Below are 70,543 nucleotides of genomic sequence, written 5' to 3'. Positions count from 1 at the left end.
TATATATATATATATATATATATATATATACATACATATATATATATATACATACATATATATATATATATATATTTGTTTTGTTTGTCTGTTTGTTTAATTTGTTCTAATTGGTTATACATGGCAGTAGAATGCATTTTGATATATTGTACACAAATGGAGCTTCTCATTCTCTGGTTGTACAGATGCAGAGTAACACAAGTAGTATTATCATACATGTATATAAGGTAATAATATTAGTCTGCCTCATTCTACCATCCATCCCCTCCCCTCACCTCTCCCCTCATTCTCCTTTACATAATCCAAAGTTCCTTCATTCTTCTCTGCCTCCACTAGTCCACTATGGATCTGTGTCTGCTTATCAGGAAAATATTAGGCCTCTGGATTTTTGGGATTGGCTTATTTTACTTAGCATAATATTCCCCAGCTCCATCCACTTACCTGCAAATGACACTATTTCATTCTTCTTTAAGGCTAAGTAATATTCTGTTGTGCATCCACATTTTCTTTATCCATTCATCTGTTGAAGGGCATCTAGGTTGGTTCCATACTTTAGGTATTGTGAGTTGAGATTTTATAAACATTGATGTGGCTGCATCACAGTAGTATGCTGATTTTAACTCCCTTGGGTGTAAACTGAGGAATGGGATGGCTGGGTGAAATTTTGGTTTCATTCCAAGTTTTCTGAAGTATATTAATACCACTTTCCAGATTGGTTGCGCCAGTTTTCAGTCTCGCAATCAATGTATGAATGTACCTTTTCCCCCACATACTTGCCAAAAAAAAAAAATCATACTGCTCATATCACTTTCAATTGCATGAATTTTGGTGAAGCTCCTCCTTTTTAGAATCAGCCACATAGGAAGGACCATTAACCCTTTTTCCTTGGTTTACTCCACAGATTTCAACCATCTCAGCTGCATGTCAATTATTTCTTCCCTTTCCATTCTCTTCTCTCATTTTAAGGCAAAAATAAAAACCACCAATAAATTAGGTTAGAAATTTGAAAATAGTAACCATATGCACCCTTGGAGAGCATTTGTGCTTTTCACCAACAGAAATCATACTATTTATGAGAGCCCAGAAAAACTACTAGGGTAAAGTATAATGAATGAAGGAAGTGAGGAAATTCTCTTCTATGGCATGGTATGAATAAAATGTTTATATTAAGACTTTTTATTGCCAGGTATAGGATGCTGCCCATGTATAATACCAGCTTCTCCAGACACTGAGGCAGCAGAAGCCCAACATTGAGGCAAACCTGAGCAACTAAGTGAGGCCTTATGTCAAAACAAACAAACAAACAAACAAAAATACCTGGGGATGTAGCTCAGTGGTAGAGTGCTTTCCTAGTATATGCGAGGCTCTGGGATCAATCTCCAGTACTACAGGGAAAATAATAATAATAATAATACACCCAAATCCATTTTATTGGCTTTTATTTTTGAATCCTCTAGTTGGCTAGAGTTTAAAATCTAATATTACATTGTATATAATGATATAAAGGCCTGGGAATGTTTTGTAATCAAATTGATTAAAAGAGGAAGAAGAGAATGGAAAGTAGATTTTCATTTCATTCCCTAATGTTCTGATTATTTTAATATCTTCATCTACTACTAACAGTAGATTTATATACTATCCTTGGTTTGTCTTGATAGCATATTAGTTAAAGTCAGGATTACCAAAGTTCTAACTTTCTTGATTATCTGTTAACATGTGTATGTATGTCGTTTCTGCTTGCTCTCCATTTGTCCTTTAACAACTCAATATCAGGCAAAGGGTCAATGGTCCCACAAAGAGGAAATCCTTTTGATGTGGATGCACCTTTTTGTAAAATTTGAGGAGTTATGATTACAAACAGAACTATATTATTTGGAGTGGGATGACGTTGGGAAAGGAGTTCACCACCTCCTGTATAAATATTTCAGAAATTTTGAATCAGTAACCACAGTGTGGCAAGCCTAGTCCAGGTTTGAATGGGTTTGGGTTTTCTTTTGCATTATTCCCAGTCCAGCTTTCTCTTGTGATCCCATGCATCTGATTCCCTACTTGGCTGACATCTTTAGATGCATCCTGAGTACATTTTCAGATTTCAAGGCAATCTTTTCCTTCTCTTCATCATCATCATTAACTTCACCATCCAAGAAATGTTCTGTCCTCTACCCAGATAGGCTGCAGGGAACCCATCTCGGTTTAAGGAAGATGCAGAGAGCCAGATTGGATCACCTGGAATGAGGAAGTGCTGAGGACCCTAAATGGTCATACTAATGTGCTGAACCCAATGGTCAATTTTCAGTAATCCCTGCAAGCCCCTTTGCATCCATGAGCCTGGAGAAATTGGCTGTGTACTCTCCTTCCTGGTTTGAGTCCATGGACAACACTGAATATCAAGCGTCAGGGAGGACAAGCACTGATTTTGGCATCATGGACCTCTAGTGTGTTCTCTAGTGCTGGCAAGCTGCAGGACTCAAGCATTTTCCTGTTGTTTTCATTCTCAATTCTCTGGTTAAATCCGAATGCACAGTAATGGGACAACAGGACACCCAAGGACAAGGCAGAAGTCCTGTGGCCTTGCAGAAAACCAGCTTCCTCTGTAAGTCTTAGTGGTGGTTCATCTTTTTGAATATTTCAGTGGTTTAAGATCACAAATTCTTAACCCAATCACCTCTTCAATGCCTCTTCAATGGCACAAAGTGCACAGAGAGAATGGATGATTCCGTTTAATCCTAAAGTTGTGGATAAACTTGAGCCAGTGCAAATCACCAGTGGCTCACTGTAGCCCTCTTATCCCCTAACCTAAGACATTTAGCATTCATGATTTCTCCAGTTCACATAATTAATGTTCCCAGTAAATAAAATTTCTCACCATTATTAACAGGAACACAGGAAAACTTCAATTCATGTCTTCCCCTCAGAGTAAGACAGCTACTTCAAACATTTTCTCATCTCCAGCATTCCCTTACTAGTTAAATTGAATAGTTAAAATCAACCCCTTGGGGACTTATACTGTCAAACTCCATCCCCCAAGGATAGCTGATTTACTTGAATCATTTCCTAAATCCAAAAACTTGTGCTAGAATTACAGGTTAGATGCTGGATCTGACTTCTGATCTCCAGTTACACATACCAGATTTCTTTGTATGAAGTAGAAAAGTAATGATCTGGGGGTGGCAGCATCATATAATTTAGGATCCTGTGCACTCCACATGTGAATCTGGATGGATAGAATGATGGATGGATAGATGGAGATAGTAGATAGATAGATATCTATATCAGGGATTCTTGAATGAAGTATTTTTTGAGCAAGGACAGGTAGAAAGAGTGTGGGTGGGGTGTGTTGCAGTAAGAACTAAAAGAGGAAGTTTGAGGAGGAGAAGATCAGGAAAGAGTACAGGAATTAACTGTCAGGAACTGCTTGAGGTGAATAATCACAGTTGACCTAGTGAAGTGGGGTCAGAGTTTCCAAGAAGAGGACTGACAGGATGGCTCAAATGTAATTCTTCTAGCATTGGGACTGCAGTCAACAACCTCATTATAATCATATGAACAAGGTTCTTTCTGGAATTTTAGAGGCCACTACTAAAAATAAGGTCTATTATTTTTGAAAGGTCCTTTCTTTAGAATCTTTGTAAGTATGAATGAAAATGTTCTCTATTCTAATTATTTTTATGAAATTAGTCTTTTTAACTTTTATGAGACAAGGATTGTCAAGATAGCTTTTCTAGGATCCTCAAACTAGAGCTAACCTGTTGTGAAGATGCCAATATTTGACATCTTACTTTTTACACTCTCTTTATTCTGTTTCTTTCTCCCACTTATTTTGTACTAATATCTTCTATCTCTGATTATTTTATACCACCTCCATTTAATATGCATTTTACTCTTAGTACCTTTTTTTTTGCATAGAGAGATTTGTTGTGGAAGGTTTTTAGGGTTAGTTATGTGTAAGAATTATACTAACCACATTGTCCCAATCCTTTCCCGTGTTATCCTGGACTTCTTGCACATTGGAATGAACCCTAACCCTACAAGCTGTTGTTAAATTTTCCCTCCACACTTTTTGATGAATCCTTGTTGCTGCCTTTTGACATTCTCACGTCTGCCAGATGTTCTGTTATGTTCCTGTGCTTCATCCTGAAAAGTTTCTGGCACTCCATGGATCTTGTAGTTATCTTTGGTTTGCCTGTACCTGTACCCATTTGGGCATTTTGGAGAGCATGCTTATGGTTCATAAGCTTTGATTTTGTTAACTTGATTTTTCTTTTTCTTTTTATTTACCTATTTGAAAATATTTTAAAAGTACTCTACATTTTTTTTTCAGAACTCCCACATATAACTACTATAAACATATGAATCAATAATTCTTACAACTTGGATCTTAATGTTTTTAGCACATTTAGTACCTACAAGTTGTGCACAAGAGATGACTAGGATAAATAAATTGTAGAAATTGTTATCCAAGTTTGGGGAAGTTAGTTGCCACTGTCTTCATATCACTTTCAATACTTCTCTCCTAATTAACATTTATTTGGTTAAGAAAAACTGTGTTAATTGCCTTTTTTGAAAAATTTTGAACCTTTTTGAAAATACAGGGCACTTTCTACCAAGTGCTATTGCTATTGTGGATAAGGCTCTCTTGTTATTGTCTGTGTGTTTATGTATGCTTCAATAGTACATTTTTTAAAAGTTTTCGAGTATTACTTTAGGTCAAAGTTGAGAGAAATTGTAGCAGGGCTATAGTTCTTTATGAGAAATCCATTAAAGAGATAAAATTGTTCATTTTAATGTAATTTATTTTTTATTTACTATGTGTTACTTTAAGATTTTTTGTTGGAATTAAAAAGAAATGTACGTGATGGGTAGAATAAAGGAAGAAATGGTGGTAGGAATCAACCTAATGTTTTCTGGGAGATAAGCACTTTATAAACATAAAGTATAATCTTGTATCAAATGTAATTGTAATTTTATGTCTAATTCATGAATGTATGAGTTAAGAAACAGATAAGCAAAGAGCTGATTCTTGTAAGCAATGTCATCTTTTTATAACAGCAAATTTAGAAGTTTAGAGTCTTGGGATTACAGTATTGTACTTAATTGAATGAATAAAGCTGCCTCTTAGTGTGTGGTAATGTCAGCAATGTTATTTTTATCTCTGCATCCCACATAGTGAGGTCAAGGTTTAAAAATCAATAGATGCTAAATGAATTCTAAAATGCATTATTTAAAAATGTATACAGAGCTCTATTTAAAGTCATACATCTCACTTTCTTTTTTTAAATTTTTTATTTGTTTTAATTAGTTACACATGAAAGTACAATGACCTCCACATATCATAGAGTTGAATCAGATGGGACATAATTTGTCATTTTTTGGAGAGTAGAGGTTACAGAATCACATTGGTCATGCAGTATGTATATACACACAGCAACAATAATGTCTATTTCATTCTACTATACTTCCAGAAACACATCACTTTCTAACCTCTGCTATCAGCCTTACTCCCACCTTGTGCCTTGCAATTTAAAGTGCTTGCCTTGCATACATAATACTGGTTTCAATCCCTAGTACCATACACTTACACACACACACACAAAAAGTTCGTGTAATGTATGTTCACAACCATGGTAAAATTCTATATTAAATAAAAATACAAACAGCACATCCCCTAGCCCCCACTTTACAACACAAGAATATCAAAATTTTCACTTATTGCATATAATTTCACTTTTTTTAAAGAAAGTCTGGTTAACATGGAGAAGACTCTAGTCTCATTGTATTTATTTTGCATATATGTAACAAAACAACTAAAGATCTCCTAAATACTCAAAAAAGAAAAAAGTAGAAAGATTCAGGTATTTCTCTGATGGTGCAGATCAGTGATAGAGTTCCTGTCTACCAAGCATGAGGCCCTGAGGTAAATCTTCAGCAGAGAGTAAGCTGAGAGGGCAGAGAAGAAATGAATATAAAAGAGAAACATATCTTTGATTATTGATTGATTGATTGATTGATTGATTGCAGTGCATGGAACAAATTGAAAACCTCACATATGCTAAGCAGGGGCTATACCACTGAGCTCTATCCCCACTAGGGTCCTTTAATTTTATTTTTTCAAATTTAGTGTCAAGATTGGAAATAAAGGACTCAATCTGAAACTGCTTTTTTCTAATAAATTCAATATGTTAGCCATCTAGAATTTATACACAATAGTCTAAATTTTCAAAGGGTGTTAAGAAAACAAAAATATATTTATACACAACATACTGCTGAAACTGTCTTTAATACTCTATAGACAATACAACTATTAGTCATTTTTTTTGTGTGCCAAAACCTTGTGCATTATTTTCATTTTTGTTGATTTGATTAAAATTAGAAACAGTATTCAATAAATTTTTGTTTAATAAAATATGATAGAAGAGTCTCCATTGTGCAAGATAATTAATATAAATATGCAATTATATACAAAATGAGTCATTCACAGACCTTTGTCTTTAAATAACCTCATCTTCTCTTGTCAAAATGGAGGTCATCAGTTGGCAAATTCTATTTCCTCCTCCACTAGTCTATCATCTCTACTTATTTTGTGTTTAACAAGCTGCCAAACTTAAAGAAAGTTTAATTATAAAGAAAATTTACTAAAATTACACTAGAGCCTGGCAGCCTATTGACATTCTTCCTGGGCATCATATTTATGATTGTGTGTTGATGGAGAAGAAGCAAGGGAAACATACTAAATACAAAGGGGAAGGATGTGGGCTGTTGGGTACTTAGTTAACAAGGAAAAACACAACATGCTGAAAAACTAAGCAGGATTTAGATGTAGGATGAATTCTGAGTTTCTGACATGTCTTGATAACAAATTTGAACTCAATATAATTATGATAGATGAAAGCACCAGGTATGGTGAGTTAAGGACTAAGAAAATACACACATCCCAATGAAAGAGAAAGCAGCAAAGGAGACTAAGAAGGTAACTTCAGGAAACTACAGTTTATGGTATTTAAAGCAGAGCAAAGCCTGATGAGTGAAAAACAATCAGTACACGAATGTTACCATAAACAAAAATTCTTTAAAGTTCCTCTCAATGTCAGTGCAGCCACCATCTACTCTGAGGACAGGGAAGTGGCACTCCCTGTACCTAGTGAAGGGGTGAGCCCAAGCAGTGCAAGGGCCACAAGGGTATGTAGAGCTCATCATCTGCTAAAGCATTTACTTCAATTGCAAGAGGAAGAGCACCTCCAACTTCAAGAACAAACTTCGGGAATGAAAAGAAAAGCAGAAGTTTGCCCAGGAGAGAGTGGGTTTTCCAAGTTACAGGATCTTAAAAATTCTGAAGCTGTTCATAAAGTCTTCCTTGAAGAAATACAGCTTGGTGAAGAGTTACTACCTCAAGGCAAACTTGAGAAAGCTACAGACCATCTGACAAATGCAATTGTTGTGTGTGGACAGCTGCCTCAGTTGCTGCCTGTGTTAACAGCAAATTCTTCCACCACAGGTGTTGCAGATGTTGCTAACCAAGCTCCCAAAGACTAGTCACAGAGTTTTAAGCACTCAGAACTTGGTTGAAGATCATGTGAAATGAAAAACAAATGCTGAAATGATAAAGTCTCACTGAAAAAGATTTTTAAAATTATTACTTGAATTTAATAATTTGAAAGTTAAACAGCTCTGGGGGGGGGATGGCAAATATGTTTGTAATAGAATGTCCTACACTGAAATCTACCAAAGTTAATGTTTACTTTGTATAGACCCATTTGTTTATCTTTCCCTTTGAAAAATGTATCTTGGTAGAGAATTTTTTTTCATTTAATATACACACTGTGAGTCATGAATATACCATTAAAATATACATACTACATAACATTTATTAGGTTAAAAACACCCAGATCTCAGTTTGAAGATAGGCAAGAAAAAAATATTGTAGAAGATAGCTGAAGTATAGACATCTTTTTCAGTCAGTACATTTTACAGTAAATCACAAAACTTGATCTTTGTGAAAACCAAGCAATACAATCTTTGTGAGACCATTTTTTTTTTAATTAAATCTCTTGTACACACGGGGTAGGCTGCTATGCTCTATTAACACCTTTACTTCTGATCTATGTATCAATCTTGAAATGTTTTATTTAAATTAGTTAGTTTAATGTGTTCAGGTTATTTTTCTTCTGTTTGCATTAGTATTTTCAAATTGATCTTTTTAAAAATTGCATAATATATTGTTGATTTTCACTGAAAGTAAATAGTTCTATTACTATTCTATAAACTAATCTGAAACCTAATATTTAGTTAACTGGGATGTTCATATCTCTAAACTCACATCTGGTATTCTTAGGAGACAAACATTTTAGGCCTCTTTCTCAGGTACCCTCTGGGGTTGTGGTCCTGAACCTTTAAACAGTGCTTCCTGCTGGTGACACAGCATGCTTTAGAGGGGTGATGACCTGTACAAACAGCTGGTTAGTGAGTTATTCTGGTAGATCCCAAAAGCAGTGTGGTGATGACTGGCCAGAGTTTGAACACAGGCAAGAAACAATCCGCTGGTGAAGCTGAGAGTAGATAGAGGGTCAGAGGGAGAATAGAGGCATGAAAGGGGAGGAGCCCATAGCCCAGCCAGAAAAGAATGCCCAGAGAAATTAGGGCTGGCTGGAGGATGGACATATTAGATTGACCATATTAGTAGTGCACCATGATCTGGGTATCACTGGATTCTGTGAAGAAAATTGACTTCATTCCAGCATTAGAAAAGGCAGTGAGTGATAAAGAGCATTTTCTTGTTTAGATGATAAGTTTGGAGCTTCAAAAGTAATTACCTTTCCTTTTTTTTTTCTTTTTTTGTTTTGCTTGCTTTCTTTCTTTCTTCCTTTCTTTTTTGCACCAGGGATTAAACCCAGGAAGCACTTAACCACTAAACCAAATTTTCAGCCCTTTTGATACAAGATCACTCTAAGTAGCTTAGGGCAACATTAAGTTGCTGAAGATGACTTAGAACTTGGGATCCTATTCCCTCAGATTCCTGAGCCGCTGGGATTTCAGGTGTGTGCCATTATGCTGGCTAACAACTACCATTTTTGAAAGATACCTCTGGTTAAAAACAGAAGTCAGCTGTCTTTTCCTCAGAAACATGATTGCTGAACCCTCCTCAATCCTATCTTGAGTTTTACTTAATGGTGAAACCAGGAAGTCCTGATGCTGGACAAATGATACTCATGAATTGAGAATAAAGGAATCCTACATTTAAGTATCAAAATAGCATCTTGAATGCCATGAGTTGACATTGCACACTTACATACAAGTGTGCAAAAATATGATAGTTAACTTTTAAAGCCACAAATTTATTATTTAAAGAAGAAAATGGCCTTGATCACTTACTGCCTCTTCTACTGCTGGAATGAAGTCAATTGTCTTCACAGAGCCCAGTGATACCCAGTTCACAGTGCACTACTTTGAAATGAAACCTGTATTTGGGCATATGATATACATCTTTGGAGAAAGATCAAATGTTTCATTTTAATTTGCACTTACAGTGAAAGACCAATTAAAATATAGACCATCCTGGGGGTAGGAGTGCTTCTGTGAACAAATAACTGGATCTATGTTTATATTTTAGTTGAAGTATATAAAATTTCTTGTAGTGTACATGATAGGCAATCAGTAAATATTTGATTCCTCTTAACTCTGAGTAAGTTTGATATTTTTACCATCTTCTACCTGTCTTTATGACCATTTCAAATTGATGTAGGGACCTTAGTGTTAATGAGATTCAGAAAAGATAATGAGAAGATTGGTGTATCATGTGGATAACATACCCAATCCTCTTTACTTGCAATGTAAAAAAAAAAAAAAAAAAGTTTTGATTTGCTTGTGCCCTCAGTTGTTTACAAAGAAATTCTCCTATATCTTGGCAATCTTATGATTCCCTTCAAAATATGGACCCATGCAGGTCACATTCACTGTGCTGATGGAGAAGAGGGGAAGAGATTACCCTGAAGATAGGATGTGGACATTGTGTGTGTGTGTGTGTGTGTGTGTGTGTGTGTGTGTGTTATCATTGTCAAAGAAGAACTTATATGAGCCAAAATTATTTTGTATTCTCTTTACCCTCTTGGATTTACTAATTCCTTAAGACTCAGCTCAGTCATCACTGGAAGAAGGGGAACCTGCCTTTCCTAAGTTGTGCTACTGGGTGTTCAACCCAGGGATAAATTTGGAATCCTTATGCCTCAACCTCCCAGAATAATTTGAATTACAAGCATGCACCCCTCTATTTTGATGTTAGTTACTACTTTGTGAAGGTAACCACTTATCGAAACATCTCATTAATTTAATCTTTTCCATATAACAATTAATTATTAGTTATATTCAGTTAATTAATAGTTGGTAACTTATTTAGATACAAAAATTTGTGTAGATGAAATATATATTTAAAATATGTTGAAGCTACCAAGTGTGGTGACACATGCCTGTATTCCCAGATAATCAAGAGACTGAGGCAGAAGAGTCCACGATTTGAGGTCAGTCTCAGCAACTTAGTGAGGCTCAGTATCAAAATAAAATATGAAAAGTGCTGATATGAAGCTCAGTGGTTAAGTGTGCCAAGTGCCCCTGAGTGTAATCTCTGGTATTTAAAAAAAAGAAAGAAGAAAAGAAAAGAAATCTGATATAAAAAATAGTGTTCATTCATATGTCATTTTTTTGAATCATGATATCTTTTGACAAATTTAAATTTACTCAAATTGCTTTATACAAGATCATTACTTTTTTCATTTTTGTGCCTTTGTCACATTCCTAAATTCAAAATCAAATCAGCATGCCAGATAATTGAATCTATACTTTTACTTTTCTCAAATTACCCCCAATAAATCATTGGTATTCCAATTTTCAATTCTAAAGGCTGGTAGAAATTTGGCAGGAGTGAAAGGATTTAAATGGCCAGGAGGAAAGTGAAGATGATAAAGGATTCTAGATAATAAAGAAGAAAGGGCAGACATTTGTGAGAAGAGAAAAGTTTATGTTCAAATAGGATGCTAAAATATTATCAGCTATGAAAACAGAATTGAGAGAAAGTTGTATAATAGAAATTTAAATATAACATTTCCTATGGAGTATATTTGAGAAATCACACAGAGAGTGGGAATGTTGTTAAGTGGTAGAAAGATTGGCCTGGGTTCTATCACCAGGGCCAGAGAGAGAAAAAAAAAAGAGAAAAACCAGTACTAAGTGTGTTTGTAATGTATTAAGGAGAATAGTAAAGGAGTTAAATGGATCAAGGAATGGACTTGACCTTTTGTTCTTATGATACTCTATCCTGCATAAACCTAATCAGGATGGGGCTTTAAAATTCCCATATAATATAAAGGTTACCTGAAGAAAAAAAAAGAATATATATATATATATTCTCTTCAGAGGCACTTGAAGTTGTCTTTACTGTGGAAATGATGTCCAGAGATTGCAGCTGTTGTCCAGAGAGCCCAGAAGACACAAAACCCCTGAGCCACTTAGATGAATTTTCTTGCAACCACTAACAAGACCAATTATAGAGTCTTCAGGTGAGTACAAAATTCTCAGTAAATGAACTCATACTTTTTCCCTTACTTTTTTTTCTAAATTCACTTGTCAGAGGGCTTTACAAATAGGTGCTGAAGCATATTTAATAAAAATCATGTAATTATTTTTAGTTCATGCTTGAACTACAGAATTTTAAACTATCATTATTTTGAAATGCAGAAGTTAATATATTTTATTTTATGTTCCATGTGTGTCCAAAAAAAAAAAAAAAAAAAAACTTTTGATGTCATGTAGTTCTATTTTGAGAATGGGATCTAAGCTTAATTGGAAAACACAGAAGAATTCAAGGAATGCTGTTTTCTGAAACTTCAGGTTACAGCTTTGGTCTATGAAGTATCCAATGGAAATCCAGAATCTGGCGATGGCTTTGGAAAGCTGATATTGGTGAAAAAAAGAATGAGGTGCCAGAAATGGGAGGGTTTTCAATATCCATTCTGGTTTAGAAAGGGGAATTTTGATGACCTCCACTCATTAATTCTAAAAGCACATTTATTATTGTAAAATGCCAGTTGCCTTTTAAACACAGTTTGTATACTTCCAAATGTAAATGACCTTTTGGATAATAAGTCTGATATGATTGTGGATGTGTTGTTCTCAAACACTTATTTTTCAACATTAATTTTATAAACCTCTTTTTGAATACAAAAACTCAGAATATATCCTATGCTTTTTTAAAACTATCACTTATAAAATAGTTGGAGGTTTAAAACAAATGTGGTGATTTTTTTCATTGCAACCATTTTTCAGATTAAGTTGTGACCATAAACAAAATGGAAGGGATTGTGTTTTTCATTTGTTTCTTTACTTTCTTGGGTGAATGTTATTTTATCTCAGTTACTCTCTCTGTCCTATGATTAAGTTTGTTTTTATTTTCATTTTTCAAAGGACATTGATGTAAGAGGTATTACCCCAGAAAAGACAAGATTGGTAAGAGGATAGTAGCTACCAGATCTGCCATGTATTTAAGTTTTCTTAGGTAATAGATGTACTGAAGAGACTATAGAAGGGGTAAACGTTTCATTGAGACTTCCATATAATAAACAGAAAGCCAACTAAAACTGTGAGTGCTATAAATCTCCTGAAACTTTGCTGTTTGAAAGGAGATATGGTCTGATTCTCTAGAAAATATTTGTTTCCAACTTCAGGGGCCTGAAGCATTTGTCAGTCAGTCACTGATTACAGGCTCACCTTCTACCCATAGAAAACAGTTGGAGGCATGTCTGGGGTGTTCATTGGATTATCTTGTATTATTTCCAGCTCCTTATCTGCAGCTTTAGTGATACCTCTTTGGGTTGCCCTTAGAAAGTGGCCTTACTTAGGGCACTACAGAAGGGAATTCCTTTCCCTTTTAGACAGTTATCTTCCTTTTGTCATATTATTCTGTCTCCAGGGCATTTTTTATTTTATCTGAAGCTTTTTGAATGAGTAGACTGGCATTTGTGTTATTGATGTATGTTATTTAAGGGAGGTTCTGCTAAGATTTGGCAGGAGCATCCAGGTTTAAAGAGGTTGAGATTTCAAATACTGGGAGTGCAGCATATAAAAGGAAGCATAAATTTTATTTTAGAAGTAGATAATCTTCCATGTATGTTGTTAAGTCTAAACTACTTAAGGAATATATTGCAGGTGAGGTTTATTTTTTTATTAACCCCTAATGAAATAAAGTAATGTTTTTGCTCTTTTTTTTAGAAATACAGTATCACACATACTACAGGACTTCTAAAAATAATGTATCTGCTGAGTTGTGAGACTGAAGAATTTTAAACTCTTGTTGAGGTGTTTACACAACTGACACTTTGTCGGTGACCCAGAGAGAAATCTCAAAATATCATGATGTCACAGTTAAGGCCTCTGCTCAGACAAAAACATCCTGAGACTACTGAAAAAATATAGAGAATAATGTCCAATATAATGATAGCAAAGCATTCAACACAATCCTATTACATCTGGACTGGAAAAAATATATAGCTTTTAAGCATTTCTCTTCAGAAATGTATAAATGTAAATGGGTTAGAGTTTTCTTGTAAATTGAGGAAGTTGCATATATAGAATGCATTAGTTCTGGAAGTCAAAGAATCTTTTACAAAATCTCATGAAAGGCAAAAAATAAAATTGAGAAATATCCAGACTTCACCCCCCAAAATCCTGACTGATTATATCCACTTTTACAAAAAGAAGCAGGCCCAATGTTTCCAAGTGCACAAGATGAACAACAAGGAGTTGACCAATGTTCTATCTGAGAAAGAAAAGCAGCTCCCAGAACAAATAAATCAGAAATATATTGAAGACTTCCAGAAGGAGAAAAAGGAGATTGAAGAAAAACTGGTTCAGTTCAGAGAAAATCACCCTGATCTAGCCCAGGACCCCAAGACATCTGATGTCTACAAGAGGTGCCAAACACAGACCCCAAAGAGACAAGCTATGATTAGCATAAGAACATGACCAGGACAGGAGGCCCAGATTCCAAGTTGATATCAATAGACCAGTGGTCTCCATCAGCTGAAAGAAGAGAAGCAGGGTCTGAAGTCTCCACGGAGGGATTCACTGGAGATTTCTCACATGCCATCATCTATCAACCATCATTTCCTCACCAGGATCAAAACAGAACAATAAGGAAGAGTTTGAAGAGGAAGAAGAAAGTAACTCCTCAGTTTCAAGCAGTGGAGATGAAGATGGACATGGTGGGTCTGAGGGCAGTGATTCTAGCTTGCTTATCTTTCTGAGGGGAATCCTCAGACAGACTTCATCTGAACTTTATATATATTCTAAATTGTTATGGTCCTGCCTGAGAAATATACACAATAAAAGAAGGTGTCCAGGTTGGAAAGAAGGGAATATGGTGCAGTAATTTCTACACCAAGTTTGTAAACCTGGGAAAGGAAGATCCTTCTGAAAGAATCAGTGGAAGTGTTACCAAGTGGAATTACACTGAATTAAGACTCTAAGAATACAGAATGAGATAAGTGTGCTTTGGAATGCACACAGCACTAGACTGAATATTCTTGAAGTAAGTTCTGCTTTCACTTTCAAGCTTCCAGAGATAGTATAGAGGGGACACCCATAAACTTGTCACTCACTCCTTCTATGAAATTGTCCCTCAGAATGCTTGCACTGAATCTGGAATTAGAGATCTTGGATGGTAGTGGGTAGAGTAGGTACGTTAAGAAAATTGACCATCTCCTAGTATCTCTCTCCCATATGAAATTGGGCAGAGATATGCAGGCAGAAATATCTCTATGTGTATATTTACCTCCTAGTTCTAAATGAGACTTTGGTCACTAATTTTTTAAAATGGAATTAAAAAAAAAAAAAAACACCTCACCTATTTTGCCTAAATAAACTCATCCATGGAGTCAAAATTTTATAACTTTGAGAGCAGTTCTTATAAGTGATGCCTGAATTTATTCTGAGCAGAAGCTCCAATTTCTTCCTATTGCCCCAGGTGAGTGAATCTCACCTTTAATACTCAGGATAGATAATTACACAGATATATACAGGATAAATACACTACTCTGACTTTATCTTTTCTGACTTCGGCTTATGCACCAATATACAAATATATTGATTATTTTCATTGTCTTGTGTTTTTGAATGTATATGCAAGCCTAGGACCTTTTTTCTAATTTCTCCCTTGAATATTCCTTGCTATTTTCATATTTTGTCCTCATGAATGTTAGTATCATAATAGTTTAATCATATTTATATGAAAAACATTGAGTTTTCAGTGTTTAAATTGATCTGAACTTTAACAATTATTTTCAGATAATAATGGTATTATTTACAATTGCTGTACATCTGCTGCCTTTTCACTACTAAATATGTTGCATGAATATCTAGAACAATGTTAAGCAAAAGCACTAATATGATCCTGATTTTCAAGCTAAGTCTTAGTGAATTTTTATCCATGAAAATCATGCTGATATACACATTTGAAATAAATGAGGACATAGTAAGACATTGTATTTTTTCTTATTATTAATCAGTTTGAATATATATTGTTTACTAATTTGCTGATATACACATTTGAAATAAATTAGAACATAGTAAAACAATGTATTTTTTCTTAATATTAATCAGTTTGAATACATTGTGTTTACCACTCTGTCAAATACCTTTTCTCATAGAATGACTTTTTCTTATTGTATTAGGCAAGATTTTCCACAAAAATAGAACTCACAGACAGAGATGACTTCATTATGAGGAACTGGCTCAAATAGTTATGGAAGTTGAGAAGTCACATGATCTCCTATATGCAAGCTGGACACTATATAAAACTGGTGCTATAATCCAGTCTGAGTCTGAAGACCTGAAAACCAGTAAAGCCATTAGTATAAATCATAGTCCAACGTTAAGAGAAATACAATGAGATTTCTTAGCTCAGACAGTTTGGCAAGAAATGGTAAAACCTTCCATCATTTGCTTTTTGTTATATGTAGTACCTCAGTGGTGAGGAAGAGGTTCATCCATTTGGGGTAGGTAAACTACTCTACTGATTCCACTGATTCAAGTTGACACATAAAACTGTCACACTTAGTATTATTAGTAAAGAAACTGAGTTTTGAGTAACATGCCTAGTGTTATTCCTTTGTCACATTCCATAAATGAACCCCTTTGACTTTAAAATTATGCGTACAGCTTAATGGAATTCTTTCAGGTACTCTTAAGTTGGTAATATGATATTTAGACACTGCTTCTGAATATTAAACTTACTACCTCTTATTTTTCACATTTCATAATCTAGATTTGTATTGATACACCCCATACCACTGAGTAATAAGATTTAAGGGAAATCTGACATGTACTAAATATTTACCTAAATCCCAAAGATGTCTCTCACTGTCTTCTCTAGAAAATTTTTTTAAAATGCAAATAAATAAAGGGAGAAAAATTCCTCACCAACTCTTCCATACACAGAGTCTGGACTGGATTAGCTTGTACCCTCTTTTACTTTTCAGGAAATGGGATAAAGTATGGAATAACAAATGTACAAGTGTTCCCCTAAGTGCTATATGTTCACAGCACTCAAACTACGAGAGGAGGGGCAGGTTCCCCTTCTTCCAGTGATGACTGAGCTGAGTCTTAAGGAACTAGTAAATCCAAGAGGTAAAGAAAATGCAAAATTGTTTTGTCTCAAATAAGTTCTTCCTTGGCAACAATACCACATACACACACACACACAAAAAAAAAAAATTGTCCACATCCTATTGATTCTACATTCAGTATTATCTTCTCCCCTCTTCTCCATCATCACAGTTAATGTGACCTGCTCTCTCAATCCCTGATACAAAAAAATAATTATAATATTTGAAGGAAATAATTAACCTTGTTCTCTATTCCACATTATATTCCCCTATAGTTCCAGTTCTGTCTAAATATTCTTCTTCTCTTTCAAAATTGTACTCCTTATGTTTTCTCTATTAAGGATATCCTTAATTTAAACTTCCAGCTTAAACCAAAGACATCCTTGTAAATTTTTGAGTTCTCAATTTTAGGCTTTTGAGGTCTTAAAAAAACATATGCAGTAGGTAATTTGCCTCAGTCTTTTATTTTCCACTCAACTTTTCAAAGGAAAGATCAGAGGAATCAAAAACAGGAAATAAAATCTCATAAAATCTTAGAAAATAAACACTAGAATATTTTCTCATATTTTTAATTGTTATAGTTGTACATCAGTAATTTTTTAAAATTTATATTTTATCTGTTAAATAAAATGGATAAGAGTCCACTGATTTGAACTAGTCCTCAACAATTCAAACCAAAATAGATCCACTGGTGCTAATATTCCACAACACTAAATGAAGATCAAACTGTTCATTGGTCCTTGTGAGAAACCAGGAGGGAATGACCAATTACCTAAAGAGGCCAGTTTTTGCCAACATAGTAAGAGAATGTTTTGTGTTTTAACCCTTAGAAGGAAAGCAAGGTGACGCTAACCAGTTCACTTTGTCTTATACCCTTCCTTAGCTTCTGCTAAAACAACAGTATAAAAACAAGGGAGAGAACTGAATTACAGCAGATGGGGTAGAGTGAGAAGATGGGAGGGGAGGGGAGGGGGATAGTAGGGGATGGGAAAGGTAGCAGAATACAACAGTCACTAATATGGCGTTATGTAAAAACGTGGATGTGTAACCGATGTGATTCTGCAATCTGTAAATTTGGGGTAAAACTGGGAATTCATAACCCACTTGAATCAAATGTATGAAATATGATATGTCAAGAGCTTTGTAATGTTTTGAAAAACCAATAAAAAAATAAAAACTATTGTTCTGTGAGACCTGGCATAGTGCCTCTCTATTTCTGTGTTTTATTTTATTTGTGCACCCCTTTATTTATAAACAAGATGAAATTCATGAGTTGAAAATAAAGCCAATTATATTATTTAACCAAATTTGTTGAAAATTTGTTTTTCATGAATCCAAAGAAAAGTCTTATTTAAAATTAAAAGTATTTATTTGAACAATTATAAGTAAAACAGAGCAATGCAACATAAAACAAAAGCAGTTCTCAAATCAGACAATCCCCAGAATTAAAACAAATTCAGGGAACTCCAGCCCAGGACTTGATCTTATAGCATTTATAGAACCTGGAAGTGAGATATAAAGACAATTTCATTGGTTCGTGTGTTACAGAGGCTTCTCTGATTAGTTGATATTAGATACTGTGGTTAAACCCTATAATAACTTGGTCTGTTAGTCTTTCTTATTATTTATTTATTTATTATTCTGAGAATTGAACCCCTCTCAAGCCACTGGGATTATCAACATGCATCACGGCACCCAGGTTGGTTTGTTAGGTTTAGGGTGGGAGCTCTGTCCAAATCAGTAGTTTTCAATGAATTTTATTTAACAGACATATTTAGAGATATAAGGCAGGACAAAGGGTAATATGAAATTTGGACCCCAATCACACTCATGCAACATAGTTTAACTGGAAACCAAAATAACGTTTTCTGATTTGAAAGTACTACAGTTTCCATCATCTAGTAACATTAACACATAATCTTGAATGATTGGTCATTAGCAATGAATCAAGGTGAATATGAGGGCAGAGCACTAGGAAGATGTTTCTCCAAGTCCACAGTTCCCAACCACAGTTGGATCCATAAACTGGATACTGCTGGTAACATTAAGGGCTCAAGGGCAGCACTTCATTTATGCTGTTGTAATTCCTTTGCTTAATTTTGCTACACACAATTTTATTTTAGCTACAGTATTTGCCAACTCAATTAGTTTCTTGACTGACTATTTTCCACAGCATGTCCTTCATATTTTTACTTTCTTAGCATTGTATCATCAGTGATGTTCTTTTTCAATTTGTAACTCTCCCTCTTACAATTTCATCTACTTTTTTTATAACTAAAACATGCTATGATTTCCACATTGGTTTCTATTCTTATTTCTATGAAGAATTATACTTTTGCCAAAGGAAAAAGAAGAAGTATGAATAAACAACAAGAAAAGCCTTGTATTTTTTATGTAAATGACGAGGATTCCAGTGTTCTCGCCTTGATTTCACTTCTCTGTTTTATAACCAAGTTATAATAATTGTTACATAGGTCTATAAAAATGAAAGACAGTAAGAATATGTAATAGGCTAGGAGCAATGGTACACCCCTATGATGCCAATGATTTGGAAATATGAAGCAGAAGGATCATAAAATTAAGGCCAACTTCAAAAGTTTAGGGACATACTATCTCAAAATAAAACAAACAAACAAATAAAGCACCAGGGATATGGCTCAGTGGCAGGGTGCCCTGACTTTAATCTCCAGTACCACAAAATGCTTTACAAAAAAGTAATTAAGCATTTTCAGGAGCATCATTGGGGTAAGATATTCTTTTAACAAGGGCTGGAAAAAATTACCAGGCAGATATATAATTTTTCCTGGGGTACATCTTCCCTGGTGCCATCCCCCACATCATTTCCTGCAGCCACCACAAGGGAAGTAGCTTCCCTCTGCTGGGCCCTTCCCCCCAGAAATGCTCTTAATCAAGAGCATTGGGGTCAGCCACCTATGGATTGAAACCTCTGAAACCAAACTCTGAGACTCAAAAAAGCTTTTCATCCTCTAAGTCATTTTTGTCAGAAATTTTGGTTACAGTGAGGGAAAAGTTCAATAAGATACTTAGCTATTAAAGGACGATGTAACATAAACAGGAGGGGGAGAGAGTCAACTATAAAATCCAGTTGGTATAGAGAGTAAGAATAAGGGAACATTTCTGAAAAGAATTTTCATAATTTGGAGAATTGTTCCTGTTTTAGTTGTCCAATTAAGAGAATAAAAACAAGTAAACTGTTTCTTAACATATGACCCTCACTTACTCAGACAATAAATAAGGGAACGTTCAACACATCACCAAGGTTGAAAAACAGAATTTAATCTTGAATTGTACTCACTCCTAATTGAAACCCAAAGTATCCTCACATCCTTGATTAAAGATTACATTACTTTCAGCTTGGTGCAATGGCCCACACCTGTAATTCCAGTCACTCTGGAGACTAAGTCAAGAGGATCATAGTTCAGAGCCAGCCTCAGCAAACTACTGATTCCCTCAGAAATTTGGTGAGATTCTATCCCCACCCCCCCAAAAAAATCAAAAGAACAGAGGCTGTGGTCCAGTGGTTAAAAGCTCCTGGGTTTAATCCCTAGAATTAAAATAAAAAAGCATACCTTATTGCATTAAACATGAACTCTTTTGAGTGTTTATTCTGTTGTGACTATATTTTTTTCTTCTCAATAAATAAAATCCCTGTCATTGTGTATGCAGCATACTCAGAAATATCTTGTAGCTTTGTGTGTCATAGGATGAACTTGAACTTATAGGATGAAAACAGATATGCTGTGGAAATCACCAAGACTTTCCCCAATTCAGGCCCCCTTCATCACGATATTTTTCAGCTTCCCTAGTGGATGGCACATGGCAACAATTTTCCCATTTTTGCATCCACAGATAAAAATCCAGTTGTTGAAAATCTTCCTTTTGACTATCTCCTATATTTAGAGAAACAAGTGAGAACAACACAATTTCCAATTCTTTAAAATTGCCATCTATGTTAAGGCAAATTGGCCTGTGCCCTAACAGATCCCATAAGAGGCTTCAACTTATGGGTGTCTGTGAGAAACAAACCCTGAGGCCACATGTTCACATCTGTAATCCCAGTAACTTGGGAGACTTAGGCAGAAGAAGCACAAATTTGAGGCCACACTCAACAGGGTATGAGGCTTTAAGTAACCTGAGATCACGTCTCAAAATAAAACATAAAAATAGCTGGAGATGTGACTCGGGGTTAAGCACCCCCTGAGTACAATTCTCAATACCAACACACACACACACACACACACACACACACACACACAGAGAGAGAGAGAGAGAGAGAGAGAGAGAGAGAAATGAACCCTCAGTTTGGTGGAATTCAACATATTATAAATGACACAATTCCTTCACAAATCATTATTTTTTCTCATGAGTATACCCTCAAAATGTTTTTTTTTCTTTTTTAAATAGAGATAGGTATCCCATTAGTTATAAAAATATTTTGTGTTTATAGCAACTTTAGCACAGTGATTTAATAATATTTTAATTTTATTGTTGATTTTCTTCATCACTCTAAGTTACATTTTAGCTTCCTCATCACTATAGATCTTCATATTCCACTGGTACATATTTAGCCCTGGAGAAATGTCAAAATCAACTTTACATCATAAAATAAGATAATAATTTCAAATTTCAAAATAGCAGACCCTCCTTAACTGCAAATCTGGAAATCTCTTTCTTGCCTTTCATTGACATTATTTTCTAATATTTTTTTCTGTCCTATTATCTTAGCAGCACTTTGGAAACTTTTCTCAAGCTAGCATAATATGTGTTTACACTATGCTTTAATTCTAATGTGGAAAGGGGAATAATAAAAATTGTGTAAATCTAGGACATAACAATTCATGTTAAACTTAAGAAAGGCATTTTAATAAATATGTACTCTACAGGAAAAATACAAATTAACTTTAAGTTCCTTTTTTGTGAACACAATTTAAATGTAATAATGAAGCTATGTGAAGCTTAAGAAGGCATGAGTATGAACATGAATTAAAGAAATTGCATAAATTTCATCTTATTAGCAGGGTAGGCTGCAACTTTATTTACTGAGAATAAAGAAGGTGGAATGGACTTGCTGATAGCACTTGACACTGTAGATTAGCCAGTGATAGGAAGGAGTGAAGAAAATTCATATTAAGAGTTGGGAATTATTTTAATAATATATTAATATTTGATGCCAATATTTATTTTGGATACTCTTTTAAATTCTAAGGTGAACTCTAATTGCATTATTTTATCTGATGTCACAATCATTGGGATGAATGTTTGTCTATCACTTAAGATGATTCACCTGAGAGGGATAACGTAGAACCCAAAGTTAAAGCTTATTTGGAGACAAACTCCTTATTTTCAAACTCGTCAATTCCTCCTGGCTCAGCTTCTTTTTTTATAATGAGTGCAGTATTGGTGGTTTCCATTTTCTATTTTTTTGAGGGGCACTGGGTATTGACCCAGGGCACCTAATCATTGAGATACACCCATAACTATTATTACTTTTGAAACAGTGTCTTGATAAGTTACTTAGGATCTCACTAAGTGTCTAAAGCTATCCTTGAACTAGCAACTCTGCTGCCTCAGCCTTCTAAATTGGTGGGATTACAGGCAGGCTCTACCAATCCCAGTAGTATTATTTTTTAATTTTTTTTAATATTTATTTTTTAGTTATAGGTCGGCACAACATATTTATTTTACTATTTTATTTTATTTTTATGTGGTGCTGAGGACCGAACTCAGTGCCCACGCATGCCAGGTGAGTGTTCTATCTCTTATCCATGGCCCCAGACCAGTGTTATTGTTTTTTTAAACAAATACATTATACATTTGTATGTAAGCCACACAATATATGATCAGTAAATTGAAGTCTATAAGTCTTTTCACCAGGACTGATTAGTAATGAAACTGGCAAAGTGAATGTAGGTAACTTCAAGGCTACATAGTGAACACTCATTCCTGGGTATGGCAGACAGAAATGTCTACCAAGATACACATTTTCATTTTTTATGAACAAACATTTCTTGATTTCTACAATACATTCAGGCAGAACATTTGATTGCATAAACACATTGACAATAAATAAAAATCAATAGAGTATTATATCATGGCAAGATGGCAAAGTCAGTAGGGAGTACAAGTCTGTATTCTGTTTCTTATCTTCCCACCTCATGTCTCATGCCCTGTGGTATCATCATAAATATTAAATACCCACACATTCACCCCTGCTAGGAATTAAACACTGCATGCAGTACAAATGCTCTACTACTGAGCTATAGCCTTAGTTCCTTAAATTAACATAAAAAAATTATGTGTGCCCACCATGATTGTAACACACACAAACACACATGCACACACATATACACACATGCACACACACACACACACACACACACACACACCTATACTACCTTTTCTCCACTTCAGGTGAATTGATTACTAGGATTTATTAGATCTAGAGGGGCATTTCACACTCACAGGTGCATTGTGAATAGGCAGATCTGGGTAGATGTGCAAACTCTGCGTTCGTGTATTAGAATTTGATTTGGAATAAAAAAATCCATGTTTTTGTAATCATACAAAGGTAAAAGAACATTGAGTCAACCACAACCTATATTATGGATAACGGGCAACTAAAGATGATTTTTATTAAAAGGAAATTGAGCCAACAAAATTTACATTGTATCCTATCTTCATATTTAATAAAATAAGATTAGATAAAGATAAGGGAAAGATAGAAGTATAATATTATTGCTTTGCTTCAACTGATAAGGGGCCCTCAAATATGGATTTCTAAGGCAGAGAAGTCAGGTTCCTGAACTATTCCTGATTATATGTGAAGTGCAAAACAAAACAAAACAAAACAAACAACAACAACAAAAAGACGAGCAAGCAAACAAACAAACAAACAAACAAACAAAAAAAAAAACCCAGCCTAACAGGAAAATTCAGGGACCCTGTAGGATATTTCCGTATAAAGGAATGTTGGCAGTATTCAAAAAACTCAGTCTTTCACTATGAAAATGAAGGAACACACCAACATGATCCAGAGGTCTCTCTGTATTAGAGAAAAAATATTTATTTTCATATCTTTATATTATTCACAAATAATTAATAAATAATTGTATGCAACAAATTTATTTCTGTTAGTAAATATGTCATTAATATCAAAATTTCCAGATCCATTACCCAACCATTCTCCCTGAACAACAGTGTTGCTTTGTACTCCCACAAGTAGTAGCCATCAAGAAAGATCTTCCTAAAATCCTGTGATGATTCCAATCATGAGATGAATTAATAAATGTCTACCTTTCCTGTCTTCAGTTGTTTCTGAAGGAAGTAGACTCTCAGACTTACACCCCATTGGTTGACTTTTGTGCTCTTCTCTTTTAGATTTCTCTGGTTTCCTTGGATCATTTCCCAAAAAGATCTCATTTGTTTTAGAAAATTCTCTTGAAAGACAACAAAGTTTAAGACTAGACAAGCACACAGACATTGATTTCAGAGCCACAATGATAGATTTAAAAAAAGTTTTAAGGGGAACAAAAGAATGGTGTTTCCAGGATTGATATGGGTAATTATCAATTTTAGGAGATTCAGACTATGGAATCACAGAACTTAATAAATCATTTTCCTAGAGAAACTGACACATACAAAAGTTTAGTAAATTCTTAGGTAGTTTTGAATTTGCTTCAGAATTTGGATCTAATGACACCAATGTTCTGTGAGTTTCAATGTACTATATCCTCTTTAGAAGGCTTTTGAATCTGTCCCCAGCCCATGGTGCTACCAATTGAACCCAGGGGCTCCTGCATGCTAAGAAGGTGCTTTACAGCTGAGCTACATCACCAGTAATTTTTAAAAGTTATTACTGTTTTGTTTAGCATTAAGGTCTAAGCTCCCTATGTCATCCTCAAACTGAGTATCCTCTTGCCTCAGTCTCATGAGTAGCTGGGATTACAGGGGTGCACTACCACCTCTAGCTGTACTAAATAGTTTTGTTAGTTTAGAAACTCTCTAATTCTCATGAGAGCTTTGAAGTTTCTGAAGCAGTATGCCATATAATCAATTTATTATAATAAAGAATAATAAATTAGGTTCACCATTCTCCCAGTCTCCATAAAGGCAGATACAAACACATATATTATTCAGAATATTATTACTGGTATGTACAGCTCTATGGAACACTAAGTTAAGCTGGTGATTCTTAGCTTTATATTCTTAGTCATCCTGCACTCCAACTTTCTCAGTGACATCAAAGCATCACTTACCAGGTACTACTCAGTAGCCTCTTCAATGGGACAGCGTCTGTGAGCCCTGTGCTCCTGAGACTTGGAGCAGAGTGAAGAGAGCAGGTTTTTGTCCTCCTCTCAGAAGAACTTTTTTCTCATGGGTCACACATATGTGATCCTTAGAGCTCAGGAAATGCTTGAGACTGGCTTATCTGGCAGTGGATACGATATTCTTCAAAGGAACATTGCTCTTGAAGTGTCTCTGCTGTGATGGCTCCCTGACATAGGGCAATGGTCAGGAGTTCGGGCTTCTTTTCAGTAAAGGCAGAGACATGCACTAAAGAAGCTATGCCCACATCCTATGGTGACTGGGTCTATAAGGTAATTCATGCAGATAGAGCAGATGAGTTCTTTCTGAAAGACTTGCAGGATGTCTGAGACCATTTAATTCTTTTGTCTCTCTTTATTTTTAAGGGCTAAAAATCTGAACAATTTTAATTTTATACCCAGAAAAGACAAAGAATTAAGAAAAGTTTTACTCAAGTCATGATGTAATAATAATCTTATGTCTAAAGAAGTATAGAATTTACTTTTTATATGATACTAACAAAAACTGAGACATAAAAATATCTCTCAAAATCTGTAGAAACCACCATGACTTCCCTAGTAATCAGCATTCTCATCCTATATTTTTCTCATGCATAATCCAGTTTCATATAATCCCTAGTGGTCTTCCTTTCCAAATTGAGTTGAGACAGAATGGCTCCCACAGGGAAGAGTGGTGAGGAGAAGGGCTGCTTTGCCATTAAGAAAGTGGTAACCAAAGAATACCCTATCAGCAATCACAATCCCATCCAGGGAGTGGGCTTCAAGACATGTGATCAAGAAATTTGCTATGAAGGAAATGGGGACTCTAGATATGCACATGTATTCCAAACTCCGCAAAAATTTCTAGAAAAGAAGAACACACAGTGTCTGAATTCTGTATCTATGTTCAATTGTCCAGAAAACATAACAAGGATGAAGGTTCACCAAACAAGTATTACACTTTGGTAGTCTACATTCCAGTTGTCCCATTCAAAAACCTAGACAATATGGATGAAAACTAATGGCTGATTGTCAAATGAAGTTATAAAACTGCCTTTTAAAAAATAAAGGAATCTCAGTTTCATGGAGATGTGACATTCCTCTAAACAGTTTTAAGCATGGGTGTTTAGCCCAATTTACATTTTTATAGTGTGGATTCAGAATACCCTTAACAATAGCCATAATGCTTACTGCCAGTAATTCACATGGAAAAGGGCATGTGAAGGCTAGGGACTTAGCTCAGTGGAAGAGTCAGGCCCATCATTATGGAGGCCCTGGGTTTGGTTTCCAGCACCATAAAAAAAAATGAAAAATGTGAAAAAAGAAAAAAGTGAAAAGGAATGGCCCTGCCATTGAACTTTTACCTTAGTCATTTTATTTAAATATTAAATTTGATAGTATTATGATTTCAACCAGAACCCACTACTCCCAAACAATTTCTAAATGTTTAAGGGCTAATGATTAAAGTTAATATTGCAAAACTGTATCAGATTTCAACCAAAGTCTACTGAAAAATATATTAATCTGTTGATAAAAATCCTACCTTTATTATATATTCTCCTGTAAAAAATACACACAAATTACAACAGGTACATCTTGCAAATCATTAAAACTATTATCAAGTAATGTTCACATTAGAAAAATAATACACAACAGACACTAGTATGGCAGTATGTAAAAAAGTGGATGTGTAACCCATGTGAATCTGCAATATGTATATGGGGTAAAAATGGGAGTTCATAATCTGCTTGAATCAAATGTATGAAATATGATATGTCAAGAGCTTTGTAATGTTTTGAACAACAAATAAAAAATAATAAAAAAAGAAAAAAATATTTATATTAATTGATGCCAGAAAACCAGCAGTGCTTTCTGTTGGAATGTATTTTGCCACACTTTCTGAACAGGACCCCATAGCTCAAAAAATAAGAACCAGTAATTGAGATGACAGATAATTAAAAACTTTCTGCACAACAAGAAACCAACAGAGTGAAGAGAAACTACTGAACAGAAGAAAAATTTTGTCATTATCTCTTATGATAGAGTATTAATATTCAGAACAGAAAGAACACAAAACATTGAGCACTATAAAATCAACTAACCCAATTAACAAAGTAGGCATATGAACTGAACAGACAGTTCTCAAAAGAAATACAAATGTCTGACAACTGTATGAAAATATGCTCAGTGTATAGAGGATGCACACCTGTAATCTCAGAGATCCAGTTTCAGCAACTCAGTAGACTCTAAGTAACTTGTTGAGATTCTGTATCAAAATGAAAATTAAAAAGGTCTGGAGAGGTGGCGCAGTGTTAAAACATCTCTAGGTTAAGTCTCTTGTACCCAAACTTCATAAAAAAAATATCAAGGAAGGATAAAAGAAATATTTAATATTTGTATCCCTCAGGGAAATTCAAATAAAAAAATACACTGTGATTCTCCCTCCAATGAGAATAGAAATCATCAAGAATACAAAACAAATAACAGCAAATTCTGGTAGGGATGTGAAAACAGAAAATATTATAAACTTCGGTGAGGATGTAAATTGTTTTTTTTTATACAAAGGAACAACAATGCAACACATAAATTATTGAAGTAAATTAATCATCAAATTAATTCCAAGGGATGTACAAAGTTAAGAAAATAGCAGTCTAATCATTTCTAAGAAAGCAAATTATATCACTTCACAGAAAATAAGTTTATTTTGCTTATAATTGAAGTTCATATATTTGCTTGCTTTGATATGGGAAAGTAAGAGGAATCGCTCTTCTGTAAACTGACCTAAGAAATATGTCTGTGGGCTCATCGATACCTGCTCCAGAAGTAATAATATGAATGGTACTGGCAGGCTTCAGAAATCTTCCAGCCAGTCCAAAAGGCACTCTGTGGTTTCTGGAGAAGAATGAGTTGGGCTCTTCAAGTTTTTTTTTTTTTTTTTTTTTTTTTTCAATTGGCCCTAAAACCATACCCACATTCTCTAAGAGATTGCTTTCCTTGGAGCTTGGGGAAGATGCTTGAATGTATGATCCATTAGGTTTGTCCAAAATAGAAACTGATTTAGCCCCTTGGCTAATCTCCATAAACAATCTTGTAAAAACTTCCTCTCATCAATAGCCACTGATTTTACAACGCTTGAAACTTCATAGGTCAACGTTCAATGTAATTTTTTGGAATTTTTTTTATTTTTTGTCTATGAAATGATTGAAATGAAGTGTCATAAATTTATGTTTTTAGCGAGCATTTTGGGAAACTTGGAAATGTTTTGCTTCAGATTGGCTTTAATTCTATCCTGTCTTATAGAGAGTTATGCAGTTATCCGTTTATGTTTTTTTTTTTTTAATTTTAATCCAAGAATATCTTTGATCCCTCTCTACATTGGAGATTTCTCCAGCCCTCACATTCCAGATTATGCTTCCCAAGGCCTCCATCAAGAGAAAAAATTTGATTTGGCAGTGCCTGACCCATTTCAAGAGTACATGAAAGAAAGGCCAAGATTATTCCTTGCTCAGTGAACTTTGTGGGGCAATTTAATGTGTAATTTACATTATACTTATTTGTTTAATTTTTATTTGGTCTGAGTTGCTCAGGCTGGCCTTGAACTTGATATCTTCCTGTCTTAGTTTTCCAAATGGTGAAATTACAGGTGTGCACCACTGGGACAGTTGTACTTTGCTTATTATTACAAAAAGGAAAGAACAATGCAAAAATATGAAATAGTTTATATACTGACTTTGAGAAATAGTGTTTTAAAAAGAATTAAATCATATTGCCAATGTACCAAACATGATTTTTAAATACAGATGCCTCCCTTTTCCTGGCATACTTCACACCAAGATTCAATTGTGGGAATACAAGGGTTTTAGAAGGAATGAGAATTCATACCTGACCTTTTAGTCTTCCAACATACCTATATGTATATATACAATTTATGGTATGGTTCGTTTTCACAACTGTGCTTTCTAGAAATGATCTTGGATTCTAAAAGCACAAGCTGCACTCTGGAGTCCCATAATTGTTAAACACAAAGGCTTTATTTCCAGTTCTAAATCAAATTTTCTAGCAGAATCCACTACTCTGCAAAGTATAAAAATCTATTAAGAAAATCTGAGCAGAACTTGTGGAACAAGCCTGTAATCCCAGCCACTCCCTGACTAAGTCAAGAGAACCACAAGTTTCAGACCAGCCTCTGCAATTTAGTGAGTGCCAAAGAGATTGAACTAGATCCTCTCTTAGAATTTAAAAATAACACACACACACACACACACACACACACACACACAGCTGGGGATGTAACTCAGTTCTAAATCACCCCTGGGTTCATTTCCCAGTAGCTAAATAAATTGATTAATTAATAAAAAATTTAAAATGATTAAATTGAATTTTAAAGTAATAAAAAGCTGGGATACATATAGTTCAGTGGTAAAACACCCCTTTGTTAGGAAGAAAGAAAAAAAAAAGTAAGAAGAGAAATTAAAGAAAAAAAGAACCTCCTATTATTTTTTCCAAAGTATTTATAAAATTGTTGTAGGGGTCTTGAGAATAAAATGATTTAATTTATTATTATTATTATTTTTGGTATTTGAAAAAATTCTGATAATTAATTTCTGGTTTTTGTGTAATTGCAAAATAAACTCTAAATGTCTGCTTTGTTTTGGAGAAAGCAATTGATGGTTTTCAAAGCTTGTAAAGCTGACTATTATTTCTGTCTAGAGAAATAGGGCCACCTTTCCCTGAGAAAATCTACACAAGTTCCTTCCAAGACGGATATTAAAGCTGATATCAGAGAGAAAGGAAAGGTTCATGTTTGTTTCACTTTCCTTTGGATTCTTCACTGGTATCTACTGCCACCAAATGAGAATAAGATTGGATTATTTTATGGCAATGATTTCCACAAATCTTGATGTTACTTTTTTTTTTTTTTTTCTGGTAAATCTTAGAACCAGAGACCCTGAAATCAAGATTGTTTAGAAGTTGCAGGTGAGTGGATGGCAGAAGACGACAATGGACAATAGTATGCATATTTTCACAAAGAACTGGGTACTAACTTGGGGCTGCTTCTAATGAATTTCCTTTCGTGGCTCTAACCATGAAGAGCAGTCCAGCAGCGCTGCTCTCCTGCAGCGAGCTCTCCCGGGTTCCACCACTTGAAGTTTATAGCGCTCGGGCTAGGCTGGGCTTGAAGAGCCAGAATTGTGGAGCCATCTCAGTTGTTTGCATGCAGTGCACTAAATTTCCACTAGAGGGGGCGAGGTCTGCCCCCGCTCTGGGCGCACCTAGATCCGGAACCCATTCTTCGCACTGTCCTCCTTGTTCTGCTGTTTTTTGTTTGAAAAAATTGATTCCTTTCATGCATCAAATGGAATATCTTTTCACGTATTTGGAAAATTTTATATCCATTGCCCATTTTAATTAAGTTGTTGTTTTGTACGAACTCCGAATATTAAAGAATCTCAAGAGGCTGTATTGTCTTCTAGATTTTGTATACATCAGCAATCCTGAGAACAGTGTCCCACTCAGAGTCAGAGCACCATACCGTCTTTGTTAGAGCAGGTCATAATTCTTTGCTCTTAGGTCATTTGATTCTCATTTTCCCCTCTGGAGAGGGTGTAAGTGAGCAGACCAGCCACACTGACAACAGTGGCTAAGGGCACCAGAGATTCTCATTATGGGGATATTCAGATTCATAATCATTAAAGGATGATTCCATTTTATGAATATCTCACAACACCGTCTCCAGGGTCCCAATTGCTAGAATCAAATAAGAACTGTTACTCCAGTTCTCTGCAATAAACTGATTATAAAATGTATAACAAATTTTGTATCTGTAAATAAATAGTTTTAAGATCTTTTAGGATTTTGCTGTCTTAATGACACCTAAAAATTTGTAGGGTGCTTACTATTTTCCAGGTAATGCATTATTTCTGGCTCATTTAATATTCATAACACCTTCTGAAGTGCTAAAGTTAGGAATGAATTAAGTTTAAAAAAGAAATTGAGCTTGAAAAAGAAAATAATTAAAAAATAAGTTTGGAGAAAATAAAGAGCTTAAGACTACCTGATAATGCACCTTGAGATTAACTCAGAAAATCAAGTATAGAAGCATTTCATTAAGTTTGTCATTAATACTTCCCATTTCTGAAAACCTGCAATCAGGGTGTTACTTAAGACTGAGGGATAGAGATGGGTTTGGTGCTACATGCCTTTAATTCCACTGACTCAATAGGTTGAAACAGAGGATTGCAACTTTGAAGCCAGACTGAGTAATTTTGTGAGACTCTAAGCAACCTAGTGAGACCTGGTCTCAAAATAAATAATTTTAACAGGATGCAGATATAGCCCAATGGCAAAGCACTATTGGGACCAGTTCCCAATACCCCTAACAAACAACAAAAAAGAGTAATGAATTGAGAACAAACAAACAAACAAACAAAAAAAAAAAACCAAAAAAACACTGAAGAATAGTTCTGATGCTGTATTGGAAGTAGAATTATTCACTGTGCTTCTAACATTCTGATTTCTATTACTTCATCATTCTTAGTAGTATATGACTATGAGTGTGTGTGTATGTGTGTGTATGTATATATATATATATAATTTTTCTCTATCTGCAATTTAAAAAAAAATCAATTCATCAGATTTATGACAGATTTTTATCTTTATGAAATTACCTATGTCACTTTTGTTTTATACAAACAGATTTTTGGAAGAAAGCCAAAGAAACACAAGTTAGATGAGCTTGAAAGTTTACATGTATTCTACTGCTAAGCTCCATTCCAGTTCTGAAGAAAGTAAGTCCTAAATTAAATTCTACCTTTTGTTAAATAAACATTTGTTAAAAGTTGAGTATTAAAATTTTACCCAAAATTTAATGTAGGTTTGAGGAGTCTCTATTCCTTAATACTTATGCTGGTGTTGGAATGAAACCCAGGGCCTTCAGCATGTTAGGCAGGTGCTCTATCACTGAGCTACACTTCCATAGCTGAGATCAAATGCATGAATCACCACTCCAAACTATTTTTTTTCAGTGCTGGAGATGAAACTCAGGGCCTCACACATGCAACACAAGTGTTCTACCTCTATGTTATGCTGCAGGCCTCCTCTTTTTTATTATTTTATAATACAAGTTCTTATTAGGTTTACCAGGATGGTCTCAAATTTGGTATCATCAGGTCTCAGCATCTCTAGTAGCTGAACATTGTGTGTGTGTGTGTGTGTGTTTGTGTGTGTGTCCACACCCAACTCCTTTGTTTTCTTTTAAAAATCCAATTCATGTTGAAAGTATTCAAATTCCCCCTGGTAGGTTTTCTAAAATTTCTTTATATGACATAGATAGCTCTTTTCAAGCTTGGGAGATAGAGAGTAATGAACAAAAGGCTATTTTAGTGGTCCACCTATGACCTCTAGTTGCAAAAGATATTCTAAAATGCTCTTGTGTGGGGTACTTCATTTAGGTTTTGTTTTCTCTTTTTTTAAATTTTAGTACTGATGACTGAATGCAGGGCCTTAAATTCATGCTATGAAAGATTCTTTACCATTGATCTACATCTCCAGGCTTTTTCATTTTGAGTTGGGATATTCCCAAATTGCCCAGGCTGACCTCAAACTTGCAACCCTCCTTCCTCAGCCTCCCAAGAAGCATGAACCACTACTTCATTCAGTGGTCTTTTCAAACTAACAGGAGCATTGTGAATAGTGAGTACTGTCTAGATGTGAAAACTCATGTGTTCCTGCATTAGATATTGATTTAGCATCAAAAACCCAGGTTTTTTTTTTTTTAATCACACAAAAGTAAAAAAAACAAAACAAAACAAAACATTGAATTAACCACAGACTCTATTACAGTTAAGGGCTTCTAAAGATGGTTTTTATTATAGAAAAATTGAGCCAACAAACAAAATTTTGCACTATATCCTATCTTCATATTTAATAAGATGAGGTTACATTAAGATAAGTAAAAAAGACAGCTACAGTATTATTGCTGTGTTTCCACTGAGAAGCAGTCCCTCAAATATGGAGTATGCAGGCAAAGAAGTCAGGTGTCTGAATTATCCCTAATTATGTGTGGCCTGTGGGGGAAAATGGCCTGAGAGGAAAATTCAGGGACCCCGTATGATAAATCCACATATGGGAACTCTTGGCAACATTTCAAATATTCACACTTTCACTTTGAAAATCAAGGAACATATCAACATGTCCCGGAGATCTCTTTATATAAAGAGAAAATATCTGGGAGGTGGTCAACAGACTAATATGTTTATCCTTCTTCATACATAAAAGGAGAAACATATACTCAAATTCAGTGTGTGGTTCTTCTTTACCGTAGGATCCCTACAGACTCCTAGAGCCCAGTTCCAAGAATCACTCACATCTACCTTCCAGTAATGTTTCCCAGAAGCAACAACCTGCTCTCCCCATGCAGCAAAATAGTTTGATCTGTCAGAATTCAAAGATTCATTTTCATTGTCTTGTCCAAATGTTAGTCTTCTCACACCATCACACAGCACTACCTTGAGAGTGTTTCTTTCATTACAGAAAGAAATGTTCACTGTGAAAAGAAGAGAATATTTCAGTCAAACATTCTTTTTAAAATTTATATGAGATGAGAGTCTACTTAGAGACTTAAAAGAAAAAAAAACAAACAAGGATTAGTGGAACAGCTCTTACTAGAGAAACATCAGATTCAAGGGCTACCAGCAAATCTGAACATTTACTAACAGGAGGAAATATTCCTAAAAAGTCAGCTCTTATAGGGGCTGGGGCTGGTGCTCACTTGCCTGGCATGGGGGAGGCAATGGGTTCGATTCTCAACACTGCATATAAATAAATAAAATAAAAGTCTATCAACAACTTATTTTTTTTCTTTTTTCTTTTTATTTTTTTACGAATCAGATCTTATAAAGCTTACTTCTGCTGGTTACTCTTCATGACACCCAAAAATCTAGAGACCTGAGCATTCTCAACTCCATAGGAATGAAATGAACCCCTGTTAGTCTTTCTTAAGAAAAAGAGAAAACAAATAACACCAAAATAAAGGCAATCATTTTATGAGGGATATTACAGTCTTCTAGTTAAGAAACAAATATGGATTCCCAGGCAAAAAGTCAGGTTCCTGAATAATCACAAAGCACTACATTGAGATTGTTTCTTTCATTATGAAAAATAATGTTCACTGTGAAAAGAAGAGAATATTTCAGTCAAATGTTCATGTTTAACATTAATATTAATAGAATATTTCAGTCAAAAGTTCATGTTTAAGAAAATCTAAATATTTCAGAATTCGTTTCCCACAAAGAATTCTCTGCTTCTATGTGTAATTCCACTTGACCCTTAGTCTTTTTCTTCTAAACTAACCTGTCAGGGTTAAGTCTACCATGGAGTTTCATATACTTCTTCACCAAGTGATGACTTACTTTATTATTGTTCGTAAATTGTTCTATGCATTTTTTTATTCTACGTTTTGTACTGTTTATCATATCAAGTGTAATGTATTACAAATTCAGTTACTGAGAAATATTAAATGAAAGCAGTTTTAAAATATAAAATCAATATAGCCATCACCATTTTTAATTGCACTTGAAATAGAAATGTCTTGACTTGACTCTATTAGTGTGACTCAGTGAACAACTGATATTGTATTGATGATGTTTTTAGGGCTTAGTGAGATATTTTATTTCCTTTTCCTAATTGTAACTTTTATGACAGGTCTTGGTGACATTACACCAGCTTCATTTATTTTTTCTTTACATTGTCCCATATGATCACATGGTATATATCTCACTAAATAGGATTTAAATTCTTAGTTGCCTGCTGTTCTCTTTTATTAGGTGAAAGATTAAGAAAGATGGCATGATCACCCACAGAAAAATATCATTGAAGTGCACTTTGCAGTTGTACCTTAAACAGGCTGACACTCAACTTGGAAGTGGTTAAGTCTGTCTATCACTCCAGTGAGGGGTTGAGCACTGATGTGGCCTCGCAGACTGGGGTATGTACAGCAGCACTAACTCACACCTGCAAGGGAAGAAATTAAATTGATCTTTTTGTCACCAACAAATTCATCAATGGATTCAAACAGTGTTTAAGGAAGGACATAATGGCTCAACTGGAGATTGTTCATTAAAATTATATTCTAGTGAAACCTAATTAAAAGCATTTGCATTTGTGTTGATGCAAAGCCAAGGAGCACACCATAATGGAGAAATATTTATTACCCACAGGGAGTAACTACAGGATCGTAGTTGTCTGAAAAACAAGACTCTCCTCAAAGAAATAAAGCTTTGGCACTTTATTCTGCAAGTCTGTACATAATCACTTTGGGGGGCAGTGTACGTATTCACTCTAGGATGTACATTTCTGAACTGGGGATGTTGTTCAGTGAACTTGCCTGGCATGTATGAGGCCCTGGTTTCAATCTCCAGGAATAAAATGTAAGAAAGGAAAAAGGAAAGAAGGAAAACATGTACATTTTTCTGTCATTTTGTTTTTTCTTCCTTTTTAGGACCATGGATTGAACCCAGGGGCTCTTTACCAGTGAGTGACACATACAACCCTTTTTATTTTGAAACAGGGTCTCATTAAGTTGCTGAGGATCTCACTAAGTTGCTGAAGCAGGGCTCAAAGATGCCATCCTTCTGAATCGCAACCTTAGCCTCCCAAATTGCTGGGATTACTGGCTTGCACCACTGTGTCCAGCCAAAATATATACCTTTCTGGCCATGCTTAATTAAGAAACATAGTTTAAGATGAAAAGATGGCATATATTCCTTGATACGCTCAAGTGGAGGTCATAGAGCACACAATAAATTCTTGAAATTGCAGATGAGAACACTTAAAGATGGCCGACATTTCTGGGCTTGCTCAGCTAAATGTTATAATAAGTCTAAAAGAAAACTCAGCCATCTTTGAGATGACTGAGTCATTGTGAATTTCTACAAAAATTTTTAGCTGAAACAAAAGAAAGGTGTTTTTCTCTAAAGGTGCCTATATAGCTTAACAGCTGACCTAACACTGATATTTACTATAACTACACAATCATGGGGTAGGCTTATTGTAGTTTTTTTTTTTTTTTTTTTTTTTTTATACCAAGGATTGAACCCTGAGGTGCTGAACACATCTCCAGTCATTTTTTATTTTTTTTTTTATTGAGAAGGGGTCTTTCTAAGTTGCCAATGATGTCTTTGAACTCATGATCCTCCTGTCTCAGCCTCCTGAGCCATTGGGGTGACAGGCATGCCCAGATCAGGATTGTTCTAGTTTTAAGGAATCTTTCTTAATTTTTTTTTCCTTTGCTGCATTCTCTCACATATCACCTGGGAATAACTATCCTGTGCACCTCAATATGTTTATGAATTGAAATCTTAAATCATACATAGCTGACTTTAGAAAGCTAAAAAACATGTTTTAAAAGGGAAGAAGAAATTACATTGAGAAGATATATAAAGGAATTATCAATGAAAATTTTTGTTTCCAATTGTTTCAGCAATTCATGAACTAGATGAGCTTGAAGGAGGCCATCTCTGAATTTTAATATACTTAATAAGTAGTAAAAAAATGAAAGAAATAGAAGAAGAAATTAATAATTTAATTAATTCATTAATTAAATGCATTAATTAATTTTAAAAAGAGAAAAAGAGAAATTATATTCACTAAATCAGAAACACTGAGAAAAGTACACTATCTCAATAAATACTCTCTGCATTGACAGAAACAGCTTGGTATTCACAGCCTTCATGGTGCACCAGTTTGTATTGAAAGCTAAACTTCCATGTCAATGAGTCTTCTAAATAGTGTAAAGAAAAAACAAAAATAAATAAGAAAAGAAAAGTGTAAACTTCATCAGAATTAGCTATTTGACCCATCCAGCCTTTGTGTTTGAGAAAGTTAAAAAAGAGTAGAAGCACCACCCCAACTCTCCTTGTAAATTAATTTTCTACCATAAACGCAAAACAGGCAAAATCTAAATTCTTGCTAAATTCAGAACCGTTAAGAGTGACTGTATATTGCATCCAACCAGCAGCTGTCTGAAAAAAGCTGTCTTTGGCAGAGCTTGTCCACAAAGAATGATGTAGTAAGGGCAATTTGAACTATGGATGTTCAAATCAAAAAACGACTGTAATAATTGTGACTAATTTCCATATATCCTTATGTTGGAGTCAAAAATGGAGTGTCCATGAATAAATAGTTCATTTCTGTTTCTTACTGAAGTAACCTACAAAAGGATAATTTTAGATGGAAATATATCCTGAGGAACCTACTGTCATAATTTAATTAAGCTTCCTTGCTGCCTGAGGATAGAAACTACAGTGTGTCTATTATTTCCAAATGGGGAAGATCCCACTCAAAATGCAGGATACATATAAGTATACCTTCGGTTCCAAATAATGTGTTCAACACAAAAAAACATGTTCAGGTATGTCTCCATCCTTATCCTGAGCAGCTTCACATCTGGTTTATGGAAGATTTTCATTAGCTTCTTATTGCCTTTCTTTAGCTGTTTTCTGTTTTGGATTTGCTTTTATTAGGTTGCTGTACAGTCATTTGTGTTTCTTTACAAATGTCTCTAAATATTCTTTTTCTTCCTCATGGACAGTGAGATGCAGCATCCCATGAGCTGCCTTGGTAATCTCTCCTGCCAACCATTGGAATTTATGCATGGCTCATAATAATTGTATGCAACATTTTCCTTTCTCTTAGTAAATAGGTCAGTAATATTAAACTTTCCTGCTACATAGCCCAACCATTCTCTCTGAGCAACAGTGTTGTGCTGTGCTCCAAGAAGTAGAAGCTATCAAGAAAGTTCTTCCTAAAATCTTGTGATGATTCCAACTCAAGTGATTAATTGATAAAAGTCTAACTTTCCCATCTTAAGATGTTTCTGAGAAAATAAACACTCATATTTACAACTCATTGTTTTGTTTTTTTTTTTTCCTGCTCTCCTCTTTTAGATTCCTCTGGTTTCTTTGGATCTTTTTTCCAAAGAGATCTTATTTGTTTGAGGAACTTCTGTAGGAGAACAAAGTCTGAGCACTAGACAAGAAAGTAGATTTTGGTTTCAGACCCACAATGATGGAGAATTTCAAGTGATGTTAGATTTTAAAAAAAGCTTTAGGGGGAACAGAAGGGAGGGGATGGCAATTAATATGTTTTTTAAGTTTGATAATGTTTGAGAAGAGTAAAAAGACTGGATTTTAGTACATCAAATTTAGAAAAAGTATAACACAATTCCAAGAGTGTTGAATAAAATGTATATCTAATTCACCAACATAGGCAATTTCTACAATATATTGGATTAAAAGTGGTATCATTGTAATGATTTTGTAGAGAACCTTGGTTCAAAAGTGTAACTGATGTCATTCTTTACAGAATCAAGTTGCTGGAGATGCAGAAACCCCAGCCAGTGAACCCAGACCTCTTTTCATTACACATCACTGGAATCCTGGACACGCTGAACAAGTTCCCAGATAAGAAAGGGATCTCTGGCAGTCAGGTTCAATTATTTTAGTAGGCTCGTCAAAGGAGATGCTTCTTATTTTAAATTTTCTGACATGAAACATTTATATTTTCTTTCCCTGTCTAGTCATAATACAATGATCGAGACCACATTTGTTAACTAGTAGCTATGATACATATTTGAGTTCTGATACAGATAGTACAAGAGAAGGAATATTCATGGTGTTTTGCGGCTATTAAGCAATACAGTGCTTACTTTTCAGAGCAGCTGTCATATTTTCTATTATTTCAGTTTATTCTAACTTTGAATATTTAAATATGATATTGGTAGGTTTTAACCTATTCTATATTCCAAGTGCATTCATGATATGCAATGGGAAAATGATATATACTATTTATAAAATATAATTTTTTTAAAGAGAGAGAGAGAGAGAATGAATCATTTTTGTAGATGGACACAACACAATGCCTTTATTTATTTATTTATTTATTTTTATGTGGTGCTGAGAATCGAACTCGGGTCGCGCCCATGCTAGTCGAGTGCTCTGCCGCTGAGCCACAATCCCAGCTCCAAAATATAAGTTTATTTGAACAAAAAATGACTAAATTTGTCATAAATTGAACAATTTTAATACCATCAGATGGATTTCAAAACAACTGAAAGGTAAGTAATCACTACTTGACCCAGCCATGTTTGTGTCAAACTAGAGAAGAGGTCTAGATATCAGAAGGCTGAAATCCAACTTAGATTCAATGTATGGTCTCAGCAGTTAATGTAAGTCAGAGATTCTTTTCAGTAAAGGGTGCATATGTTGCTTTCCCTCAAATTTGATGTGTGATAATGAAGTGAGCACAATCATAACAAAGTGATGTCTATTTATTAATGGTATTAAAAACAACTCAAGAAGAGATTTCTACTAAAGAAAAAAAGATTTTTGTTTTTTTTTCTGGAACAAACCATTCAAAAGTAGATTTTAAATCACCCATTAACAAAGCACAGAATACCTTCAGTTTTCTTCTGATTGCCAGGATAATTTAAAGATTTCTTCATGCTAATGAGGGCACAGGAACCATTCTTCATATATGAGTGAGGCTGAAATCTCTCTACTCTCTATAGTTTCTTAGAGGAGGAGTAAATAGAGAGATTGATTAGGTAGATAATCTTTGCCCAAGGCATGCAGATACCATTTACTAAACTGAATTTTTTTTTCAATGAACAGTGGAATGATTAAAGGATGGGTCAATCACTATGTGAGCCTTTCTAATGAAGTTAGAAATAGGATATTTGTAGGTGATGGTGCAACTGAAAATCACCAGACACTGGAGAGTTATGTTATATGGGGTGTTGAGGCCTTTAACTCTGGTAGACACTACTGGGAGGTGGATGTGGGGAACACCTCCAACTGGATTATAGGTGTCTGTAAAGATTTTACAAGTGACAGTTTTGAAGGTAAGAAAGGTTTTTGTCTCATTTTCCTTGAAGAAGAACAACCACTGTAGTCTCCCCACCAACTCCCCATCCTTAATTCATTATTTGTAAAGGCCTGAGGGTCAGAGTGGGGTATTTCTGGATTATGAAAATGAAACTATGAGCTTCTGTGATGCTTATTGAGGTTACCTCATATACAGTTTCTTCTGTTCCGCATTCACATCCCCTCAGACTTGTATTCTTTTCTTTGGTTCTCCATAAAATTGAGGTTTTCCTGGGTATGGTGTCACATGCCGTTAATCCTTGTTACACAGGAAGCTGTGACAGGAGGACCACGTGTTTTGAGGAAAGAATGGGAATTTATAAGAGAGATAAAAATGAGGGTCAAAAGTCAGGTATAGACCTTAGTAGAGCACTTTCCTAACCTGTGTGAGTCTCTGTGTTCATCAACAGTAATGAGAAAAGAAAAAAATAATAAAATATTTTTAAAAATAAAGAAAAACTTAGAAAACTCATAAAAATATGATAATTCACTGGTGAATGCCCATGTCTGAAGAAACTGTGTTCTTGGGAGCTTCTCATGTTGTTTTATATGTCTACATATGATGTCTGGGGGCTTGTTTTAACTTAAGGAAGTATAATCATTTTATGGTCATAAATTGTGACAACCACATTGAATTTACAATTTTGTTTATTAAATTTTACTTTAATAAAATATTGTGAAACCACCCTGATGTGATTTGAGTTTATTTTTCAGTCCCTACAAAGAAACTCAATACCTATTAACATTAACTCCCCATTCATTCCCACTTCCCACTACCTGGAATTCTCTTAACTCTTTAGGTTATTATGGATTTGTGTATTCCAGAAAGTTCATGAAAATGGAATTATATGTGTTGCTCTTTGTATCTTCTGTCAATTAGTATAAAACCTCCAAGGCTCATTAACATTGCCAACTATGTGTTTAATGTACTTTTTTTTTATCAAACCTGTGGCAGCAGGATGAAATAATTTATGTCTTAGCTTACTAAAGAACAGAAAGCAGCTAAAGTGATTAGATTTCTGTCAAGTCTGACCTAGCTATGTAGATCAAGGTATCGGACAGATTATCATTTCTGCAAGTCCTAATAATTCATCACATCTCAGTTCAAAGTTTTTTCAGGAAAGCCATCCCTGCCTCCATATACCAAGGTGGTTTCTCTTACTCCACACTCCAAGTATACTATACTATCTCCTAATATTCAACAAACTCTCATCAAACTGATATTTACTTATTGCCACTAGACTCTAAATTCCAAAATCAGAAGGGTGGTATTTGTCATATTTACTACCATATTCTCATTATCCAAAATGCAGTTCTTAGAAGGTAATAGATGATACAAATGGAGTGACAGAGTGCATTAATAAACTAATAAAAGTTAGTATCAACAAATACCAGTATAGAATTAAGAACACTTCCCAAAATGGAGCTAACAAGGGAAGAAAACACTAATAAGTAATTTTAATAAAAGACAAGTAATAGATTGATTTCCAGATTTGTAATCTTCTATGGGCTGGATCTGAAAGTCCCTGAAAGGGCCATGTCTTTAAAGACTCATTCTTGAGATATGCTGTTGGTTCACCAGTTATACAACCTTGGGGGTATACAAAAAGAAAAATGATTTCCCAGGTTGGTGGCCCAGGACCGCATGGTGAATAGACCCTCTGGGACTGAATTGCAGATGACTTAGAAGTGTTGAAGATGAGATGCAGATTTTTGTCTTAGTAGTGAGTCATATTCCTGAGCCCTCCTCACCTAAGTGTGTCTGTTTACTTTCTTACAAATCCACATCCAATGAAGAAAAACATACCAGTTCAAAGTGGTTGTGTTTTCTTAGAAAGGAGAAGACAACCACACCTCAACTTTGCTTTCTCCTGATCCCTATGGCACACACCTCCTCCATCAGGTGACTGCCATGCACCATACTCAGAGACGAGAGGTAAAAATAGAAGCACGGGTAAGACTGTGATAGAATCTGAGCTGCTGCTCCAAGAGTAGCACCTAGGGGAGGCTCAGGTCATCCAAATGTGGGGCATGAGGGTGACGACCAGAAATGTGTTTGGAAGGTTGAACTGAAGACGTTATGTGTTGCGTTAAGAAAAAAATGGTTTTTCTCACACACCTCACAGTGGATGGAATCTGGCACTACTGGGATAACAAAGCTATTCCAACTTCAGAAGATTTCCCAGAGGAAGCTGAAATCTTATGGCATACATAGGGCCAGCCTTCAGAGTGTCCTGAAATTGGCCACCTTATATGTCTTGCTCGGCATACGGAGATTTTTATGCAAACTTTTAAACCATGGACATCCCTTTCATGATCGCATTTGATCACTAGAAACATAAAGATAAGAATATGGATGTGAATGTCACCATATGCCCAAGCGGAACTGATTGTGGTACCCAAGATGTAAGAGCAATTTTGAAATAGGCCTTGCCAATTGAGTAAACTGAATGCTAGGGGGCACACAGTTACCCTGACTTTGGAAATGCTGATCTCATATTTGGCCTTTTTGTATCACATGTGTTCAGCATTCTCTTTTTAACCGATCAGAAAGGTTATGTGAACTGTATGATTTTTAGAAATCACACACATGGAAACTACACTTTGAGTGATTTATAACCACATGAAAAAAAAAAAACAGTGTCAACAGTGTAATTTTGTAATGACTTAGAAAATGGTGAGGGATGGCAATGAAAACATAATCTCCAATTTAAGATTGGAAGACCTGCAGATGAGAAATATAATTTTAAAAAGTCATGTTTCCAAACACATCAAACTGTTACTTTTTTTTGAGAACACACTCTTATATAGAAAAATTACCACATGTATATATTGGAAATATAGGCTTACCATTTTTTACTTAATTTTTTGTCATCAACCCTTCCACTAAAATAAGCCTTGGGTGAGATAATTAGGCCCCATGACCATGTTTAAAATTTATGAGACTTTTTTTTATTATTATTATTCTTTCAGTGGTGGTGGGAATGAATTCAACTCAGTTCCACCAGAACCCACTGTTCCCTAGATTTAGCACTCTATCAATGAGCTCAGCCTTAGACTTTTCTGTGCCATGCTTGGTGAGTTGTGCACACCTGTATTCCCTAACAGCTTAGAGTTAGAGGTAGGAGGGTTGTAATTTCAAAGCTAGCCTCCACAAATTAGCAAGGCACTGAGCACCTTTGTGAGACCTACTCTAATATATATATATGAGAGAGAGAGAGCGCACAACTGAGAGAGACTGGGGATGTGGCTCAGTAATGAAGTACCCCTGGGTTCAATCCCTGCTACAAAAAACAATCATTTATCCAACATGCACCATATGAAAAATATTTTTTCTGTTGTTCTCCCAAGAACTGTTCAGAGAGGAATACTATATGAGAAATAAACCTTCATATAATTAAAATCATGCAATGTTTGATTTTGGTACCTTTACAGAAAATCAGTTGATTTTAGATGTGTGGGCTTATATCTGGGTCCTCTCTTGTAATCCATAAGTTATTTCCATGATGATTCTAAGGAAAAAAAAATTGAACTATTAAAGTTTCTTTGGGAATAAGGGCATGTAATTCTTTTAAATGAATATTTCTTCAATACTGTGTGTCTTTATTGAAGAACATGATCCAAGTTCAATATCAAATGATGTATCACTTTCTCTTTGAAGAAGAGAAATTTCAACTGGCGACACTGGACAGAGAAGCAAAGAAAATTTTTCAACTCAGGGACAGTGAAATCAGATTGGCCCCAAAGAAGGAAAGGCTGAAGAAAATGTAGAGACAGTTGAATGAGATGTGACACAAACCTTAAATGACATTGTTTCAGGTGAGGAGAGAGGATCCATCCTCAGAGATAGGAATAATGGTTTGGGCAACATTGCTTGCCTAGACCACTATGCTCAGTGGAGGGACATGTGATCCTTCATACCCAGTCTTACATTGGGTCAATCACTTGTTTCTGTGTATTCTGGTAATCTTGGAAAATATTCGGCCTTTTAGTAGCTAATACTGGACAAAATTATTTTCTCTGTGTCCAGAAGACTATTCATACAGAAAACTCTGGCTAAGGGGAGATTAACTTCATTCTTTTTTCTCAAATTATGTGACCTCATTCACCACATTCTGTTGTATTACCAGAAAGCAATTTCTGAAGACACTGCCTAAGCAAAGTTGCAGAATTTGTAACCAATTCCCATGCTTTCTGTTTTATGTGCTTCCCTGTTTGGTTTTAATTGTTGTCAGTTTGGCCAGACCTCTCCTTGAGAATAAGACTGTTAGATGAATGACACTGGGTTTCTGGGTCCCATCACCTCAGTGCACAACTTCTTACTGAGCTCCCTCATTCTCAGCGCACACCAAAGATGTCTCTCATGGGCTAGTTCTCTATCAATAAAAGCTCTGACTACTACTTAAAAGGAAATAAGAAAAAAAATACTTTATTAAAATAAATAAATAATACTAATGAAGCAGAAGGACAGAACTCTCTTGATTAACATTATTTTTTTTTTCTTGCAGGAATTGAAAAGCACATAGAAAAGGTATTTTTACACCATGATCTCTTATTTTTGAGAAATTTGTTTTCTTGTTTATAGTGAAGATATGTTTTGAATTATTAATCATTCTCTGTGGCTATTTAACAAATTCTCTGAAAATAAGCTGTGAGGGAATAGGTAATTTGATTCAGAAATTTCCTCCTTTTGTGGGTGAATTTAAATATACTTATTTATTCTGGGCTTTGTTTCACCCACTTGTACTATCCTCTCCAGCACCACCTAAACAGTCATAAAAAGAGATTTGTTCACAGGCACCCCAGAGAACCCGTACTTTTGAGAAGTAGAAGTTGAACACACACACACACACACACACACACACACACAAATAAATAAAAATAAAGAAAAGAAAGAAAGAAAAAAGAAACATTCCATAAGGATGGGAAGCGGGGGGGGGGTCATCACGATGGTAGCAATATCCAGATGCTGTTCTATCACTGCATGCCCTAGGTATAGGGAGAACACAGAGTGGAAGTGTTGCCTGAGAACCCTCAGGATCAGGAATGCAATGCTGTACTAGAGCCCTTCCATAGGCAAAGATGAGTAAAGTCTCTGATCCAAGGAACATTTCCCTTTAGTACTTGATGACTACGTCATTGTTGACTTCTGTGGACTGAAATTCCAAAGGCTGAACTTTCTGCTTTCTCTAAGATATCCAGGATCTTTGTATTTTCCAGTGTCTATTGAGAAATAAAAGGAGGGAGTGGTATTAAATAATTTTAGAAGTTGGATAATGTCAGAGAAGAATGAAGGCATTAAATTTTGATATAAATTAAATTTACAAAAGCCATAACATTTCTTATATCAGCAGGAGTTTAGAATAAAATATGTACAAAATTAACCCCCAAATGGAAAAATTCTGTTATTTTTACAGAACAGAGTTGTAGAAAATTCAAATGCCTCAGCTGGTAAACCAGGAGAGCTCACTTCAGGGCACATCACTGGAATCCTGGACATGCTGAATAGCTTCAGAGGTAAAAAAACAGTCCTCTTGCAATCAGGCCTCAATTTCTTTCTGAATTTCTTTTTTGATCTCTTGAAATGAGCAGTCCCCATGTTTAATTATTTTTAAATTTATTTTTTAATTATATATATGTATATGTATTTGTAATTCTTTTTTAATTATTCTAATTTGTTATATAAGACCCCAGAATGCATTTCAATTCATATTACACATATACAGCCCCCTTCATGTTCAAAACACTAGAACAACTAGGGACATCAGGAACATATGTCAACATTATAAAAGCTATCTACACTAAGCCTCAGGCCAACATTATTCTAAATGAAGAATAGAAACTCTAGCCAGAGCAATTAGATGAAAGAAATTAAAGGGAAATGGATAGGAAAAGAAGAATACAAATTATCACTGTTTCCTGACAACCTGATTCTGTACCTAGAGGATACAGAAAACTCCAACACAAAACTTCTAGAACTAATAAATGGATTCAGAAAAGTAGCAGCATGTAAAACCAACACCCATAAATGAAAGGCATTTCTGTACATCAGTGAAAAATCCTCTGAAATAAAAGCTAGGAAAACCACCCCATTTACAATACCTCAAAAAATAAAATAAATAAAATATTGGATACCAACTTAATGATAGAGGTGAAAGACCTCTACAATGAAAACTACCAAATACTAAAAAAAGAAACTAAAAAGATCTTACAAGATAGAAAGGTCTCCCTTGTTCTTGGAAAGGCAGAATTAATATTGTCAAAATGACCATACTACCTAAAGCACTATAGAGATTTAATGCAATCCAAATCAAAATCACAATAACATTCCTCATAGAAATAGGGAAAGCAATCATGAAATATATCTGAAAAAATAAGAGACCAGCAAAAAGAGTGAAGCAGATGGCATTACTATACCAGAACTTAAGCCAAAGTACAGGCAATAGTAACAAAAACAGCATGGTATTGGCACCAAAAGAGACTTGTAGATCAATGGTACAGAATAGAGGACACAGAGACTAATCTACATAATTACAGTTTTCTAATATTAGACAAAGGCACCAAACACATACATTGCAGAAAAGATAGCCTTTTCAACAAATGGTGCTGGGAAAACTGGAAATCAATATGCAACAAAATGAAATTAAACCCTTATCTCTCACCATGCACAAAACTCAACTCAAATTACATAACAAACTTAGGAATTAAATCAGAGACAATGATTCTACTAGAAGAAAAAATGGGCCCAAAACTTCGTCATGTCAGAGTAAGCCCTGACTGCCTTCATAAAACACCTATAGCGCAAGAATTAAAATCAAGAATCAATAGATTGGATGAATTCAAAGTAAGAAGCTTCTTTTCAGCAAAGAAACATTCTGTGAGGTGAATAGAGAGACTATATTCTGAGAGCAAATTTTTACCACACATACATCAGATAGAGCACTAATCTCTAGGCTATATAAAGAACTAGAGATATACACTACAGTTTATTTGTCAAACCTGACAAATAAAAGCCATCTCTCTATAGACAAAGAAGAGAGGCCAATCCTAAAATCTTAACACCAGGAAAAAAAAAAAACAATAAGTGTTATAAGGAATGGAACAGACACTTTGCAGAAGAGGATATACAATCAATCAACAAATATATGAAAAAAATCTCCAGCAATTAGTGAAATGCAAATCAAAACTACTCTAAGATTTCATCTCACTTCAGTCAGAGTAGCAGGTATTAAGAATGCAAACAATAATAAGTGTTGGCGAGTGTGTGGGCTCTCTCTCTTCCATCAAGGAGGTCCACAGAACAGGGTAGAGGAAAGTGTGGCTGTAGAGTTGCTAATCAAGTCCTCTGTAGACCAAGCAGGAAGCAGGTCTAATTTTATTATACAGTTACCATGTATATATACTCAGGCAGTAGCTAAGCAGATTACAGGGTGCCACCAATGCAATTTCTGCTAACTATCCTTGCAGCAACCAATCGAGAAGTGGGCTGTGGGGCAAGCATAGGGACAGCAACACATGGCCTCATGCCCAAGGTTGTGCTTATGGAGTAAGCAGCCTGCGGTTCATGTACCTAGCAGGAGGAGAGTGGCCTGCCACTCAGACACCCTTAACGTATGCCATGTATGCAGTACTCCATACATACAGTAATCCAAATCTCCCCACAGGTGAGGATGTGGGGAAAAAGGCCACACTCATACATTGGTGGTGGGACTGCAAATTGGTGCAGTAAATATCCACAGCAGTATAGAGATTCCTTGGAAAACGGAGTGGTACCACCATTTGACTCAGCTATCCAACTCCTCCGTTGATATCCAAAGGACTTAAAAACTGTATACTACAAGGACACAGCCACATCAATGTTTATAGCAGCACAATTCACAATACCTAAACAGTGGAACCAACCTAGATGTCCTTCATTAGATGAATAGACAAAGAAAATGTAGTATATATGCACAGTTGAATATTATTCAGCATTAAAAGAGAATAAAATCATGGCATTTGCAGGTAAATGAATGGAGTTGGAGAACATAATGCTAAATGAAGCAAGCCAATCCCCCCCAAAAAACAAATTCTGAATGTTTTCTCTGATGTAAGGATGCTAATTCATAATGAGGTTGGAGTGGAGAATTGGAGGATTAGATGAATACTAGATAGTGCAAAGGGAAGCAGAAGGTATGGGGGTAAGAAAGGCAGTACAATGAGATGGACATCATTACCCTAAGTAGATGTATGAAGACATGAATGAAGTGACAATACACTACATACACCAGAGATATAAAAAATTGTGCTGTATATGTGTAACATGAATTGTAATGCAGTCTGCTCTCATATATAACAAATGAGAAGAAAAAATTTTTAAATTATATTACTGACTGAACCGACATATATGGAGAAGATATAGCATGCCACTCATTGTGCTCAATCCTGAGATTATGATCATTTCCTTTACAAAACCTAAAATGTATGTGAAGACAGATAATGAATATGTAATTAAATGTATCAATTTCCAGAAGTGCCAGTATTTCCTTAAATATGAACATTATCAATACCCTATTAGGTACCATCTGTAATCAATATCTTGACAATCCAATATGAAAAATCTAGTTATCTTGTTCAATATATCTTTGCCTTTTGTTAATAATAGAAGATGCAAGCATTCAAAATTCCATTTTAATTAAGCTCATACCAGAAGGGGCACTATCCAAAAATAGTTTCTAATAGTACCTACAAAATATTTTTTAACAGTATCATTTGCATCTTGCAAAACACACTTAACAAAGCAACATTGTTGATTGATATAAACACTTTTCAGTTTTTTTTTCAAAGTTGGAAAGTGGACAAGATAGGTTTTTCTATTGGAAAAAATAATCTCACTAAAACTACTTGACCTGATAGCTATACTTTTCCATCATCCTTTGAAGAATATATTGCATTGCTCTTTGAATCAAACTAATTTGCCATTAATTCTCAAGACGTTATAAATTACATTTTTTTCCAATTATTTCTAGTTTTAGAATCTTAAGACACTTTTTGTCAGGCATCCGGTTAACTGAAACTTCTCTAAGAAGGATTCAAAATATTCTTCAGGTAATTGAAAAAAAGAAATTCTTGTAAAATGAAAGAGAATTAGATGAAAGGTCCAAATAAAATTGAGAATCTATAATCTCTATAATTAGTTTTCCTTATAATGTAAACAACTTAATTCTTATTGTTGGATCTAATAGGCCAGTGTTAAAAAAAAAAAGAAAGAAATGAAAAAGTTTGATTTTGGGGGGGACTTTTAATTTTTGTAGAATTTCAAATGTTTGGCAAATTGGCTTGACATGGTGGTGTATGCCTGTAATCCCTGGATATATTTCTTGTGTTCACACTTAGCAAACTAAACAATTACCCTTTTTCTAACCGTATATTAAAAAATGTATTAATTATCTAGGGAAGTGGTTCCTAGCAGAAAGTCCCCAGACCAATAGCATCAATATCACTTTGCAACTTGTTAGCCATGACAAATAGTTCCAATCCTGGAACTACTGAATCAGAAATAAAGCAATTTATGTATATCAAGTACCACAAGGGGATTCTGATCAATCCAAAGATTAAGAAACACTGAAATGAAGTGGCAGCCTGAAATTCCATCTACTGTGGAGGCTTAGGCAGGAAGATCACTTGCATCCAGCCTTGAGCCAAGTAAGTTGGTACAAACCTGAGCAACATAGAGAGACTTCAGTTTACAAACAAAGATTTCAGAGATTTGTTTGTGTTTGTTTGCTTTTTAGTTATGTGAAGGTTTATCTTGTCATGTATTACTCATTTTCTCAAAACAGTTCTTGGGAGAACAAGAGAATAAATGTTCCACAGCTGCATGGTGAATAAATATATTTCTTCTTTTTTTGAGCTCACAGGACAGTGAATCCAGAGGAACTTTACCACTAAAGCATATGTCTGGCCCTTTATATTTGCTATTTTGAGACAGTTTCTCACTAAATTGCTTAATTCCTCATTAAATTACAGAGACTGGCTTTGAACTTGCAATCCTCCTGCCTCATGCTCTCATCAGCTGGGATTACAGGTGTGCACCACCCAACCCAGTTTGGATAAATCTGTTAAAGTTGCATGGGATAGGCTAGGGCTGGGGCTTGGTTACAGAGTGCTTGCCAACCTAGGGAGCTCTGGGCCCTGATGGGCCTTGAGTTGAATTCACTCCCAGCATGACTAAAAAATTTTTAAAAAGTGTTGTAATTTCAACGTGGTTATGAGGCTTAACTACCTCACTGAGAAGTATTTCTTTAGTGGAGGACTTGATAATAAAATATAAATAAGGAAGAAAAACCTAAATTCCCAATATAAAAATAAATTTTAAAAATATTTTTTACACATCATAGAATGTCTCCTCGAGGAAAGGTAAGGATTTAATATACTTGGAATAGAACACTTTTTAAAATTATATTTCTTAGACATAGCTCTTTAATTTATAAAGTCTTTACAAAATTAAATAGTTGATACTGTTTTTTTTTTCATGTGCTTATAGAGCCCTAAAAGTGTAGCTTCCATGTGTGTGACTTCTGAAAATCATATCTGTCTCATAATCTTTCTGATGTGTTAAAAAAAGAGAATTCTGCATACATGTGATCCAAAAAAAAAAAAAAAGCTAAAAATGAAATCAGCATTTCCAAAGTTGAGGTTACCGGGTGCCCCCTAATGATCAGATTCTGCAACTGCCAAGGGTACTATTTCAAAATCACTATTGAATCCCAGACTCCACAATCAGTCCTGTTTGGCATATGGCTACACTTATATCCATATTTTTACCTTTATGTTTCTAGTGATCAAATGCTATCATGCAAGGGATGTCTATGACCTACAAGTTAACATAAAAATCTCCATACGCCCAACAAGACATATCAGGTGGCTGATTTCAGGACATTCTGAAGGGCTGGCCCTATGTACTCCTTCAGATTTCAGCATCCTCTGGAAAGTCTTGTGGAGGCCAAAGGCTCTGTTATTCCTGCAGTCCCAGATACCATACACTGTGATGCCCAAGGTGTGCCACCAAATCAATTTCCACCTGTAGGTGACACTGAGCTTCTTCAGACCAATCCTCCAAACACATTCTTGATCATAGCCCTCTTGCCCCACATTTGGATGACCTGAGCTTCCTCTAGGTGGTCCTCCTGGAACAGCAGCTCAGATTCCTTTCTCAGTTTTACTCATGCTTCTATTTTTACCTCTATTTTCTGAGTATGTCACATGCAGTCACTACTGAGGGGGGGGGCACTAGAGGCCACAGGAGGCAGCAAATAGTTGTTGCCTTCTCCTTTTTAAGCAATTTCAATCCTGTTGAAATGCAACTTTTCTTCATGGATTTGCAAGAAGTGCACTGAGCTCCTACATGAGGAGGGCTTAGGTATCTGTCTCACTGCCAAAACAACAATCCATGTCCTATATTCAGACTTTTAAGTTGTCTGCAACTCAGTCCTAAAGTGTCTACTCACAGTGCTAGGCCATCCACCTGGGGAACCCTTTTTCATCTTGCCTACAACAAAGGTTGTATCCCTGGTGAACCAACAGCACATCTCAGGAAGGAGCCTTTAAACACATGGCTCTTTCAGATCCAACCCATGGAGATTATGAATCTGGAAATCAATCTATTGGTTGTTTTTTTTGTTGACATCATTCATTAGTATTATATCCCCTATCTTGTTAGCTGCATTGTTTGGGAAGCATTCTTAATGTTATAATATTATTTATTAATACTAACTTTTAAAAAATTAATCCACTCTTTCAATATATTTGTATCATGTACTACCCTTCTCAGCATTGCATTTTGGGTAATGAGAATACAGTAGTAAATAAGACAAAAACTACACTTCTGATATGGGAATTTAAAGTCTAGTAGTAATAAGTAACTATCAATTTGATGACAGTTTGTTGAATATTAGGAGATGGTATAATACACTTGGAGTGTGGAGTAAAAGAAACTACCCTGGTCTCTAGAGGCAGGGATGGCTTCCTTGAAAAACCTTTGAACTGAGATGTGATGAATGACTAAGACTTGGAGAAATAATAATCTGTCAGATACTTGGATCTACTCAGCTAGGTCAGATTTGAGAGAAATCTAAGCACCTTTAGCTGCTTTCTGTCATTTAGGAAATTATGATATAAGTCAGAGTATCTTTCTGCCACAGCTGGGCTCAAGTATGTTGATTAAAACAGTTTGCAATGTGGATGAGCCTTGAAAGTTTTATACCAAATGATAGAAAACCCAAAGAATGACAGATATAATTTTATTTTCATGAACTTTCTGGAATACACAAATCCATAAAGACTTAAATAGTTAAGCAATTTCCATGTGGTGCTGACTGGGTATAAATGGGGAGTTAATGTGAGTAGGTATTGAATTTCCTTGAAGAAACTACAAAAATAACCTCAAATCACATCGTGGTGGTTTCAAAACACTTTATTAAAATAAAATTATGAATAAATTTATAAATTCAATATGGTTATCACAATTTATGACCATAAAATTATTATATTTCCTTAAGTTAAAACAGGCTCACAAACATCAAGTGTAGACTTGTAAAATGACATGAAAAGGTCCCAAGAACACATTTTCTTCAGACATGGACATTCATAAATTAATTCTCATTTGCTTTATTTTTTATTTCTTTTTTTAAAAAAAATATCTTTTTTTTTCTCAGTACTGTGGATGAACCTAGAGCCTCACATAAGAAAGTGCTACAGATATAATTAGGATAGGCTACACCTGTCCTTTTACCCCCATTTTTATCTCTCCTTTAAATGCCTATTCTGGCCTCAATGTCCTCCTGTCTCAGCTTCCTATGTAGCAAAGATTATTGGTTTGTGACATCATGCCCAAGATAACCTCAATTTTATGGAGAACCAAAGAAAATAAAAAGATTCAGAGAGGGCTGGGGATGTGGCTCAAGCAGTAGCACGCTCGCCTGGCAGGCGTGCAGCCTGGGTTCCATCCTCAGCACCACATACAAACAAAGATGTTGTGTCCGGAGAAAACTAAAAAAAAATAAATATTAAAATTCTCTCTCTCTCTCTCTCTCTCTCTCTCAAATATATATATATATATATATGGTTCAGAGAGGAGGTGAAGCAGGAAGGAGAGAAAACTGCATATGAGGGAACCTTGGTAACCATCACAGAGTCTCATACTTGCATTGTCATAATCCAGAAATACCTCAACCTGATCCTCAGGCCTTTTCACATAATGAGTTAAGCATGGCAAGTTGGTGAGCCCTATGGCAGTATAACATAACACCCCAATGTCTGGAGATCTTCAGTTTCACCATTTTCTCCAAATATTCTATTGCTGACTTCATCAGAAAGGTTCATATATTGATTGGTCCTCCTTGAATCTTTCCATTACTCACTATAAAAAAATACCCAAATATCAGATCAGTTAATGGCATTTTCATGTCTTGGACAATGATTGTCTACCTAATCAATCTCTTTATTTGCTCCTCCTCTAAGATAAGGTAGAGAACAGAGAGATTTCAGACTCATTTAAGTATGGAAAAGGGTTCCTATGCCCTCTTTAGCACCCAGAAATCTTTAAACTACACTGGCAAACAAAAGAAAACTGAAGGTATTTCCCCTGTGAAGGGGTGATTTAATATATGCTTTTGGATTGCTATTTCAGAAAACCCAAAAGTCTTTTTTCTTTAGTAGGAAACTCTTCATGTTTTGTTTTTGATACCATTAATAAATAGACATAACTTTCCTATGATTGTATCTGCTGCATTATCAAACCTCAAGTAAACTGATGGAAAACAAGGTCTGCACACATCACGCAAAAGAATCTCTGACAGGCTGGGGTTATAGTTCAGTGGAAGAGCACTGGGATCCTCACACAAGCTCATGTGAGGCACTGGGATCCTCAGCACCACATGAAAATTAAAATTAAAATTAAATGAAAGTATAAAAGAGTAAAAAAGAAAGAAAGAAAGAAAGAAAATCTTGGGCTTTCATGATCTGTTGAAACCATAGCCTCCTCCTATCTAGACCTCTTCTCTAGTGGGCACTAACATGGCTGGGTCATGTTCGCAGATCACTTTCCTTTCAGTTGTTTTGAAATTGTCTCATTTTTGGAAAATTCAGGCATTTTTTTCTAGTAAAAGTTGGATTTTATATATAATAATTTCTATGTGCCCATTGCATATCATAAATACACTTGGAACATAGAGAAGATTAAAAACCAAAATATCATATAAATCTTCAAAATTAAAATAAACTGAAATAACACAAAATATTGATGGCTGATCTGAGAAGTAAGCACTGTGTTGCTTAATATCCACAAGGGTTGAATACTTTTTCTTCTCTTGTACTGTCTGTATCAGAACTAAATACAGACAATACAAGAGAAGAAATAATATTAGAAAAGTAATAGAACTGTCTGTATCACCGCAGAGTGATGATGGATTTGGGAAACAAATATTTCATCAACAAAGTTAACCTTTATATGACCCCTGAGATTTTTGATAATTTTTCTGTGTGTATAGTACTCTTAAAAACAAAAGAACTTTGTCTCATTTATCTTCTAATAGGCTTACAATCTCTCAAGATTATTAGAATATACAGAAACAAGTGATTGGACAATGGTGGGCATGAAGGGGAACATGTCACTCAGCTGAGCACAGTGGGCTCTGCAGGCAACATTGCCCAGACAAGGATTCTTCTCTCAGGATGAACCCTTCCTGCTCATCTGGAGCAACTCCACATTGGACTTGTGGCTCATCTCAGTAAGCTCCCTGTACATTTCCTTCAGCCTTTCTCTCTGTTGGGTCTGAGTTGCTGAAAAATATCTTCTGCTTCTCTGAATAGTTTCTCCAGTTAAAATAGCTCTTCCTCAAAGAGAAACTAATGCATCATCTGATATTTGTCTTGGATCATATTCTTCCTTGAGGCCACATAGTCCTGCAGAGATATTCATTTTAAAAGGATTACATGTCCTTACTCTCGGAAGAAAATGTAAATCTTCAAATATTATTGTTTTAGCATCAAGCAAGTATGTCATGTACTTTCTGTCTCCCATCTGCAAAGGGTCTTAAATATTTACTAATACCATCTACTGTATTTTCTATTTTTCTTGCCTATCTCCTGTTTAAATCAAGACCTGTAAGTACTCCCAGGCTATCTCCCTATGATGCCCCTTCAATGTTCTTAATTCATTATTTCCTCATTTATCTGCATCTTCCCCCATTTCTCTTGTTCCTTTGTCTGATTCTTCTAAATATTTTAAAATATTTACATATCCACTGAATTATACACTTTTAAAAAAGTACTCCACTTTGCCCATATGTAGAATTTGTTTCCCTCCTTTGCTTCCAACTAGGTAGTTCAGTACTGTCTTATCCTCAGTGTCTGGGAAAATTTATCCAAAACTTCAAAGTTGGATAGTAATACCAGTCATGTCTCATTCACCCCAATACCAGCATTTTTTCACATTAGCTTGTGTTAGCCAAATCTGTTTGTGTAAAAGAAAAGTGGCATAGATAATTTCATAAAGAGAAAAATCAGCCCCAAATCAGATAGTTTTTATAAATTATAGATAGAGAAACAAGAAGAATTAAATACATATGTGTGTGTGTGTGTATATATATATATATATATATATATTTAAACAATAAGAAGAATATGTATTGTATGCACACATATGTATATAGTCATATAATATTAAGAATAATGATGTATGAAAATCAGGGTGTTAGAAGCATAATGAATGATTCTACTTCAAATACAGTAGTCAGATCTACTCTTCAGTGTTTATCTTGTTCTCAGTTGCTTTTGCTTTTACTCTTTTTGTTTGTTTGTTTTGGGTACTGAGAACTCATCGCAGGGGTGCTTTACCCCTGGGCTACATTCTCAGCCTATTAAAATTATTTATTTTGAAACAGAGTCTCACTAGGTTGCTAGAGCTTCATATAATTTCTGATTCTGGCTTCAAACTTGCAACCCTCTGCCTCAGCCTATGGAGTCAATAGAATTAAAGTATGTATTACAAAGCACAGCTCTAGTTCTCAGTCTTAAGTAACAACCTGGTTACAGATTATCAGAAATGGAAAGTATTAATGAGAGTGAAATAAGCTAGGCACCATAGGACAAATACTGCATGATCTCACTTACCTGTGGAATATATTAAAGGTGTTTTCAACTACACGTATGGTAGGTGGTACATCATGTCCAATCAGAGAAATGAAAAAGTTGTGCTGCCGTGGTGTACAATGAATCAAAATGCATTCTATTGTCATATATACCTAATTAAAAAAAAAAAAAAAACATTAGTTAATGCTTATAAAAAAGTGATTTTGTAGAATCTTTATTCTCATTATGTTTCCAGAGCTATTGAACATGGATAGAATTATGCAGCACTGCATGGTCTTGTTTTCTAGAAAGGTTAGCTGAGCCTGGCATCCATGTGCATATCTAGAGTCCCCATCTCTTTCACACAAATGTCTGGATCTCCAGTGCTAGAGGTACATGCTGTGAAGCCCACTTCCTGGTTGGGCTTGTGATTGCTGATGGGCCATTTTTTGGTCACCTCTTCCTAGATGGCAGAACAGCCCTTCTACCCACAGTTCTTCTTTTTGGGAGCCATTGTGCCTGTGCCCAGGCTGCAAAGGAAGAGCACTAGGAATTATAAGGTTCTGTTTTATGCATGAGGCAAAAATAGGATGGGGATGCTGATGACTAGGTAAGCAACAGTGATTTCTAAAGTTTTTGAGAGCTCTCTTTATACCTCCATTTTCTGTTTGTGCCATGCAAAATAAAGGCTATTCTTCCTAGACATAGGCTTATTATTGGGTCATCACTTGAGTACAATTTTGATTAGTTTAATTCTAGCAGCTCGGGAGGCTAAAGTAGAAGAATTGTGAGACCAAAGCCAGTCTCAGCAAAAGCAAAGAGCTGAGCAACTCATTAAGACCTTGACTTTAAATAAAATACAACATAGTACTGGGAATTTGGCTCAGTGGTTGAATGACAATGAGTTCAATTCCTGGTATTCCAAAAAATTTTTTTTGTTTGTTTAGTTTCTTGTCTTTCCAGACTACATATATGAAATTGTTCTGATTCTCTTCCCTTAAAATAATAGAAAACAAAGAAGAAGAAAAAAATGGACTTAGACATCCTGCAAGCCTTCCTGAGAGAACTCACCTGCTCCATCTGCATGAATTATCTTATAGACCCAGTCACCATATGCTGTGGGCACAGCTTTTGTTGGCCCTGTCTCTGCCTCTTCTGGGAAGAAGCCCAAACTCCTGTACATTGCCCTATGTACAGGAAGCCATAACAGCAGATTGACTTCAAGAGCAATATTTGTTTGAAGAATCTGGTATCCATTGCCAGAAAAGCCAGTGTCATGCATTTCTGAGCTCTAAGGATCACATGTATGTGACCCTCAAGGAGAGAAAGAAGATCTTCTGTGAAGAGAACATGACCCTGCTGTGTTTGCTCTGCTCCAACTCCCAGGAGCACAGAGCTCACAGACACTGTCCCATTGAAGAGGCTGCTGAGTAGTACAGGGTAAGTGATGCTTCTGAGATAGCTAGAGGACAGGGTGACTAAGAGTATAAGGCACAAGAACCATTGTTACTGAGTGCTATATATAAGTACAGGTACCAGTGATAAAATTATGAATAAAGTATGTGAGAGTATCTACATTCATGGAAACTAAGAGTGTGAGGAAATTAATTTATTATAACTTATTTCAGTAAATTGATGATATGGTTTTACTGCTTACAGCACTTTAAAGTTCTCATGATTATAAAGAATATCTAAATTAACAAAACTAAATGTTCTGCTGGTTGTGGTGGTGTACACATACAAACACAGATACTCACAAGACTAAAGAAAGGAGGATAATCACCTGGAGGATGGCTTGGGAAAATTAGACATTTTCTCTAAAAAAAAAAAAAAAAAAAAATAATAACTTTTAAAAAGGACTGTTAATGTAGGTCAGTGGCATTGCACTTTCCTAGCATACATGAGACCCTGGGTTCAATTGCTAGTATGGTGGGCACGGAAATGGTACCACAAATTCAAAAGGCCTCTATGTACCACATATAATGAAACTCACAGAACCTTATTGTCATTAGATCCAAATTCTGAAGCAAAGTGCCACACTACCTAAGAATTAACTATGCCTATGTATTTGCCAATTTTTCTAGGAAATTGGTTTTATTACATTTTGTGATTCCATAGTGTGAATCCCCTAAAATTGACAATTACCCTTACCAAGCAGGAAAACCCCAGCCTCTGTACTCCCTAAAACTTTTTTTTTCAATCTGAATTGCTTGAAATTCTTTGTCATTGTGGGCCTGAAATCATAATCAATTTGCTTGTCTAGTGCTCAAATTTTGTTATCTTACAGAAGAAGTTTCTAAAACCAATGAGATCTCTTTGGAAAAAGATCTAAGAAAACTAGATAAATCTAAAAGAGAGCAGAAAAATTAACCTATGGGTTGTAAGTATGAGAGTCTATTTCTCTCAGGAGCACCTTAGGACAGAAAAGGTAGACATTTATTGATTCATCAAGTGAGTTGGAATCATCACAGGATTTTAGGAAGAACTTTCTTGGTAGCTTTTACATGTTGGAGTACAACACAGCACTGCAGCTCAGGGAGAATTGTTGGGCAATGGAGCAGGGAAGTTTGATATTATTAACTTATTTTCTAACAGAAATGGAAGTGTTGCATACAGTTATTTATGAGTTATACATGAATTCCAAATGGCTTGCATTGCAGACTTTCTGATTTGAGAAGATATATAAAGAAGTTACCAATTAAAATCTTTCTTTCCAGTTGTTTCAACAAGTCATGAAGTAGATGAATTTGAGAGAGGAGTGCTCTGCGTGTTAACCTAGTTAATAATGAGTAAAAAATAAATGAAGGGAAGAGAAGAATAAATTAATGCTTAATTAGAAGCAGAAAGACAAGAATTTATGTACATAGTTTACTAGCATAAGACATGAGTCAAAATGAATAGATGATGTTATAAAGTGGAGGAGGATAAAATTGACCTTATATTTGATCTAAGAAATCCATGTCCTTGCAGTGGTATGTATCTGCACAGAGAGAATACATAGGCAGCTTATGGAATGCTGCATCCCAGTGTCCATGAGGAAGAAAAAGAACATTTGGAGACACTTATGAAGGAATGCAAAATGACTATATAGCAAATTAAGAAAAGCAAAGCCAAAATGCTTCAAAAGAGGAAACAACTAAAGAAAGGCTATCAGGGGCTAATGAAAATGTGCCATAAATCAGATGTGGAGCTGTTTGAGGTAAGGACTTGGAACGTGATTGAAAATGTTTTGTGTCTTGACCACATTATTTGGTACCAAAGATATATTTCTCTGCATTTTGTATTTTTGGTGGGATCTTCCCCATTTGGGAATAACAGACACACTCTGACATATATCCTCATGCAGCAAGCAAGCTTTATTAAATTGTGATCATAGGTTCATCAGGATATGTTTATTTCTAAAATTATCCTTTTGTAGATTAAGAAATAGAAAGAAACAGGCTGGGGCTGGGGCTCACTGGTAGAGCACTTGCCTAGAAAGTGTGAGGCACTGGGTTCAATTCTTAGCACCAACCATAAATAAGTAAATTAAATAAAGCTCCATCAACATCTAAAAAATATTTTAAAAAGAAATAGAAAGAACTATTTATTTATGGGTATTTCATTTTTGTCCAGTTGAGCAACATGAAGAAATGTGAAAATAGGTAATATTTATTACATTCTTTTTTGATTTGAATATCCTTCATTCAAATTATCCTTAGCACATGTCACTTTGTGAACAAGCCCTATAAAAGACCTCTTTTCAGACTCTTGCTGGTTTGCAGCCTTGCACAGTAACTCTCAGGGTTCTGAATTTAGCAAAAATCAGATTCTTACTGTTTTATCTTTATGGTAGAAAATTGATTTACAAGGAGTGTTGAGGTGGTGGTTGTAATTTTTTTAAGTTTCTCAAATACAAAGGCTTAATGATAGAATAGCTAATTCTGATGAAATTTAAGTTTTTCTTCTTTTTTGTTTTTTCCTTTACAGAATTTAGAAGATACATTGGCAATGTAAGTTTGACATTTAATGCAAACTGGGACACCACAAAGTCTGTGAATACCAAGGTGTTTCTGATAATGATGAGAGTACTAATTGAGGTAGTGTACATTTCCTCTATGTGTCTGTGTTTTACTGAATATAATTTCTTGTTCCCTTTTTATCAATACTTAGCTTTTCCCTCCCTGGAGCTGAAGAGTATATTTATTGCTGAACTTAATCAGACGTTTCTAAATACACCTATCTATAATTTTAGATTTCAAATCATAAACAATTTGAGGTACATGGAATAGTCCTTACCAGGTGATAAGCGAGAGAAGTAGGCAGAGAAAAAAAGTAAGAAAGATTCCTTAAGACTAGAACAATCCTGATCTGGGCACAGTGCACTAAGCCTGTCATCCCAGTAGCTCAGGAGGCTGAGACAGGAGGATCATGAGTTCAAAGCCAGCATCAGCAATTTAGGAGACTCTGTCTCAATTAAAAAAAATATATTGGGGATGCTCTCAGCACTCCTTGGTATAAAAAAAAAAAAAACTGGAAGTATCCTACCCCATGATTATGTAGTTACACTAAATGTCAGTGTTAGGTCAGTTGTTAAGTGATATTGGAATATTTAGGGGAAAACTACTACATTAACATACTGTCAATGTGTCCTTTCATTTTTTTTTGGCTAAAACTTTTGGAGAAATTTATGAAGACTCAGCCAATATCTCAAAGATCACTGAGGCAATCTAAGTTTTTCTTTTAGACCCAGTACATCATTTAGCTAAGCAAGTTTTTTTTTTTTTTTTTCCTGTCAGCCAGAAGGGTTTTCATCAGCCATCTTTAAGTGTTCTTGTCTGCCATTTTAACCTTTTACTGTATGCTCAATGATCTTCTCTTGAGCATACTAAGTAATATATGCCATCTCTTCAACTTGAACTATGGATCCTTAATTGAGCATGTTCAGAAAGGTACATATTTTGGCTGGACACAGTGGTGCAAGTCCTGTAATCTCAGCAATTCAGGAGGCTTCAACTGCAATTCAGGAGAATGGCACATTATTTGAAATCAGTCTCAGCAGCTTAATGAGACCCTGTCTGAAAACAAAAATGGTTATATGTGTAGCTCAGTGGTAAAGTGTTCCTAGGTTCAATCCATGGTACCAAAAAGAAAGAAAGAAAAAAAAAAAAACAGAGAAATGTACATCTTTTTTTTTTCTTCCTTTTTTTTTCATGGGGATTTCAACAAGGGCCTCCTACGTGTCAGGCAAGTTCACTGAGAAATATTCCCAGTCCAGAAATGTACATCCTAATGCAGTGACCCCCAAAGTGAATATGTATAGACTCCCAGAATAAAGTCCTCAAGATTTCTATCTTCAGAGAGAGCATCGCTTTTCAGACAACACCCATCCTCTCCTTACTTCCTGTGGGCTATAAATATTTTTCCATTCTTTTATATTCTGGTGTGCTCCTTGGCTTCACAATCAACAAAGTGAAAACCCTTTTCATTAGGTTTCATTAGAATATGATTTTGAGGAAGAACCTTTAGTTGAGCCATTATGTCTTAAACACTTTTGAATCTATTATTGTTGAAGTTGGTGCCAAAATGATCTATTTAATTTTTTTCCTTGAAGGTGTGAGTTAGTGTTCCTGCACATGCCCCAGCCTGTGAGGCCACAGCTTAGTGTTCAACCCATCACTGGATTGAGACATGGACTTAACCACTTCCAAGGTGGGTGTCAGACTGTTTGAGGGATAGCTACACTGTGCCCTACAATGATGGTTTTCTATGGGTAATCACTCCCTCTTCATTAATCATTCACCTAATAAAAGGGATCAGCCTACAACTAAGAATGTAAAACATATTTAGTGATGTATACCATGTTAAAATATGGAACAATGTAAAGAAAAAAAAACATAAATGAAAGGTGGTATAATGTAACAAAGCCTGGTCATAAAAGTTACAATTAGGGAAAGGAAATAAAAAGTCTCACTAAGCCCTAGAAACATCATCACATACAATATCATTTGTTCACTGAGTCACACTAATGAACTCAAGTCAAGATAATTTCAAGAGTAGTTAATATGATAATGGGTTTATTGAATTTAAATTTATAAAAATGATTTTCTTTACTGTTTTATAGTAAATAAATTTGTAATACATTACACTTGATATAATAAACAGTACACAAATATAAAATAACCTATGCACAGAACACTTTTTGAACAATAATGAAGTAAGTTGTCATTTGGTGAAGCAGTATATGGTACTCCATGGTAGACCTAACCCTGACAGGTTAGTTTAGCAGAAAAAGACTAAGAGTCAGATGGAACCAAAAGTAAAAGGCAGAAAATTCTTAGAGGGAAACCAATTTTGTAATAAATAGATTTTCTTAAATATAAACTTGGTTTCTTAACCAGAAGATTGTAATATCCCTGATACATTTATATAATTATGTACAAACAATCACATTATCTAGTATCCATGATTACATTTATTTTTGTCTTTTTTTCACAAGACAGAGTAACGGAGATTAATTTTATTGCTATGGACTTGAGAATGCTCAGGTCTCCAGATTTTGGGGTGTCATAAAAAGTAATCCACAGAAGTAAGCTCTATAATCAATGGATTTTTAGGAATGCTTCCCCCTGTAGATAGTAAGTGTTCAGATTTAGCCCTTGAATCTGATATTTTTCTAGCCAAAGCTTTTCCATTAATCCTTGCTTGTTTTTTCTTGTAAGTCTCTAAATCAACTCTCATCTTGTATGAATTGGGGTGGGGGTGGGGAGGCCTGATTTTGGCTGAATTATTCTCTCTTCACAGTGAACATTTCCTTCTGTAATGAAATAAGCAGTCACAATGTAGTGTTGTGTGATGTGAGAAGACTGATGTTTGTAGAAGATGATGAAGATGAATCTTTGGATTCTGACAGATCAAACTATTTTATTGCATGGGGAGATCAGGTCTATGCTTCTGCGAAACATTACTGGGAGCTGAATGTGTGTGGCTCCTGGGACTGGGCTGTGGGAGTCTGTTGGGATTCTGTGGTAAGGAAGAACCACACACTGCTTGAATTTGAGGACATGTTTCTCCTTTTATGTGTGAAGGCAGACACACATTTCAGTCTGTTGACCAGCTCCCCAATATTTTCTCTATATATAGAGAGACCTCTGGGCCATGTTGGTGTGTTCCTTGATTTTCAAAGTAAAAGTGTAAATTTTTTGAATGTTGTCAAGAATTCCCTTATATGGAGATCTCCTATTGTGTCCATGAATTTCCCTGTCAGCCATTTATTTTCCACAGCCAACACATAATTAGGAATAATTCAGAAACCTATCTTCTCTGCCTGAGAACTTCATATTTGAGGGACCCATTCTCAGTTGAAGCAGAGCAATTAATATGGCTGTCTTCTTTTCCCATTTTAATGTAAACTCATTTTATTAAATATGATACAAATATAAAATTTGTTTGCTCAATTTTACTTTAATAAAATCATCTTTAGTGTCCTATAATATAGGCTGTGGTTGGCTCAATGTTTCTTGACCTTTGTGTAATTACAAAACATGTGTCTGTGATTCCAAGTCAAGATTAATGCAGGAACACAAGAGTTTGCAAATCTACAGAGATCTGGCTATACACAATGCACCTGTCAGTTTGAAATCTCCTTCTGGATCTATTCAGTTCACTCTAAAGTGGAAAAGGTAGCATAGGTGTGTTACAGTCATGGTGGGCACACATAATTTTTTACATTAACTTAATGAACAGTCACTGTAGCTCAGTAGAATATTTTTCTGGTATGCAGGGATGGATTTCTATCAGCGGTGTGTGTGTAGGGGTTTAAGGTTTATGATAATCCCTCAGGGCATGAGACATGAGATGGGAAGTGCATGAAACAGAATACAAACTTGTACTCTCTACTGACTTTTCCATCCCATCATCATACAATAAATACTCCATTGATTTTTTATGGTTGTCATGTCATACTTAATCATATATGTTTATGAATGTGTTTCTGCCATCAAATGTTCTTCCTGAATGCATTATAGAAATCAATAACTGTTTGTTAATAAAAAATGAAAATGTAAAGCTTGTTAAACTTTGTTGTCAGCCATACCTGGGAATGGGTGTTCACTATGGAAGTTAGCTACATTAATTAATCTTGCCAGTTTTATTTCTTATCACTCCTGGTGAAAATATTTATGCAGTTTATATTTCTTAAACATTTATTTTGTGGCTTACATATAAATATGTCCTGTATTATTTAAATTAAATAAAAACCATATTGATATGCTTGGTGGAACATGCCTGTAATCATAGTGACTTGGGAGGTTGAAACTCAAGACCAGCTTTATCAATCTAGTGAGGGCCTAAATAAATTATCAAGAGCCTGCCTCAAAAGTAAGTAAGGGTTCGGGGTGTAGCTTAATGGTTAAGTGCCCTGCGTTCAATACTCAGTATCAAACAAAACAAGAAATCCACCTATACTACACTAATTATAAAAAAGAAGGTGAGCCAGGAGGAATTAAAGAGACTTGAAATAAGGTGATGGTTTCCAAATGAGATTTCTTTAGGTTCTGTGTGTTCCCTCTCAGGTGATTCAGCATAAGTGATAAACCAACATTCATTCCAATGACTGAGTTCAGATAATACAATGCAAGTATAACTTACTCTAGTACCTAACAGAGTATCCAAAACATAAATATTGGCTGTAAATATTAAAACATTATTAATAGAAATGATTAACTACTTTAGTTTTCTTGATATGCATTTACATCCTACCATTATCTACGATGTCAAGTGCTACCAGCAAGCCCAGTCTACCTTCTTTATTCTCAGTAGGTGAAGTTGCAGCCTACACTGCTAATAAGACGGAATTTATGCAGTTTCTTACATTCATGTTCATACTCATGTATTGTTAACCTTGACAGTAGCTTCATTACTGCATTTAATTGTGTGCACAAAAAGCAACTTAAAGTTAATTTATATTTTTCATATAGAGTATGTATTCATGAAAATGCCTGACTTAGGCTTAACATGAATTATTATGTTCTAGATCTATACAGTTTTTAGTATTTTAGAATTTTCCTTCTAACATTAGAATGAAAGCAGAGTGCAAGAACATATTGTGCTAGCCTGAGGAAAGTTTACAAGGATCTGCTAACATAATAAGACAGGAAAATATTAGAGGATAATATCAATGAAAGGCAAGAAATATAGATTTCCAGCTGTGAATGTTAAGGAGGGTCCACTGTTTTGAAATTTGAAATTATTGTTTTATGTATGATGTTGATTTTGAAATTTCCCCAGAGATAAAACAATGTACCAGGGGAATATGAAGGTCTATAGTGATAAGAAAGCATTAAATTTGACTTAGAATGATGTAGAAAATCAAGAATAAAATTGACATATTATCAAATCACTAAGCCAAAGGTTCTGTAAATCTCCTTTCTTGTGGCAAACACAAAATACTTTTACACTTTGAAGACAAATGCATATGAAAAAGAATATGTGTTTTATAACAAGTGAGATATATCTGTTTTTTAAAAAAGAAAATATCGATTGTGGGGGTATATCCATGAGAAAAATAATGAGTTGTGAAGAAATTATATCATTTATAATATGTTTAATTCCACCAAACTGTGGGTTCATTTCTCTCTTTCTTATTGGTATTGGAAATAGAACTCATTGGGTACTTTACCCATGAGTAACATCCCCAGCCATTTTTTTTTTTTTTTTTGAGACATGGTATTAAGTTGCATAGGGCCTCACTAAGCTGCTGAGGCTGACCTCCAACTTGTGCTCCTAATGCCCCAGTCTCCCAAGTCACTAGAATTACAGGTGTGAGCATGTGGCCTGAGGGTTTGTTTCTCACAGATACTCAGTGTAAAAGTAAAGTCTCTCATGGGATCTATTAGAGTACAGGCCAATCAATGCTAATTTTAAAGCAATTGGCCAGTGTGTTGTTCTCACACATTTCTCTGAATATAGGAGATGGTCAAAAGGAAGATTTTCAACAACTGGATTTTTAATTATTTATGCAAAAAGGGCAGTTTGTTGCCATGTGCCATCCAGTAGAAAAGCTGAAAAATATCCTGAGCAAGCAAGCCACTGGGAAATGGCTTGATGTTTTCTACAGCATATATGTTCAATTCTATGGGTTGAAATTTATCCTTTTGGCACACCAAGCTGCAAGATATTTCTGGGTATGATGGATACACAATGACAGAAATTTTATTTATTTAGAAAAAATAAATAATTGTGGGCAAAACAGAATAAATAATCAAGAGTTCATGTTCAGTGCAATAGGTACTTTTTTTTTTTTTAATTCCAGTTGAACCCAGAAACTCTTAACCACTGGACCACAGTCCCTGTTATTTTGATTTTTTTTTTAATTTTGGAACAGGATCTCACTAAATTTTTGAAGTCTCATTGCATTACTCAGGCTGCTTTTGAACTTTTGATCCTCTTGCCTTAGTCTCCAGAGTGGCTGGGATTACAGGTGTGTGCCATGCACCCAGCTGAAAGTAAGATAATCTTTAATCAGGGATTTGAGGATACTTTGAGTTGAAACCAGGAAGGTTTCAAGTGTGGGTAAACTCTGCCCTTCAACCTTGGTAATGTGTTGAGTGTATCCTTATTATTTTCTAAGCGAGCGTCATATGGCAGCATACTTGTTTTTAATCTTTTAAATGGATGACTAAAACAGGAACAGTTCTCCAAATTATGAAAATGCTTTACAGAAATGTTCCCTTATTCTTACTGTCTGTACCAACTAGATTCACTAGTTCTCTCTCTCTCTCTCTCTCTNCCTCCCTCCCTCCTGTTCATTTTACACATTCCTTTATTAGCTAAGTATATTACTGATTTTTTTTGTCACCATGACCAAAACACCTGACAAGAATAGTCTAGAGGAGGACAAGTGTATCTGAGGCTCAGAGTTTGGTTTCAGAGATCTCAATTCGTATATGACTGACTTCATTGCTCTGGGTTAAGAGTGAAGCAGCTCTTCCAGGGGAAAGGGCCCAGCAGAGAGAGGCTGCTGTCATTGTGGTGGCTGCAAGAAAGAAGACAGGATGGGGGGAACTGGGACACAGGGAAGATGTAACCCAGGAGAAATTTATGTATCTATTTGGTAATTTTTTTCAGCCAGTATAACAAAAACTTCTTACTCTAATGATGCTCCTGAAAATATTTAATTACATTTAAAAAAACATTTTTTGGTACTGGAGATTAAGCCTAAGGGAACCCTAACAACGAGCCATTTCCTATTCCTTTTTATTTATTTATTTATTTTGAGATAGCATCTTACTATGCAGCTGAGGTTGGCATCAACTTTGTGATCCTCCTGCTTTGGACTCCTGAGTCATTGGCATGATAGTTTTGCAGGACTGCATGCAGATTGTTACATTTACTTACTACCTTTCAGTTTTGAAAACAATTATCAGAATTATTATAACCTGGGATATAAATAGAAAAGTAAATTCAAGGATAGAACACTGGAATCCTTGCCAATTATATCAAAGATACAAGACTCTCCTTGTTGTTTATTCATTTACTTTTTTTTTCTTTTGGAAGAAATTTAATTCTTCAAAGAAATAACAATAAAAACTTATGGGGAAAGCATAAGATGTGTTGAGTTATAACAAAGCAGGTGAATGTAAAGGGAAGAGTTACAAATTGAATAAGAACATCATTAATACAATGCTGAGAAAGCTGTTATATGGAGGATACACTGTGGAAAATACATAGTCAAGGAACTAATTGAGATGGTGAATTAGTAGCTAAAAAGAAAACCTGTGTGTAACAAAATTAAGCAAAGCAATGATAAGAGCATAAATGGAGTGCTTGCCCTGAACCCTCAATGTCACCAGCAGAATCCAGTTTATTGCTCCAACTGTGGCTGAGGGTACTGTGGACTTGGAGGAACATCTTCCCACTATTCTGCTGTCATGTTCACTTTGGTCTATTGCTAATGTCCAATGATTCAGGATTATGTGTTAAGGATATTAGATGATGAAAACTGTACTACTTTCAAATCAGAAAATGTTACTTTGGCTTCCAGCTAAACTACTAGTTGTGTGTGTGATTGGGGTCCAATTTACTAATTTCACTTTGTTTTTTCCTTATATCTCTTGATATGTTGTTAAATAGAATATATTGGAGGACATTGATTTCGACTGAGCTCCCACACACTAAGCCTAACAGACCAAGAATGGTGCTGTTCTGCATGCTGGTAATCCCCGTGGCTCAAGGGGTCTTCAATTCTCAGATATATATATATATATATATATCAGACCAAGTCATTACAGAGTTTAACCACAGTATCTGAATCTGAGCTTCAGACAATCACAGAAGGCTCTGCAATGCTACTGCAATTAAGTTGTCTCTATACCTCACTTCCATTTTCTATAAATATTGTTAGATAAAGTCTTGGGCTGGAGTTACCTGAAATTGTTTTAGTCTGGGGACTGTCTGATTTGATAACTGCTTTTGTTTTGTTTGCATTGCACTGTTTTACTTATAATTGCTCACATAAATACTTTTGAATTTAATTAAGATTTTTCTTTTGATTCATAGAAAGGCAAAATTTCAACAAATTTGGTCAAATAATCTAATTCACTTTATTTTCAACTCATGAATTTTATTTCATTTTTAAATAGAGAAGTGTAAAAAGAAATGAAAACACAGAAATAGAGATGCACTCTGCCAGGTTTGGCAGAATAAATGGTTTTTATAAGGTTGTTTGAGCTGAAGCTAGGGAAAGGCATAAGACCAAGTGAACTGATTAACATCACTTTGCTTTCCTTGTAAGGGTGAAAAGAACCCTTAATGTTAACCGAACTTTATCTTACTGTGTTGAATAAAACTGGCCTGTTTAGGTGATTGGCCATTCTCTCCTGTTTTCTCAAAAGGAGACCCCTATCCATATTATTTATTTATTTTTAAAATTGATTGTTTAAAAAATACCCAAGAGTGGAATGCATTACAATTCTTATTCCACATATAGACTGTATTTTTCATATCTTTGTATATAAAGTATGTTCACACTAATTCATGTCTTCATACATGTACTTTTTTTGCATTACAATTCTTTTTTTTTCTTTTTTTATTATTAGTTGTTCAAAACATTACAAAGCTCTTGACATATCATATTTCATACATTTGATTCAAGCAGATTATGAACTCCCATTTTTACCCCATATACATATTGCAGAATCATATCCATATCCATATACAATTGTTATTACACATATATACCATATTTTTTCATATCTCTGTTTATAGATAAAGTATATTGACACCCAATTCATATCTTTATACATGAATTTTGGATAATGATGTCTATCTATTTTATTTAACAAATGCAATATACATTTTTTTAAAAATGTAATTATTTATTATGTACAACTATAGAACACCAATTAAAAATATGAGAAACTATTCAAGTGTCAAATTTCTATAGTGTTATAGGTTAAATTTCCCATCTTGGATTCCTGTGATCTTTCCTTTGAAAAGGTTTAGGGGAAAAAATGCTGAGGCCAGTCACCAAGGCATATAATTCTTTGAGACCCCAAAATCTTTCAATTGAGAACTCAGCACTTTACACGGATGTCTTTGGTTTAAGTTGGAAGTTTAAAGTCAGCATTTTCTTAATTGAGAAAATCTAAGAAAGTACCATTTTGAAAGAGGGAAAAAAATACAAAGAAGTGGAACTGGAGGGAAATATAATGTGAAAAAGAGATCAATGATAATTATTTCCTTCAATAATGATTATTATTTTTTGTACCAGGGATTGAACTGAGAGACACCCAACCACTGAGCCACATTCCTAGCCCTTTTTATTTTTTTTTTATTTTGAGACAGAATCTTGCTAAGTTGCTTAGGCTGACTTTGATCTTGCAGTTCTCCTGCTTCAGCCTCCTTAGCAACTGGGATTACAGTCATGTGCCACTGGTCCCAGCTCCTTCAATACAATCTTGGAGAAAGATCATTTGTTCACTAACGTGTTCCTGTACACCCATCCCCTTGGATATCTTTCATCTTCTTCATATATTGTTAGTCCATTTCCAAAGAAATCTGGGAAACATTCTATTCTAAAGATATCTGGGACATACCCATAATTAACTTTACATTACCATAATTCTATTAAGAAATGAAAAAAAAAAAAGATCTTTTGCTCATAGTTTATTACCATCTCCACCGTGAGGTCAACTTTATTTTCAAGATTGTATATTTTGTCTTCATTGCCTGAGGACCTGTCTTCCAAGTGATCCAGTCTGTTGGTGATGTTATGTATTCAGTTTTTTAATTTGTTTATTGTTTCTTTCATTTCATGGATTTCTGTTTTTTTTCTCAATATCTCTCTTTCTTAAAGTAATCTTTTGCAACATGTATTTGCTCTCTTATCTCTTTGTTGGTGTGATCTATGGTTACCTGTACTTGTTCTCTTATCTCTTTGTTGTAGTGGTCAATTTTTGCCTGTATTTGCTTACTTAGGTTATTCATTAATTCACAAATAATTTCAGTAATGTATATTCTGAACTCCTTCTCTGACATTTCACCTACTGCCCTATCTATGGATTCT

General features: G+C 35.0%; 1 pseudogene; it reads left to right on the top strand.

The window, feature by feature from the left end:
- The first annotated feature begins 14,000 nt into the window (after positions 1-14,000).
- Positions 14,001-63,272, top strand: LOC107160970 (annotated as a pseudogene).
- The last annotated feature ends 7,271 nt before the right edge of the window (positions 63,273-70,543 follow it).

This window comes from Marmota marmota, unplaced genomic scaffold (genome assembly GCF_001458135.2).
Source record: "Marmota marmota marmota unplaced genomic scaffold, marMar, whole genome shotgun sequence".
Lineage (NCBI taxonomy): Eukaryota > Metazoa > Chordata > Mammalia > Rodentia > Sciuridae > Marmota > Marmota marmota.
This window is presented reverse-complemented; position numbering and strand designations above follow the sequence as displayed.